Source organism: Coffea arabica, chromosome 1e (assembly GCF_036785885.1).
Source record: "Coffea arabica cultivar ET-39 chromosome 1e, Coffea Arabica ET-39 HiFi, whole genome shotgun sequence".
In the NCBI taxonomy this organism is placed as follows: Eukaryota; Viridiplantae; Streptophyta; class Magnoliopsida; order Gentianales; family Rubiaceae; genus Coffea; species Coffea arabica.
The window spans coordinates 46,562,089-46,633,291 of NC_092311.1; the positions used below are offsets into that span (position 1 = coordinate 46,562,089).

Here is a 71,203-nt window from a genome sequence, read left to right on the forward strand (position 1 = left end):
ATTGACAGTGTATACACCATCACCATTGGATGCATGATAACTCATTTGAATTTAAATTTAAATGTCAAATTTTTCTCATGTGTTATGTTTCAAACTGTGATAGTGTACACACTGTTAGTGTATATAAGAATTTTCTCTTATAAAAAATAAGATATAAAAAGAGTTATTTATAGTAGCTTTGGAATGTGGTCTAGTAACTAAAATTCAAATCCCAATAATTAGGGGTCATGTTTTCAAATTCCCTTTTTCTCTTTTCGCTCTCATTCTTCTCCTATTTCTTTAAGATATTTGATCGAGCCAAAATATTTTATAATAGTATAAATATATCAACATCGGCAAATAGTAAGTTGAAACATGACTAATTACTGTAGGGATTAATTGATGTTGGAGATGTATTAAGCTTTATTGCAATCCAATCATTGAGTAGACTCAATGGTCAAGAAAAAAATTTTAAAATTATTTTTTATTCATAATTTGAATTCTATACCTAGCAGTTGAGGGTCGGCTGGGTGTGGCAAAGGGTGAGAAAGTTTTTTTTTTTGTTTGTTGGGAGGAAGGGGGAGAGGGTTTTGATTGCAATCCACGGTGAAAAATGCAGCATGTGCACGTCAAAGGTTTATCTCTTATGTGCCAAATTACTATAGGTGCTCATAAATCCAGATGGTATACGACAATTGTTCATGAATGCAGACAGGCTGCTTTAGATTGGCCAACAATCATATAACTTGTGCCCTCAATCCCACAAGACGTGTCAAATATGCACTAGGGAAAAATTAATTAGGTTTCTCTTTAAAAAAAAAAAAGAAATTTGGGATTGGGAATTTAGATATGGTCAGATGAACTTATATGGTTGGAGTTTTCTCTCAAAAAAGAAAAGAGGGAAAAAAATGTCGAGTACATCCACCAGAAAAATTCTCAACCAAAAACCGGCACAAGCACTACTTAACAGTCCATCAATTCGAAGAGATGCCTAGCATTTACTGGGTGGTATAAAGCCTGCTTTAAGGAGAATTGGATGCCAAAACAACTGTTTAAACTTTAAAGCATATAAACAACATGGGTCAAACCCAAAAAGTGGAACATTTCAACCAGAAAATGTGGCAAAGCAAACATGATCGGTCTGGGTCGAAGCACGAATTTAAGCAATGAAAGGAAAAGTTTATACCTTTAAAATTTTTAATCATCTCCTAATTTGCTTTCAGGGTCATGATGACCCGTCTAATAAGAGTAGTTTACCAAGCACTCGTTAAAATATAATTCGTGTATTAATACTTTTAAAATATAAAGTTAAATAAGGAAAGCTTATGAATACAAGAAAATAATCATTAGTTTGTATATTTATACGAAACGTCGTTAGGCGTGATTTAAACATTTTAACAAGTATTTATTGGGAAAACAAAACTTTTCTTTTAAACCAAAGTTCTTATAAATGATGTGACATGCTACACCTAAAAACTTTCCTCCTAATAAAGTAATCATCAAGAATAAAAAGGAAAGAATAATCAAATCCACATTGCTAAGTTACAAACCCGAGAATCTGATTGAACAGAAATGCATGGTGCTCCAATCAAGAATCTGATTTCTCTATTTCTCCTGGCAATTATATAATTCGCGAACAGTTCCAAAAAGGAAGACAACTATATATAATTGCATCTATTCCCTTGGCCTATTCTCTCCAAATTTCCTTTCCCAGACTTACGTACGCATGATGATCAGAATTTTAACGCAAAGATAAGGGTACAACTTTTGCACCATAATTGAGGACCAATTAGAGAAGTTTCTTGTAATGTAATCCCCAAATTAGACATAAACCAAAGGAACCAAGATGTACCTCTAATGACGTGCTACCTACTAGTAGTAGTGTCTAGTAATAGGATTAATTGTAGCAGACACTTAACTGACGATATGAGTACTTCCATTAATATAGCAGGGTGAAAAATCCCCCGAGCTTTAGACTTTAAAGTGTACTTTCTTAGCTAAAATCAGTGATTAAGGCCGTATCCGCCAACCATAAATATCTTGTTCTTTGGCCTTTCGATAGGAGAGGTACAACTTTTTCCATGCACGGCTGGTCACAAACACTCGTGTATTCGCATTTAAGTGTCTATGTAAATCATGAGATTCTAATTTATAGTAATTAGCACTCCGTGTTTGGCTTACTATCTATATATATGTTTAGCTGATGCTAATGAAATAGTGGAATGAAGAAAGCTTCAAATGTTCTTCATCAGAAAAGAAACACATATAGCTTTAAATGCTTGGATTGATGATGTTTTGCAGAAACAACGAAAAAGGAACTTTTTGAAAAGCTTCCCAATTACGTTGAGGAATTAATTCTATTCCGCTTTGAGCGAATTTTTTAAAAGCTTTCCAGAGTATATTTAGGAACAAAAATAATTGCATAATAGTTTTTGAGATATAAGTTATGTAAAATAAAAATTATTTAGAATAAGTTAGTTGAGAATGTGCTAAATGAATAATTTTTTAAAATTTTTTTTCCAAAGTTGCAATCCAAACAAACTCTCTTTTTTTTTATTATCTTAAATATAATTATATTGAAAAAATGATATTTGCACTACTTTTCAATTAGTCTCTAATATTCGTTGAGAGTTATATTTTTAATGAATGAATTAGAGTGTCAGATGCTAAATAAAACGTACGAATATCAATTATCTTTACTAAAATATCTTTATTGACAATAATATGTAAATCGAAACAATAGCATTTACAGTAGTACTTCTACCTCCCTAAAAAGGAAAGATGAAAAAAAAGCCCTGGCCAATTTGCTGCTAATGCTATAGTACAACAATTTGCATCGAGAATTAGTTCTTGACTACAGCTACTCGTGCAAGCAAGAATTTCCAAGACAAGAAACTTTTGAACCCACAAATTGGAATTTCATTTCAATCTCTCTCACTATATTAAAAAACAAAGAGAGTCTCATGACAAATTATTCGCCGTCAAATCTAACGACGTTAAATCCCTCCCATGTGAAAAGCCCAAAAAGTCTTTGTTGTTAACACGGCAATTATCACCTTGGCAATCATTGTCCTCCTACTGCTACGACTACTACTACTACTACTACTACTACTACTTGCTAGTAGTAGTTGCTACTACTGCTGCACAGCTGCTCCAGCTACCTTCGCTCTTGCCTCCCCAAACCGCCCCTACGCCACTCCTTCTCTAGATTCTCGCCTGAAAATCCATCGGAATCTCGCCGGAATAGTTATACTGTCCATAGTTCAGAAGGGTTCTTCTCGATATCAAGATCTGGTTCCAAGTCCAACTTTCATTGTATCTTCTTTCTTTGAGGTAATGAACTAGCTCAGCTAGTTAAATTAATAACTTTTTCCGGTGAAAATTTGTTTTACTTAAATCTTCTTATCTTTGACACTCTATTTAAAGTCCCTGTCTGATGTAGTGTTTCTTTTCTTTGTTGTTCTTTTTTTCTGCCCCTGAAAGTTCAACTCAATCTTCTCGATTCTTGAATTTATGCATTTTCACTTCATTCAAAGTGAATAATGTCTTTTTCTAGCTCAGGTAAGTGTTTAAACCATCCCTTCCGTGGTAGCTTCGCGTGTTAGAACCCCAGCTTCCCGGCTTAGATCCATTCGTGTAATATCAAAATTTAAAGGATTTTTATGATCCGAAGATTGAATAAATTCCCACAGAAGCCGCTTTTTTTTAAAAAAAAATTAATCTGTTGATGAAAAACGTTGAATGTCCACACTATTTGCTTGATTTCCACGTTGCCTGACTTGGTTTTACCCAAACGCCCATATTCTAGTAGGTTAACGTGTTGAGTTTACTATTTTCTGAAGCTTTTGTTTAGTTTTCTGGTGAAAGTTTTGGTGGTAGAAGCAAGTATTTCTTGACAAGGTGGAACTGCAGCACAGTGAATGCATTTAGTTACTGTGTATATATAGAAAACTTTGAAGAATGAGCCATGTAAAATAGTGTTGCTTGGCCCAGAAGGCTAGGTCTTTGACAACAGCTTCAAATAAAAAAAGGTTTCAAAATGGCAAACCAGTTGTTTAAATTTCAGAGTTCTTTTCTGCACCTTTCTCCTTTAGTATCATCAGTACTATTACTCAACTCTCAAGGTCCAAAATTTTCTTCTTCGTTGGCTTCTGTTTGCTTTTTGTTTCTGGTCGTCTGATGATATTGGTACTCCAGGATACTCCATTTCCTAACAGCTACAATCCTCCACATGGTCTTCATCAATTCACTTCATTTATTGCCTAAACCTGCTGCAAGTCTACGTGACTTCTCTCTCTCTCTCTTTCTCTTCAGTGGAATTCCTGTGCTGTATTTGTCCCTTACCAGCTATGCATTCTTGTTCGTTCTTGTACACTAGATGATATTTCCATCGGATTTGGATCGCATGCAGCAGTTTCTTTGGATCTCCTTGGACCATTTTCTTGCTGAAGGTACGAAGAACTCATTTTAGGCCTTCATTTACGATAACAATGAGATGAGTGTGTGGCATTGGAGAAGTGGGATTTTTTGGGAAAGGTTATGGAGACAGGCAACTTTAGGCCTGAACTGCATGTAGCACAGCAAAGCCGTCGTGATAAGTTGAGGGTTCAACACCATCCTAATCCGTGTAACCAAAATGTGGAAGTCTATGCAAATCAGTTGGTTCCATTTTCTACCCATGAGGGTCTAAACCCGGATCTCATTCAGCTTAGAAGTATTAGGTATGGAAATTTATCGTATGAACCGCTAGTATTTTCATCTGAAATGCTTGATTTTTCCACAAATTCGCAAGCTTTGTTAGCTCACAGTAACAAGGATGTTACAATGTTGCATCAAGAATCGAAGCGGATAGCCGGTGATGTAGAAGATCCATCTACCAATCTGTCCAATACTCTCCCATCAAATGTCAATTCTTCAGCTAAAGTTAGTGGTGACCCACAAAATTGTAGCACTTGGAAAAGCATTGGTTCACAAGAGAGCTGCGACTGGATTACTAATTATACAAGTGGATCCGCTGGAGGCATTGATAGCAATCACAACCCAATTTTTGTCGGAGGAGGCTTGTCTGGTTCTTTGAAGGCTAATAACAATAATCCTTCTACTTCCACAATATACTTCAATAAGCCTAGTTCTTCCTATGGCAATCATCATGAGGTCCGCTCATCTTTGACTAGTCCACCTGGTGAAATTTCTAGCCGTAACAGCCCCAAAAATCATGTTGATCATGTGCATTTCAACTCGCCTTCAGTTTACCATACTGCTAATACTTTTCAAGAAGTTTCCTCTGCCACTATTATGACACAGGAGCTAGGAGTGGCAGCTATTGCTCAACAACACAGTAAGGAAATTGCTCATGTTTCATGGCCTAATGGTGGAAACGAGCTTGTGCTCCTTCCAGCCTATGCTGATCATTCAAACCCTTTAGGCCTTAAGCATGGTTCTGGTGAATGCCGTCGATGGAATGGTGAATTAGAATACTGTGCAAGTACTAAGAATGCTGCAGAGAGAGACCATAGATCAATTGCAAATGATAGTCCTAATACTCAGGCCTTGTCTCTATCACTTTCGTCGGTTCCGTTGTCCAAATCATATGCATGTCAGACTGGGGAGAGGATTATGTCTGAAGATTTGCATTCAGGAGCTGGTTGTTTTAGCAATATTCAAGAGATAAAGGCCTTGAAGTCTGACTATCAGTGTTTTGATTCAAAACCATCATATCATGGTAAAGTCTTGGAAAGTGCTCAACATGATATGGTGGGAAATCCAACTTTTGCTCATCGGGCTGCAGGTCCACTTGGTCCATTTACTGGCTATGCAACCATACTGAAAAGTTCAAAGTTTCTAAAGCCAGCCCAACAGCTATTGGATGACTTCTGTAATGTTTTCGGTCCAAAATGCACCAAAATGCCAGAGCCACTGGAAAGGATTTCAGCTGAGATTAGGGCCTGTGATGATGCTGTCAATGCTAATGAATCCATTATTGGAGCTTTGGCTGGGGATTCTGGTGGCTCATCATCTACATTCTACAGTTCCAATGAAAAGACACAGGATCATGGAGGTTTAAGCAGCCCAACTGAATCTTATCGGCCAGACTATCTCCAAAAGAAGGCAAAGCTGTTGTACATGCTGGAGGAGGTTTGTAACCTTCTTTCCTGTCATTATCTGGATTCTTAATATGCTTTACTGGTTATATAGTTTGGTATTTGAATATGATAATTCTGGAACTCGACGTCAAGCAAAAAACACATATTCATGCATTGACAAGAAAAGAGAGCTCACTAAAATTCCTACAAAACTAGGGTGAGTATTTGTTGTTTTAGTGGGATCAAAAGTTCTCTATTAGCCAGAAACTTTCCGTTTTTCTCCTATCCCCCACATCAAAATCACAAGCCTACATGACTTTTGTTCTTTAGTGGCAATGAGGACGTTTTTGGTACTTATCTAGAAATAGCCTCCTAGCTACTAAACTTAGGGGCTAAGCAATTATTGTAAGGAAGTCTCTTGGTGCTATATGCAAGCTGTACTGGATGATATTTTTGGATTGGTGGTCTGAGATTACTGAAAATGTATTTGTGATTAAAGTTTGCATTAATTTGTGTACCCTCGATATTAACAATTTGACATTTTGCCTATGGTAATAGTAGTATTTCAAGGACATTGCAGTCTACAATTTTAGATTCAACTAAGTAAAATATTGTTTTAGCTGTACAGTACTGAGATATGGAGTAATATCATAATGTTGTTAATTCTCAAAAACCAGTACAAATGTGAACTTCTTTTTGGAATGTCTATTGATGTAAGATTCAATTAAAATTTCTTCCATAATAGTACTAGTGTATAATCAAGATCTTTCTTTCTATTATTCTTACCCATTTATTGTATTTTTTTTCATCCTTGATTTTCTTGTGGACTATTCTCTTTCCCAATTTTATTATCTTCATTGGCAAATGGGCCCCGGGAAACACAGTAAGTCTGTTAGCCTGCAATACATCTAACATAATTAAAAGAAACAGCGTGCTAACATCTAGAGCTACCATGTATGCATAGATATTTGCCAATGTTTAGAGCCTATATTTATGCATGGCTGCACGCTAGATTGATTCATCATGCATGTTTTTTTAAATTCCTCTATGCTTCTTAGCCATCAGTAGAATATCTCAATATCATGACTTAACAAAAGTCATGATCTGCTGTGACTTCTACATCGTTAATTGCTGTTACATATTTCTGCTGTGCTGTAGCTGCAATATATTCATGCTAGAATTCAGCTTTTGACATCTACATCTGCCTTGTTTTTGAAAGGTATGCCGAAGATACAAGCACTATCATCAGCAGATGCAAATGGTTGTTTCATCCTTTGAGTCTGTGTCAGGTCTTACTGCAGCCACCCCTTTTATTTCTCAGGCCTTGAAGACTGTTGCTAGGCATTTTCGGTGCATCAGAAATGCAATCTCTGACCAGCTAAAAAATGTAAGGAAAGCTCTTGGAGAAGACTTGGCATCCCCTACAACGGGCACGAGCAGTAGTAAAGGTGACATCTGTACATCAAGGATGAAATTGATGGATCAGACCTTCCAGAAGCAGAAAGTTGTTGGAGGAAATGTGGGTTTCTTTGAACCCCAACAGCATGTTTGGAGGCCCCAAAGGGGACTGCCAGAACGTGCTGTAGCTATTCTTAGAGCTTGGCTTTTTGATCACTTCCTTCACCCGTAAGTCCACAATTTTTTGGACTTGGAAGAACCATTCATTGACTCTCAATCTAACTGAAAATGAATCTCATCTGTTATTTTAGGTATCCCACTGATGCAGACAAGCATATGTTAGCCACTCAAACTGGATTAAGTCGAAATCAGGTATAGTAAGCTCTTGATACATTTACATGTTAGAGCAAGAAGAGAGGGTAGGTGATCCCTCTAGCAGTTCTTCCTGTTTTACTTTGGTGTTGTGCCGTCAAGTTGTTACCTTTATTTCTCCTAACCAATGAGTGGAGACATAATGTTATATCAGCTTCATCTAACCCTAGCTAAACAGATGTCCAATTTGCAATATGATCTGGAGAGCAAAGATGCTGCAATAATAAGGATGGGCTAAACGATAATGGAAAAGAAAAGAGAAAAATGCAGCATAACTAAAAGATATACCGCTTTAGAATGGTTTTCCTTCCAATTTCTCAGCTTACATGCTACTTTAGCGCGTTATTTCGGTTCAGTATATGGCATTTGGATGAGTATCTTTGGATTGTAGAAAAAGCAATCCTATCATCTGTTTGTGGTAGATAGAGTTTACTCATACAGTAACCATGTCCTTGCTTTTCCCTTTGAGAACTAAATTTTCTACTGCCAGATTTAATTCTAATTCTGGCTTGATCTATTTTGTGAAGTTTGAGGTATTTCATAAGAAGTTCATATGTAGGATCTGAGATTAAGACTTGACCCTAGCACCGTCATTTTCCTGTGAGGAACATCCTTAGCCCCCTAAATTATTGGGTACCAAAGGAAGTGATGGGGGCTTGTATCAGATGGCATTTTGCAGTGGAAAGAAAAGTTGCAATCATCTAACTTGTAGACCAGGCTCACTTTCTTTTAACTCCTTTTGGCTAATGTTTAGCTTGGATTTGCATTTCAGGTTTCAAATTGGTTTATCAATGCTCGTGTTCGAGTGTGGAAACCCATGGTTGAAGAGATACACATGTTGGAAACTAAAGGGATTGCAGAAACAGGTGCCAGTGTGGGAAAAACTGATGGAAAGGCTATGACTGAAATTGTTAGCCGATCAAATGATAGTCAGCCTCTGAATAGGCTCAACGCTAGTAGATCATCTGAAAAGCAGGTGGAGTGTTCGGATGTTGGATCGTCGGTATATATGGGATCTAGAATGAATGATGATACATGGAATCAGAAGCGGAGTCGAGTTGAATGTCATGTTCCTGGAAGCATGGATGGTTCATTGGTGGGCTTCGTGCCATACCAGCAAAGCGGAATTGAGATTGGAGGGCTTGGAGCAGTGTCCCTGACATTAGGTCTCAGGCAAAATGCAGATGGTGTGCAACCACAGCATCCATTGCAGCAGCAACATGAAAATCAGCTAAGGCGACATTTTGGAGATCAGATAATTTATGATTTTGTGGGTTGATTTTTGCTTGTTATGGCTGTCTTCAGGGATTTAGATGCAAAATAGTAGCACAAGGTGAAGTACCATTATTTACTATGGTGCTGCACAAGGCATTTATCAAGTAGATTATTTCCTTTTTTCTTTTTTTATTGGAAGTATGCTTCAAGTAGACTGTCCCAGATGAAAATCGATTATCAACCAATTGAAAATCAATCTCGACTGAGAATGTACTTATATGCTAATGTTGCTTGGATGTGGGAAATATATCATTTCCATAATTGATCAAAAGTAATTAATGAAGTCCAAAACACAACTTTGTAGTATTGCTGGGTTCCTGTAGGCTGTAGCCCCTATTGCTTTCTTAATATGTGGCATTTTCTTTTTGAGGAATTTATCAGCATTCTCAAGTTTTGCAGCTTTTATCTTTTAACCTGCAAAATTTAAATGCGTGGATTGAATCCTTCGGATGTTCATGAAAATACCCTTTTTTCCTGCGTGGGTGGTCTCTAGCATTTAAAGAAGGAAAAAAAAAAAAAGAAAATCAAACGATGAGTTTTATGCATTTAGAACAGGGGTTGCAACTGCAAACTTCTGTTTCTCGTCAACAAAAAGAACAGATGTCCAAACCATTTTGTAGTCGTAATTAAAATTCTTCTATTCCCGCACCACACTCGGAAAAATCAAAATAAACAAATAAATTACTTTCTATTCTTGTGATTTTATATTTTACTATATAATTTTTTTTATAGTTTAAAAATTTATACATAACTCTCTCATGATTTGAATTAAAGTGTTGCTATTAGTTTTTTCATTAATACTAATGGTCAATATTAAAAAATTAAAATAAAAATAATAAATTATTAAATTCACTCTTCACTATTTTTTCCCAAATACAAAAAAGAATAAAGAGAATTAAAAAAAATAGATAAATAAGAAATAGGAATCTTTAATGGCTGCAAATTTTTAATGTATTTTTTATTTCTTATTTATCTATTTTTTTTTCTTTTCTTCTTTTTTGCATTTGGAGAAAACTTTAGTGGGCCAAAGTACTATTTGTAAAATCATCTCTACCCTTCACAAAGAAAAACAAGAGAAAGAAAAGGAAGAAGAAAAAAAGAAAAAAAAGCAGTGAAAGGGTAAATTTATCAATTTATTAGTTTGATTTTAAATTTTTTAAATTTTGACTGTTAATTTTATCAAAAAAAATTAACAATAACACTTTATCCAAATCATGAAGGGTTACGTATAAGGCTTTGTTTGATAAGCTGATTCAATATTTAAACTTAATGGGTTTGATAAAAAAAATAGAACATCTGAATTAATTAAGTAATGCTAAATTTTCTAAATAAAACTCGCACCAATAAATAAGTGATAATTTATTCACTTATTACTTATCACTTAATGTGATTGTAGTATCCTAAATCGGTGGAATAAAGAGGAAAAGAATGATTTAAGGACATGGGTGCTTAGGATACATAGTAATTTTGGATTAACCATTTTGGGTCTGTGGATTTCGGTCCAAAAATTGATTGGGTTAGCCCTTGGTCTCGGATTGTGATAGTTGATATCAGAACGAATATCGTGTTGTCTCTGTATGGGGGTGAGTTTGGGCCAGCGGGTTATGGTTTTGACTGTGCAAAAGGAGTGTAAGGAGCTAAGTGCCATGTCATGCGGGGGTCACTTCTAAAGGCCTTACGAATCTAGAATCAGATCATAATCAAGTGGACAGTTTGAATTCTGATGAATTTTGCGAGAACGCAAAGTTCTAAAGGTGGGGATAATAGAGTATCCCACATCAGTGGAATGAAGAGGCAAAGAATGGTTTAAGAACTTTGGGTGTTTGGATTACATTATAATTTTGGGTTAATCATTTTGGGCAAGTGAATTTTGGTCCAAAAATTGTTTGGGCTAGCCCCTGGATCCGGATTGTGATAGTGACAGTTTTCACTTATTACTTATCACTTAATGTAATATTATTCAAATGTATCAAATTAGTATGGGTAAAAAACAAAAAATCCCCTGTGATAAACCTAATATACAAAAAAGCTCCCCTGATTTTAAAACGTACAACACGACATCCCATGTTTTGAACTAAATTGTAAAGGTGACGGAATTCTTTAAAATTAATGGGGACAGATGAAATGACAAAAATGCCTTGATGCAACTAAACAAAAGATAGTTCAACAAAATCATTTGTTTCATTCTTTAGAGAGAGAGAATTGGGAGATAAGGGGTAGAACGTGTATATTTGTTAAAAATAGGTATAAAAAATTTGTTTTTAGATTCTAATAAGTTAATTCCATTAATTTTAATGAATTCATCATTTTTACAATTTAGTTCAAAGCACGAGGGGTAGTTTTATACGTTTTGAAATCATAGAGGACTTTTCTGTATATTAGCTCTATCACAAGGGATTTTTTTGTTTTTTATCCAATTAATATTTAACAATTTAGTAATTTAATAGATTCAAATTTCAAATTCAATTTTTAGATTTCAGTTTTATCAAATACAGAGTTTTTAAAGAACAAGACGGTTATGTGGTAAAGTACCAATTCATTGGAGGATAAAAGGTAGTTTATCCATAAAATAAAAGACAAAATGAAAGGAAATTTGTTTTAAAACTGCCCTGTCTATATCCTGAAAAAGGTTTAGTAGGTCATTGACCTACCAGACACCAAACACTCGGTGTTTTGTGGCCCATTGTGCTCCATTATCGGGCCTAGGCCTAATAGTCATAGAACTATTCATGCATCCTCAAGCAAACCCCGGGATCTCTATGGTTCAATTGCGATATGTTTTTTAAGCCGTCTGAGGTCCACCACTACTGCACATTCGTGCGTCTGAAGGACCGCTTTGGGCTGGAAACCAGAAACAAGTCCAGAAACCAACTTGGGTTTTTCTTGTCAAAACCTTGAGAGGAAGAATCCATGGGATCTTAAGAACGTTGAAACTCCACCAACAAGGAAATGAGCCCGTCGAAATTAAACTGTGTCATTAACGAACTAAACGTTGCCTGGAAATGTGCAAAGAGGCTTCACTTTTCTGATTTGGTTCTTCAATATTCAACTCAAATGTTGCCATAGAATTGATTGTGGGATTGTTCTTCATGCTTGCTGCAATTGCGTTACAGCGTTATATTTTTATGTCAAGATAAATTCTATGTACTAGCACTAATCTAGTTCGTAAAATTTACTCAATAGTGTTTAGATTCGTTGTCTATTTGTAGTGTAACCTATAAATATAGTCTACTGTACTATTATTATTATTAGGGTCTTTTTAATGGGCACCCATTAATACATCTATTCTATTTGTAGTTGTAATTTTGTCGCACAATTCCAAATCTATTTGTATATTGTCTTTTTTACTCCGAATGAATATAATTCACCAATTGTCCGTTACAAATCCAACTCAGATTATTCTCCTCAACTAATAATGAAAACATATCTGTTTGGATTGTAAGTTATTTGGGATTATTTGGGATATTTTTACTGTAACACTTTTTGTGATGTGATGTATGTGAGATAAAAAGATATTGGGAAGATAAAAAGGTGTATTGGAAATTGTAAAGATGATGTAAGCAAATAAAATTGGGGAAATATGAAACAATCCAAACAAATCCTAAATGTTTTGCCTTTTCTTTTCCTCAAGTTTGGACTAAAAGGAAATCAAAGATTTTATTTTCTTTATTTACCATGCATGCATGCATGCATGCGCCATAGCCACAGCCATTTCATATACTAGGATACATGAGGATTATTCTTCATAATCGATTATTGACAAACAGATAACCCTATTGTACAAACGTACTGATGGGAAAACTCCACCCTCACTGATTTTAGTTTTAACTCGAAATAGGAAATAACTATATATAATCTTCATTACTAAACTTCCCAAGTACTTACGTAGCTAATTATTCTTAGTTCTTGCGGGCGTCCGAGTCATCACCTCCCATGGAGCCACCTCCGCTGTGATCGTTGAAGTCCTGCCTTGGTAAGTGATGGTGATTATCCACGCTTGATCCGGAGTTATCATCGATTTTACCCTCATCATTTGCGACCAGAAATCTCTTCTCTTGCTCTTGCATCTCGGCCGGCATGACTTTTCTGCTTGTAGCCACATGAGAACTGATCATTACAAGTAGGAAAACTACTAGCAGGTGCTTCATTCTTCAGATCTTCAACCCTGTAAAGCTGCTGTCAATACTGATGCCGTGAAATGAAGATAATAAACAAAAAAATCAAACCATTCATGACGCATGCATATGTACATGCCAATGCTAGGAGGATAGGCTATAGATTAGAGCTTAACTGATCATACATATGAACAACTACATATAGAAAAAGGTTGAAAAATGCACTTACACAACTTCAACTCTTCAAGGATGAAGTAACGAGAATCCAAGTATGATGTGAGGCCTTTGTTGTTTGTACAAGGAGCAAAGAGGCGGATTAGGGCTTATATAGTTACAATTTGGATAAATATTGCGCGATGGAGTCCCCACCAAATGAGGCAGGAATAAGTGGACTTGCCATATTACACCAATAAAAGGAATATTGAAAGATTAAAATGATCAAGTTGAGGAAATATTTTGTCCAGACATGAACAATAATAGTAAAATCCACCTTAAAAGTGGTTGATGATGAACACTACGTAGAGTGGAGTGCCTGTTCAGTTGTCTTTTCATGTCGAGGCATGGTTAGAGGCAAGAGGTAAAACTTCATTTAGGAGATTTGGGGTTCTTAATTTGGGTCGCTCGTTAATTCTGTTCGACTCCATGATTGCATTTGACATGTTGCTCTTTCATTTATCTTTTGGTTAACAACTAGGCCACTCGCGATTGCATCAGGTGAAGAAAATGAGGTTTTTCTTCGTGTTACCTTTCATGTCAAAATGAAGTTGCAAGATTAAGTTTACAAATCGCGGTTCTTAAGATATTTGAGAGGTGCCTCGTGATATCTGACTCCACGTATTCATTCTTTTCCTTTTTCTTACACTACTTCATTCTCATTCTCATTTTTCTTCAAGAAAAAAAAAAATTTCTGAGATTTTTTTTACTGTGAAACCTGTCAGCCTTCCAATGGCCTTGCAAGCCCTTCTTAATCATTGTTTTAGATGTAGAACCGTATAGGTAACAGCTGATCAAATAAATAGTCAGATAGCATATCTGCTAAATTAATTTTCTAATCTAATGTGCTCCAAGAACACAAGTCACGGTGATTCTCATAATGCCTCCTTGAATGGTTTTGACTTTTTGGACACCCTTCAAATCAGAGAAAATCAAATCAGTTTCCAAACAATTATTTATTCCAATGCTGTGAAAACTTGCCACAACTCCTAGATTCTGGAAATTTCAAGAATTTGTCGTGAGAAGAAACAAGGGCTGCAATCCTTCTTGCTTTCTTCTTTTCCACTTAGTTTTTGAGGGAACTAGCTTTCTCGGTTGTCCATACTAGCGTGGATCAGTGATAATTGTATAGTGCTGATCTGATGTTATGGTATAGATCAATAGTTCAAACTCGGAATACCAAATTTCATTTTTCACATGTGTTATAATGTATTGCATCAGTTGCATGGACAGTCTCATTCTCTAAGCTTGACTTTTATTTGTTATTCATATTAGTCATTCGGTTCATATTCTTCGAGTACCTCATTTGTGAAGCATAACAGGCAAGGGAACAACCGGGGTAGGATACTTACAATGTTGGGTTACTAATTAATGTGAATTCTTCGTTTATGACATGTTGTAAAGTTTAGGTTGAAAATTTAGCAATAGATAGTGAAACATAAAGCCCCAAAAGGCAGAAGCTAAAGCCCCAAAAGGCAGAAGCTGGCCCGTTGAGCCATCTAACACATGGCTTCCCTTTCGTTTGTTTCAAGAATTCTATCAATGATGTGCACCCACATGGGTCCTCAATGTATTGCCACTAGAAATCAAGATAAGATAGTAGGATAATTAACATGAACAAAATATTTGATCGGGGAATATAAATGGGAAGATGCTTGAATTAAAAAAAAAAAATCGAAAAATGCTTTGAATGGGTGAGTGGAATTTTGCACACTAAATATTCTTTGTTAAAAAAAAAAATAAATGTATCAATAATGACAGTAAGAAATAGGCATTGGCAGCATGCAGATGCGTAGAGAGCACTCAGAAGTCAGTATACTACAGTTGCAGTATAAAAGGAAATGATTCCAATTAATTAGTGAGCAGGTAGCTGGGCTTAAGAGGAATTCCCCATGATTTGTAGGTTTGAACTGTAAAGAAGAAGTTCTGACCATGTTGAATATTGAATGGATGCACTAATTTCTCATTCTGTACCAAAATATTGAAGGCACTGTTCAGTGTTATTTTCGCCGGTCTAAAAGGGAACCATTACCACAAGGTCCACAACAACTATTGGCTCCACCTTTCCATCTTTGGAACAGTATTAAAGAACATGTACCAGCTTTACATCTTTGGGCACTCAGAGATGGTTTACAGCCGGCAAAAGAACTCAACATCTCCTCACTTGAAGTGGAACCGGACTCTTAAAACTTCTGGTTTCATTTCTCGAGCAAAACTCCTCCAAATTCTCATGAGCTTTTCCCCACCTTATCTAAATGCAAGGAGCTGTCGACTACATTCCACTAAGTATTATAATTTTCATGAAGCGAACAGGTGTGCAGGCATGCTAGCTAAAAGGGGAAGAAGGCAGTAATGATTACATCCAGTTTTTGATAGTTATCCAGATTTTGTACTTCCCCTACCTTTGGATGATTTAAGGTCACTCGGATGACTATATATTAAGCTAATTACTTTGTTCATGACCATGTAGACCTATTTCTTCTCAATGCATCTTTAATTACCAAAAAAATAAAATAAAATTAAGGAACGTGTACCATACAATTTTTCATTCCTTTCCTGAGAAATATTCAATTTGTGGGAGAGAGACACATCGCAGAGTAACAAAAACCAGAGGAAAAAACTTGTATTTCCTCTTACGTGCAACCTGGCTACTTGCTATAGGGCAATATATAGTTCCCTGAGCTCAGGCTCACCTCACCACAAAGCTATATGTCTGTGTGTGACATATATATGACACAATATCGCACTTAGTATCCTTGCAATTTTTTTATAAAAAAAAACATGAAGAAAATGAAATGCCAATGCTGATTAGTCTATATACGTGCTTATCCTTGTTTCTGAAGAGTACATAAGCCCCTTTGGACCCTGAATTTGTAAAGGGAAAGTCCAATAAATTAATAAACGCCGAAAGAGGGAAAATAGGCTTCATACAGAAATGGAGTTAAAGCAAAGCCTTCTAGTTCCATTTGAAGAGTGAGGGAAGACAAGCTATTTTGTCCTTAATTTACTTTTCCCTTGTATCCCTTTCATTTTGTAGTTTGGCTGCACACATTTGAACTTAACGTTTGTACATCCAAATCAAAGAATGTAAGCTATGCTGCTGAGTAGCTTACCGGCAACATTGAATAAGCCAGCTACTTGTCATCTAAAGACTCAGAAGATGTTCCAAATTAACCATATAGGCGAAGTTTGACACGTTATGATGAAGCCTTTTCTTTTGGAAACGTCAACTAGAAAATTCGTCGCCTCGGGCGTTGATCTAATTGTGTCTTCAGTCTCCACTTCTACGTACTGTTCCACGAAAGAAACCAGGAAAAAGGAATTTAGAGAGGTTAAACTCTTTTCTTCTGGATTCTACTTATATAGTAGTATCTAAATACAACAAGAAAAAGCCAATTAGCTATCTTTCTTAATTCTGTTCACTAGAAAATTGCCAATTCACACCCACCTGCTACCTCAAAGTCTCAAACGAAGTTTCCTCGGATACCCACCTGGGTCAAATAAAATTCAAAATAGTACATGTCAGGTTCACATTTCATGTAGCTGCTATATAATCAGCACCTAATTATCAAGTCCTTCTACGACAACTTCATGTCCAAAATCATACCGGGCAAATTAGTATGGAGTATCTTACAAGAAAAGCCTTGTTTTGCTGCTTCTTCGTTTTTACGACCTTTGCATGTAATCTGGCACGAGCTGAAGAAGTAGGTAAGTTTTCGAACTTATACCAGATAAAAAGTTTCCAGTTTTTTTCCCTTAAACCAAAGAGATCAGTATTATAGTATTGAGTATGGAACAAATAATTTTTCATTCATGCTGGTTGCAGAGGATGAAAAGGAATTTAGTTACGATGAAAGAAGCCACAGGGGACCAGCTCACTGGGGGGAGATTCGGCCAGAGTGGAGCATGTGTAACCATGGTAGCATGCAGTCTCCGATTGATCTGCTGGATGCAAGAGTTCAAGTTGTGTCAAGCTTGGGAAGACTTCATAGGGCTTACAAACCTTCTAATGCCACTCTCGTGAATAGAGGCCACGATATGATGGTGACTCTCTCTTACCATCGAAATCCTACATATGACTTCAAACAAATCGGGTCTTCGTTATTTTTGCACAGTTATGAACTTATGCCCAATCATTCATTCAATTAAATTTCCTTGAAAATTGTTTGGAATCCAAGTTTTTTGCCAAGTTTGTCTGCTACAAGTTTTTTAAAAATTTTAGCTACAGTAATCTCAAAAAATTTTTCAAAATTTTTAAACTATACACTTCAAAATATTCAAAAATCTACACATTTAAAATTTTTTTTTAAAAACTTCTACAGTAAATTACAGTAAAGTTTTAGACAAACTCTCAAAAAACTCACCTTTCAAACAGGGTTTGGGTACCAAGAATAACTGAGAAATATCAAGGTACGTGGACCTCCCTGACATAGTGAGGTAACAACTTTCTTGTTCCTTTGGTTGATGGTTTTGCTTTGTAAATGTGCAGTTGAGATGGGTTGATGATGCTGGGCATATTCATATAAACGGGACCTTATATCATCTCAGACAGTGTCACTGGCACTCACCTAGTGAACATTCTATTAATGGCAAAAGGTACTTTAATTAGCTTAATTATTTCCTTTTAACAAAATGTTGCTAGCTTAGCTGTTTAGACTGTAGGATTACATGTAATTAATCAAGAGCATTGAATAATTTAAAGTCAACCACAGGTACGATCTAGAGGCGCATTTGGTTCATGAAGCCCTCAATGGAAAGATCGCTGTAATTGGAATCATATATGAGATCGGACGATCCGATTCCTTTTTATCTATGGTATATATTAGCTCCCCCTTCTCAAGATACTATGTCTTTATTTTTCTTTGGGTAAAATACAAAAAGTCCTTTGTGGTAAATCTAATACACAAAAAAGTTCGCCGTGATTTCAAAATATACAACACGACACCCCGTACTTTGAGTTAAATTGTAAATGTGACGGAATCCGTTAAACTTAACGGAAATGACTTATTGGAACCTAAAAAAAAAATTTATACTTAATTTTTAATAAATATACATGTTCTACTCCTTAACCCTCAATTCTCTCTATCTAGAGAATAAAACAAATGATTTTTTTTTAGCTGTCTTTTGCTTAATTATATCAGGGCATTTTGGTCATTTCGTCCATTTCCGTTACGTTTAATGGATTTTGTCACCTTTACAATTTAGTTCAAAGTACGGGGTGTCGTGTTCTATATTTTGAAATCACGGGGGACTTTTCTGTATATTAGATTTACCACATGGGTTTTTTTTGTTTTTTACTCTTTTTCTTTTTTATCCTAGAGGAAATTAAAGACTTCAAGATAATTTACTTCATAAAATTAACACCCTTTATTTTTGTTTTTATGGCACTATTTTCTTTGGTTTTTTTTTTTGGTTAATGTTGGATATGTGTAACCCTAGATGGAGAATAAATTAAAGGCTCTAGCTGATACAAGAGATTTGGAGAAAGTTGTGGGTGTTATTGATCCAAAGCAGATAAAGTTAGGAAGCAGGAAGTATTATAGGTACATTGGCTCGCTAACGACTCCTCCTTGCACTCAAAATGTCGTCTGGACAATTGTTAAGAAGGTTAGTCGAACTAATTCTAATTGGAAATTCTTAAGATTTTCTATAAATAAATAAATAAATAAATATATATATATACATATACCCATCTGAATTCTGAAGTCTAACTGCATCAAAATTCCTCAGGTTAGAACTGTTACTAGAGATCAAGTGAAAATGATTCGAGAAGCAGTACACGATGTGAGTTGCCAAATAAAACTCTACTTCAATCACAAAAAAAAAAAAATCTAGTTTAATTTGACCATTAATTCGACTATTTATGTCAAATCCTGCATAATTAGAAGCACAGTCAAATGATTAGGAGGTTTACGCACTGTCCTAACATGTAGCAATCCCTTTTTTTTTTGGCAGGAGTCGGAAGCCAATGCAAGACCACTCCAACCATTACATAATCGCCCGATCAGAATGTACAGGCCGCATGCTAAGGAAGAAGAAGATTGAAATATGAGACAAATTAACGGATGAATTATAGTGCATTAATCCTTTCTTTTATCCTCTTTGGATGTGCTTATGCGTGTAATGTGAATATGGGCATGGAAATGCTCATTACCTACCTACGTAAATCTTGACATTAAAGTTGAGCTAGTTTATCAGTTAGAATACAAGTTCATAAAAGATATACTTATTACTAGTATTTATAATTTTTTTTTTTCAAGAAAGAAACCATATAGTATAAAGCTTTACAAGTGTATGGAGATATAGTAGAGTTTGAGAGTCCAATGAAGTGACATTATTATGGCTACTTTGTTCACATTCTTACCAAATGATTTGTGTCTGTGGAAATTAGTATCAGCTAGATTTACTTGTGAGGTAAATTACCCAACGCTACATATGAATTCTGTATTGGCTGTAATGGATCTTTTTTTTTTTTGAAAAAGAAATTACCATCATTCCTTTAAATAAGCTTCAGCAGCATATATACAAGATTTCCCTGAGGATGAAGACAACCTTGACATGATATGAGCAGGAACATTGCAATTTCTTCCAACATGGGAAACTCGTTAACATATTCAAAACTGCTTCGCATATTCTTGTTGTTGATTTTCTGCACAACATTTAAGGCATCATCTTCCAGAATGAAATGTGTAACGGCTCCACCTCACTTTAAGGCGAACCAAAGGGTTCGGCGGACAGCCTGCTCAACTCTCGCCAGGACTACTAATACGGTTATACACAACTCAAAACGTGCCGGAATACAGTAGCGCGCTTAAACAAAACAAAAATCACGAAACAGAAAAATAAAAATCGAAACGGAAAGTGAATAGTGCCTGCCACGTCACAATCCGATCGGGACCCAATCGAATACAAGTAACTTCATATAATCCTTAAAATGGACATATACGAACCAAAGATAACACATGAACACGAGTACACACTTTTATAAATCACATTCGTATTTTTACAAATCAAAAGGGAACATTTGAATCCAAGTACAATTAGGGTTTTCAACCATTGAGGAGCTATACAAAATATCTAAACTAGCTCAACTCATGCTTCAAAATCACAGTTCCAAAAGGTGGTTCCCTGTAAGGAAAATAAGGATAGCGGAACGGGGTGAGTTAGAAGTTCAATGAGGTACCAAAAGTATAACAGTAGAAATCATGATAAAACACTTTTAGGGCACATATACATATCAAGTAAGAAAAATGAACGAACACCACAATTTAAAGAATACAGGTGGCCCTCAGGAGCCAAATCTCCGTTGCAATACTTGATCCAGTTTCGTTGACTCTCCGTCAACGTTTAATAACACACTAATGTCCGTAAACCCCTCTTACGCCAAAATTCCGTTCACCAAACATACCCCTTACCGGGCTCGAACGCCGTACAGGAACAGTAATGATAATACTCGAGTATACCGGAATCAAGAGTCTCAATACCCAAATATTTTCCAGGAACAGGCACCCATGGATTGTCAATTACCTCGACCAAACCCTTGCTGGCTCGACTTAATTAACTCCCCATGAGATTGAGCTCAAGTTAATAGGAAGATCGTTGGACACACTTCCAAACGATCTCATAACAAACGCAAGTAACAAGTTCAAGTTCATAACAAGTACAAGTAATAAATTCCAGTTCATTCAGTACAGGCAAGAGAACGAGTGTGATAAAGTACACTCTCGTCTCATTCAGAATAACAGAGTTCATAGTTATTCATGTCACACATTTTAAGTATAGATGAGCCAATTAAATAACAATTCAGGGGAGTGGTACACTCACCAGTTAAAGTAGAGTTTCAACCAAGGTATGGCTCTAATCACCAAGAAACCCTAAAATAGCCAAGGTAAATAATTATGGTTCCCATAGCCACAATTTCAGTAAATAGAATGCACAAATGAGACTCGACTACAAGTCGTAAACCTCGCCAACTAATTACTCATGCAAGTGTGCAAAACATGATTTCGAGAACAAAAAGGTAATATGAAACCCTAGGGCTCAAACAACCTCAAAAGTCTGTCTTATATATATCCCAAATCAAATCAAACTCGAAGGAGTCCAACATTCCTAAAATTTGGACAGCATGTCCCCTACATTTCCTTACTTTTCCATCCTGCAAGCAACATCAATTCATCTCAAATCAACCACATACACATTATAGACTATAGAATACACCTTTCGGCACAATAAGCACAACTGAAACTACACTTATCGGATTGAAATGAATCTTATGGCATTTCGAAACCAAAATATAAATCTAAATTTCTTATGAAGACCTCCAAAGCCAAATCATGCATTTTCATGGTCAAAAATGGAAAACGCCACGAAAATAGAAATCTGTTCGCGAAACAGGGTTCATGGACAGTCAAGGGTATTTCTATCATTTCACATGCTACAGTACTCTAATTGAGCTGAAATTTTGCAGGCAGTTAGTTAACATCATTTGTTACAACTTTCATGTTTTAACCTAAGCCTGATTCGGCCTCTAACATGCACTAATAAAGCCGGTCAGAACAGGACAAATTGGAACCCTAAAGCTGAAATTTTTCGCAAATAACCGCAATTAACGCACAAGGAATCCATTTAACACAATTTAGAGTCATCAATCCAAGGGCCAATCATAATCATCATATGAAAACAGAAAAATTTTCAAAAAATCAGAAATTTAGTTAACTCCACTTTAATCCATGAAATCTTCCACAAAGTAGCATCTATAACAACTATAAGCCACTACTTATCAATTAATTGAAATAAAGAGGAAGTTTGTAAGCAAAGTACTTTGACACCTCAAGAAATATGATAACTTAGGATTTTTCTTTCCAAAACAACTCCACCAAGACCTTGAAACTCCCTTAGCAAGTCACTTTAGTGGACTAATTCAAGGTTTAATCGGTTGGATTTCAAAATTTGTGCAAGAAATGGAAGATATAGTTGAAACTTTCTTTTCTTTTCTCTCAGGTGAGGTTCGGCCAAGAAGGATAGGAAATGAAGATGATTTGGGTCAAAATTATTCTTTTAGTAAAGGTAAGAAAGTTAGGCAAGTCAACCGTCAAATCGGGTCGCGACACATGACACTCTTAATGGTTCAAACTTATCCTTTTGTCTCTCCAAAATTAAACCATCTAAATAATCTCTAATTATCTCTTAACACCTAATAAATTAATTCCGGTATACAAAATGTAACCTAATTGGTCGAATTTAGCGCACTTAACGCCATTAGTTGGTCCCACGTCCAATATACACTTCTAATATCTCATGAACTAATTTATACTAGAAAAATAATTTAAAAACTATATTTCCTTATAATAATATCGCTAAAGTTAACATAATAACAAAAATATAGAAAACGGGTGCAAAGAAATAAAATAAGACCTAAAAATTCAGAAAATTTTCGGATTCTCACAAAATGGGAAATACCAAAATCTCTTGAAAATAGCAGAAATTTGAGGAAAGCTAAACATTCGACCTGTTCAAGGTTGATGGCTCTAGGGGATATCCTTTCAGCCATTCCCGCATCGATTTGCCCCAGATGATTTCATGGACATGGATGAAATGTTTGAAGCCATCTGAGGTTCCAGCCCCTTCCACACTTGGGCAAATTCACATTCAAGGAACATGTGTTGTTCGGATTTCACTGCACAACCACAACATTTACAGACTGTTATCATCTTTCCAAGCCTCGCTTGAAGATTCTGTCTGATAAGTCATAATTTGTTGCTTAAATTATTATTATTTTTTCCTTGATTTTAGTCAAATATTGTATTAATTGATAGATTTTACTTATATTTGGTGTTTCATATCAATTATAGGGTGTTGGAGCGAAAAGTGGTTAAATGAAGATTTTTTTGATGATTTGCATGTGGGCAAACCTACGTTCGGGATTCAAAATCGAAAAGTCGGGATTGATATTGGACAGTTTCCCAATCCAAGTCAAATTTCAAAACTTGACAGCTGCTGAAGTTTCCTATTTCTTTGCATTCTACGTCAATCTCGAGCAATTGGGAGAGCTTTTAGGAAATTGAATTGTAATAGGAAACTCTTTAGGAATTTGATTGGTATTAGGAAACCAATCAATTAAGCAATTCGGCAGAAAGAATTCGGATATAGCTCTTGCTTAGGAACAAAGCATAGTAATTCTTATTTTTCTGGACCGATGGAGAGGAAGACAATGGGAAAGTTTCGAACAGATTTTTACATGACTTGTTCTCCGTTAATGGAGAACTAATTTCATATTTCTAGTCAAGGGACAACTGAAGATTTGGTTCAACGATAACTATAAGATCTAAATTATTTTAATTGCTTCATTCAATCATTGATATTTGTATGTTTTCTATTTTGCGTTGCTATGATTATTGTGTGTGATTGAATAAGTGCGTAATATTTAATTATTCACGTAATTTATTTGCTAATTAGAGTAGTTGAATCCGTAATTGTTTGACTATTCCAATCCCGATAGCAACTGATATAATTGGATTTGTATTAGAGAAACGTACAATCTATTTCAAAGAAACTCTCGTAGCGTGCTTATTGATTAGAGTAGGGTTTTTCTAGTTTTTAATGCAATTAGAGAATAAAATCCTATGATCGTACGTAGGATTATTCCTAAATTAGGAAAATAGTCAATGGTCGTACCTTGACTATCGAAACAATAAGGACAGACAGACTGTCAGATCGTATCGGCAGTTAAAAACCTACTTATTAATAAATGTTGGAATTATAATTGCAACAATGATCAGTTGCATGAACCATTTCTGAAGTGTATCCTTGATTAGAGTTTTTCTCATTATCTCTCTCTCTTAATTATTTTTTCGTAGTCGATTAGTTTAGTTAATAATTCATTAGTTTTTAATTCTCAAAACCCCCGTTTATCCTTGACTTGAAAAGGAACAAATTTTCCTCAGTCCCTGAGGATAGGACCCTATTTGTCCTATATACAAATTAACAAGTTTTCGTGAATAAATTTTGGTATATCGAATCTAGCAAATTCTTTGGAGTCAGGGTGAATATGGTTGGCAATTTTCGACACGATTTGAAAACACGACGCGAAGCTAATACGAAATTAATGGGTTTGGATTAAGGTTTCAGTGGTTCGGTCACAATTGGGTCGAACCCGATGAACCCGAAAATAAACATGTCGATTTCGGGTCAACCCGTGGGTGACCCGATATGACCCGTTTATGAATTAAAAATAATTTAATAAATATAAAAATTATTTGATCTAACTAAACTAAGTTATTACTTTTTTTCAAAGGCATTCATTACTTAATTCTAAATGAATTTATTTAACTTGTGTGAAGTTGAAATTATTATATTTGGACAAATAATATATTATATTATATTTTACTTTTATATTGATTTAATTTAATTTATATTTGATTTGGGATAAAACACTTTTACGGTGTTTAATTTATTTTAGATTTGGTTTGGGATTATTTATTTAAATTTTTATTACTTGATTATGTAATTAGTTTTGTGAGAAATTGATTTTATTAGAAATTATAGTGGTAAATTAATAAATTAAAATTAAGTTTCGAATCATTTCAAATCGACCCGTCAATCCGAAATTTTCGGGTTTGTGTCAGGTATCCTGACCCGTTTTGGGTTGACGGGTCAGGTTCGAATCAGCATATTTTCTTTTATACATGAGTCTCAACCCGACGCGCCAACCCGAATTCGACCCGATTGCCACCCCTAAGGGTGAATTTAGTAACCCATTGCACATTTAGAGTCCCTACTCCAGTACTAGAATTGACTCGGAACTGCTTTTGTTGACAAATAGGATTAACATTATTATTATTGCACAAACTCAACACCTGTCACTGTCCTCCACACAAAAATTTTGATCTTTGGAGAAACATTTAATTTCCAGAGATTCTTGTCTTTAACTCGCGAAGATGCTTCTTCCTCACCTTTTATCTGCTTCTTGATTTTCCTTGCTAAGTAATTAGCAGATTTAATCATTGAACCCTTTAAATCACCACAATACTACAAAATAAACGAAAGTGTGTAATTGCTGCAGAGACTAGAATAGGGCTACTTTTAGATAAACCAAGAAAGTAATATAGGCCGCAAAGCTATAGCATTTAAATAAGAACCAATCAAATATTGGACCATACATACCACACTTCCTTAATCGACACTTTCAAGATTCCACAAATCAGAGCATGTTATGAGTAAGTTGTTATTATTGTGTATATGCATGTCTAAAATTAATTTTACTAAATAAGTACTTTTAATTTATTACAATAACTTGTGAGAAACTTAAACACTTTTTTGTAAGAAAGAAATAGTAGTATATATTTAAGCATCTTAAACAAAGGGCCTGTTTGGAACCTTGATTTTTTACCAAGTTTGTATAATAATAGTTTTTTAACAACTTTTGCTACAGGAACCCCAAAAACCTTCACAAAGTTTTTTACCTACACAATTCAAAATACCCAAAACACAAAAAAAAAAATTCCCTTCCCTTTTTCTTCTTCTTCCTCCCCCACCCCAACCCCCCACCACCTCCGTCGCCGGTTCCGGCGCCGATCACCTCTTCCTTGCCGGTCTTCTTTTTTTTTTCCTTTCTCCCTATCCCCCTCTTCCTCCCCTGCCATCCTCCCTTGTTACAGAGTTCGGTTGCACAATAAAAACCTCCATCCAGGAAATCAAAGAAATGACAATCCAAGAGTAAGATTTCCCTTTGCAAGATGGGGAATAGTTTTAGCATTAACGTCTTTTACTGATCTAACAAGAAAGACATCTTTCCTGGCGCCTTTTTCTGCTCCCAAATAGAAACTCAAATGCCAGACTGGGTAGTACTAGTGCGGGAAAACGGTTCAGGCTGCCGCCTTCCTTCAGTTGGCTTCGCGCTGCACCGGGGGAGGGTGAGAGTGGCGGGGGAAGGGGAGGAGAGGAGGGAGAAGGAAAATTGCAAAAAAAAAAAAAATTTCCTGTTGCTGCTTCATCTGCCGGCAAGAGAGAGGATAGGGAGAGGGGTGGCGGGGAGGGAGAAGAGGGGTGGTGGGGGAGAGGGTGGCGGGGGAGAGGGGAAAAATGGGGTGGCGGGGAAGGGAAGAGGAAGGGGAGAGGGGTGGCGGGAGAGGGGGGAGAGAAAAAAAGCAAAAAAAAAAGAAAAGAAAAAAGTTGTTGCTGTTGCTGCTTCATTAGCAGTTTTCGAAGAGGGAACAAGGGAGGGGGAAGGGGAAGGGAGAAGAAGCGGGAAGGGAGAAAGGAAAAGAAAAAAGAAAGAAAGAAAAAAAAGAAAAAAGAAAAAAGAAAAAGAAAGAAAGAAAAGGAAAAGAAAAAAAGTTTTTTCATCTCACAAAAATTTTTCTACAACTTCTACAGTGATCTACAGTAAAGTTTTATACAAACACCCAAAAAACTCATCTTCCAAACAGGTCCTAAAATTTTTCATTGCATTTTTCTCAAACTCGGTATTAGATCGCAACAAGAATGTAGAGGAGGAAGAAAACGGAAATCTAAGCATAATATGGAGAACAAGAATAATAAAAGAAGAAAAGGATTTGCCGAAGCAATTTATAGATTTTGTGAACATAGGAAGTGAATCACTGCTGATCTCTAATTAAAGAAATAACGTGCAATTAAACCTAAATAGAACTTTGCGTGTATTATAATTCTATTTCTAACCTTCTGTTCCCATTTCCTACATTACCCACCCAAAAATAAAAGGAAATAAGGGTATAATAGTTATTAAAATATTCACCCATGGAAATAAAATGAATTGTCTACTTTTATCCACCCAAAAATAAAAAGAAACCAAGGGTATAATAGTCATTACAACGTTTCGCTTCCTTTAAACAATGAAAACCGTCAAGGGCAAAAATGGAAATAAAGAATCCTGCACCGCCGCTGGAACACCGTAAGAGTCCGAGGTATGACGAGTTCAGCAGTTGTTTCATTTGTGTGTTGCATGGCCGTTCTTCTACCTTGGTAAGCACCGAAGTAAATTCACGAACATCGAGGTACTGCTAGAAACCAGGGTTTTTTTCGGGAGCCGTGGATTCAAGAATCTAGGGTTTTCTTTAAACCCAGAGGTAACTAAGAGTGCTTCTTGGTATTGCTAGTGTTAATTCTGAGCTTAATTAGTGTTTTTACGCTTAAAATTTGCACTAGGGAAGTAGGATTGGTTGGAATTTTGCTTTGCATTTTCAGCATTTTCCAAAATTTCGTAATTTCTTTTTTTTTTTTAGGCAAAGAATTTGTAATTTCTTAACTTGGAAATCAAATAATGTTAACAGGATTTGATTTGGCTTTTGGAAATTGCCCTAATAGTCCTGCATTGTGCTATCACTTCGTTCTTCGTTCCCAAGTCTTGAAGTATTAGGGCACCAAGCTAGAAGGAGCTGTTCTACAACCATGTCCTTTTTCTTTTTGTCAAAGAAAGAAGTTTTTTAGGTAGGAAGGGGAGGTGAAAATTGTAATTTAGTGAGGATTTGCATAATACTTGATTGAGATTCATTGGTTTTAGTTTATAGGATTATGCTTAGAGTGCATTCGGGAAGAGAGATCTGTACCACTTGCTACTACCTAATTGTAAAGGCCCTTAATGTATTTGTCAATTTTGTTTCGTATTTTGGAATAGTTAAGCTGAACAATTTAGTGGTTTGCAGCTGAAAGGATGGCTAATGATTCTCGCTCTAGGCAGAGAAATAAAGATTTTGAGGGTGACAGTTCAGGTAAAAGTATGGATAGCGGGGAAGGAACTTTGAACTCTGGCACGTTAAAGGTTGATGCTTCACGTTTAAGGCAGACAACTCAGGGTGCATCATCCTCAGGACAAATGACATCGAGCCCATCAAGTACTAGGAAGTCTGAACGACTTGAAAAGCGGATGCCATCAACACCTCTTCCGGTTATCAGGAAATCTGAGAGACTGGAGAAACAGAGCGCCCCAAGTCCTTTAAGAAGGTCTGACAGGAGTAGAGCACTTGGTTCATCAACTTCATATGGATCAAAGAGCTTGGAGAAAGTGTCCAGTTCAGCGGACAGAATGAGCAGGCGGGAAAAGAAACAGAAGAGCGTAAAGCAGTTGACGATGGGAACTGAAAACGTCAACCATGGTGAAAAATGGAACCAAGAATCTTTTGGTGTAAAGAGGAAGAGAATGGATGCTCGCAGTTACAAGGATTTGTTCAAACGAAAACAAATATGTTCAGCATCAGGTAGGCAAATTTCTCATGCGAGGCCCTCCACTTAACATTGTGATGACTGTTGAAAACTTAGAATTTTTCGCACGGTATATTTTTCCAGTATCTATGTTGGATACAAGCGTTTAAATTCATGCTGCATAAATGTTAGTGTCTATAATATTAATTCCAATATCTTGAACTGAGTGGAGAATGAGCTTGCTAATTTGGTCATTGGTATTAATCATAATGTATTTTATGATGCATTTTAGATGGTTGAAAGCAGTTTGTAGTGTATGTTATGATACATTTGAGATGGTTGAAAGCAGTTGAATCATAATTCATATAACTTTTGGCTGCTTCTGGGTGGTAACAGGCTGATTTGGTTGACCTGCATGTCTTCCTTGTTTGTCATTGTTTACTGCATGCAGGTAGGGAGGACGAGTTGGAAAGACATGACCTGTTGCCTCAAGTTGATAGTGGTGGTAACATGAGTTGTTTAAAACAATTAGAGGACAAGAATGAAGGACATGAATGCGGTATGAGGGTCACAGAAGACTCGAGAGAAAAACCTTTGGAGAGAGCTGTCTCAGGAGCTGCATTTGGTTTGAAAGATTGTGATGCCAAGATCTCTGAGCCCAATATTAATTCTACTACTGGAAATTCTCAGATTCCTGAGATGGTGACGTTGACTTGTATGGCGAGTCCACTTGGTTGTAATACTAAGTTGGAAAGTGGTGCCCGATGCATGCAATCAGAAGAAAAGGGGTCTACAATTAATGTAGCGCCTGATGTCACAGGAATCCTTGTTAGTAAATCTGTCTCTGCTCTGGTTGCCGAGTCTGATCCTGCAGCATCCGGGGAGAATGATATATATGGCTTTGTTGGGAACTGTGCTGTCTGCTGTAAGAGGCGAAGGTGCTTTGATCCTCTCTCTTTTTGTTATAAAGCCTTGCATATCCCGATTTTCGGGGATCAGTTGTTTCATTTCAAATTTTTTGAAATGCTCTCAAATGAGGTTATTATCATGCATCAAGTGTGCACTTTTTTTGTGTGTATATTGCTATGTTTGTATTGTTTAGAAAATTAAGGGCATTGCTCCTGGTCTTTCATCGTTTAGACCTAAATACCAATATAGTCCTGTGCATATTGACCATCTTCCTATCAAGTGAATCTTTTGAGAAAGGAGCCTGATTCATCTCTCTAATAGATACTGATTTATCCAAAAATTTAAGCATTCCTAGTTTAGTAGTCACCTGATGTATGTCCTTCTCCTTTCCCAGTGCATTCTATACTAACTTCAATCCAGATGGGATGGGGGGTCAATTTCGAGCCTTTTACAAGCACTTTTTCCATCTCTCTCAAAGTCTCCCATTCTGAGATGTGCAACCCAGATAAACAAGTGTCACTGGAGCAAATCCTCCATATTTGTCTTAAAAAATCTTTCCCTTGCAATCTTTGTTTGGGTTTTGTTAAGTTTTAGTTTAGAATTATCCATCTGTTGCAGTCCCCTTCTTTACGTGGTGTTTCACTCCTCACATTTAACGAGCATGTTTTCTCTGAATGAGTTATTTGTATAACAGAGTACCAGTTGGATAATCCCATTTTACGGTGTAGGTTGCTGTGCTGTCATGGTGCTTGGTCTTACTGTTACATCTTTTGCTTTGGCTTCCTAAGTTGCTGTTGGAAATAATGATCCAGAATCTCTTCTTTACATAATCTCTCGTTCCAGGATCTGCTTGATGTCATTCTGAACTTCAAGTAAACAGAGCTGAAGTTCTTCCTATTGCTTTTTGATGCTATTAGATGCTGCTAAGCCAATGGAATTGTCAACCTCTTGTTCTTTCGAGTTATCAATCTTTTCTCTTGTCAATGCCCTTTACCTTAGCTCGGTTATACGTGCTGATAGGTTCCCAAGGTCATGGACTTTCTTCAACAGCTCATCAGTATAGTGAATTTTCATTACTGCTCCTTTGAATGCCACATTGTTGCTTATCCCTGTGGTGCAGACTTTCCAACCATTTACAGAGTCCTTTGTCTTTTTCTCCCAATTAAGGATGCCATAGGTGTTAGATTACTGGAGAGCACTTTGATGTATTATCTTGTTTCTGGAGGCTGAAAGAAAATTTCAGCAATTCCTCATATATAAAACTTAACTCCATATAGGGTTGAAAGAATTTCTCATAAGTGGAAATCCTAACTTCTGATACTACTTTAGTTCATCTGAAAGAGCCTTATGTATCTACCACAGCAACGTACTTCAACACTTTATTAAATTATAACGTGTGTTTAGAAAATATATTGAGTGTGTTTGGATAGTAGATTATTTGGAATAATTTTTTGAAAAAAATACCGTAGCACATTTTTGATGTGATGTATGTGAGATAAAAAGGTGGTTGGAAAATGTGTTGATTTAAGTAAATAAAATTGTCAAATAAACTACAATCCAAACAAATTAAAATTGTAAACTGGCAGGTGGATGGCACAATAAACTTTGGACGAACACTTGTCTTCATGGTCTTCCTAGTCATATATTTTCAGGGATACCTTTTGGCAAAACAGTTTCTTCATGATCTGTCAGTAGTCTTACTTTTCATGAGATGTCCTTTCTAGCTGTATTATAGGCATCATATCAACTTTTTTAGCAGCCCATCTGTTAAATAAAGGCAACCATGCATGGAAACTAGCTGCCACCATCATCGAGGATTGCCGAGTGTTCATGGATGTTTACTCAGACAGGAATACTGGAGTTGATTGTCCGGCTAAAATGGGTTCTTTTAACCAGGTTTTCATAGTGCTTGATGTACCTTCATATGTGATACAGGTTTTAGTACAGGATAGCATTTAGCACAGCCATCTAAGTGTGCATTTTCCTTGAATGAGTACAAATGTATCTTTAACTCTAAATGGTGTATTTCTTACTAAGTGTGATTTTGGTTGACTGAGTACAAATCTATGGTGAACTCTTGCTTATGTATTCATCATATATGAAAGGCTTTAATAAGCTTGTAAATTTACTCCATCTTACTTGTAAGGCTTATGCTTGTGTTACTGAAGATGATAGGTGTACCTTTCTTAATTAGGTTTTTTGTGCTCTTGATCTGTTATTATATATGCAATTAAGTATGCTTGAGGAAAAAGTAAAGGCAATCAAAATTTCTTCCTTCTTTTATTACTTGGAAAGAAGAAATTGAGCTAATTCATGTTGTTTTTGGTTGTGAGAGGGTATTGTTTCTCTGCATTGTCGGACCTGCCTGGTTGTTTCTTTATTCTTGGATCATATTGCTGATTCAAAGGCAGTCAAATTTTCTCTTTTCTTATCATTTGGAAAGAAGAAATTGAGCTAATTCATCTTTTTTGGCTGTAAGAGGGCATTGTTTCTCTGTATTGTCAGTTCTGCTTGATTGTTCTTTTATTCTCGGATCATATTGCTGATACATCTTGCAGTATGAAAATTTTCAATTTTTCTTCAAAATGCAAGTTACTGGTTATCAGTAGATTTTATGCTAGGCTGTACGGTATCTAAAGCAAGAGATAATGCACAATGGAAAAGTTGTTGGGTGCTACTGCTATCTATCTTTGTTTTTCCACTGGCTTTGTACATCCAGGACCCATAGTATATCATTTTTTTTGGCAGGTCAGATTATGATTCACCAAAAGAGGAACTCTGTTCTTGCGGAGCTACTCTGAGCTGTACCTCAGGTGACATCTCAAGAAATAAGGTTAGTTTGTAGTAATGTTATGAATTTTGCTCTATGGTCATAATAGCACAACATAACAGATGCATTGCTTTATTCTGAATGTTATTTTACCGTAATTGCTGTGAGAAAGATGAACAAAAAATTTTAAGCATAAGCTTAATTGCCAAGGCTGATAGTTAAAATTTGCATGCTATCACATGGTTTTATCTCATTAAAAATTGGCCAATTTCTTTTCACTCAATTTGGTTGGTCAAAAAGGAAGTGTTAAGGGATTACATGTAGCTTTTGCGAAGCTTGGGGCCCAATTCTTTTGCATTCAGCTCTTTGCATGGTACATGTAGCTCTTTTGCGAAGCTTGGGGCCCAATTTTTTTGTCAAGCACATGACTATATAGTAAGCTACCTGGTTAAGTGAATTTACTCAATTGCATAGGCTCCTTATATGATGATTTGAGATGTCTTTTGTTTTAGCTGTAGTTTAACACCCTCAATTGCACTGTCATGCTGTTCTGATCAGTCATTTGCTTCTTTTATTCGTAAGAATGAATTTAACTTCTGAACTTAATTGTTAAGTTATAATTCTTGGTGTTTTACATGGGAAATTGCAGCTTAGGTTCTCTTTTCTCTCCTTTAATTATGGTCATTATTTTTTTGGTACATCATTCTTCCTGCACTCATGCTATCTTTTTAAGCCACGTTGTTGATGGGAGTATTTTACCATGCAAAACTTTAACGTGGATGTTTGTATAAATCGCTATTGCAATGTTGTCCACTTTTTGTTATACACCCATATGCTATGATCTCATTATGAGTGATGATTTTCTTTTTTTGACTCCGTAAAATTTTAGGATAGTGGAAATCTTGAAGCTGCCTTTAATTCAGAATCAGTTGGGAGACACAATTGCATTCCAAGATCAAAGGAGACTCTTTCAGTCACCAAGACTGATGTTCAAAATGTGTGCGTGATGTGCAAGAAGGGCGGAAAGCTCCTGTGGGTAAATTATGCTTTTATGCTTTTATTGTTTAGACAATTTGGGAAAATGTCTTGGACTAGATTGCATCTGATACTTTTTCTTTTGTGTGGGTATGTCCCTTTTTGCGCCTTTTCAAGCTTAATTTAGATTTGTTGTGGTTTCACCTTGTAGTAAGGGGGTTAATGTGTTTGTACTGCTGCTTATGGGGTACCCTTTGACACTAAAATAGATTTGCTTTTTATTGCTTTAGCAGATTTATTCCTTCTCCTGTGATTTCTGTTTGACCTTAGAAGATGCCTCAGACTGTGTGACGGTTTTGCTTACTTTGTAGGTTCTGCGCTGGAGAAAGTTGTAGAAGATGCTACCATGTATCTTGTCTGGATCCTTCTTTAGTTGATGAAACACCTGGAGTCTGGCACTGTGCATTCTGTGTTAAGAAGAAGATAGAATTTGGTGTCCATACAGTGTCAAAAGGAGTAGAGTCCATTTGGGATGTTAGAGAAGTTGTAGTTTCAGATATGAAAGGTCTGGTCTGATTCCTTTGTTTTAACTTGCTTCGTGGGACAAAAATATTTGGCATGATGTTCAGAAATGATTTCTATTACTTGACTGTACAGGGTTTGTTTGGATTGGATTTTATTTCCCCAAATTTATTTGCTTACATCATCATTACAATTTCCAATACACCTTTTTACCTTCCCAATTACCTTTTTATCTCACATACATCACATCACAAAAAGTGCTACAGTAAAAATATCTCTAATAATTCACAATCCAAACAGACCCACATGTGATTTATTTAGGAATTATTCTTGTTATGCCAATTTTGTCTTTATTGCTTCTCAGGAATACGTAGGCAGAAGCAGTATCTTGTTAAGTATCAAGGTCTTGCTCACTTTTACAATCATTGGGTATCAGAAACATTGATGCTTCATGAATCTCCTTCTCTGGTTGAAAAGTTTAATAGAGAGCATCAGGTCAATATTTTCATGGCTTAAAGTAATTGGATCATTTACTCTGCTTAAAAGTTTACTATACTTTGTTTGGGATATATGGTGATTCTATTTTTGGGCTTCAGATTGTTACATGGAACCCAGAGTGGAGGTTGCCACATCGTTTGCTTAGAAAGAGACGTTTAATGTCCTTTAGTCATCAGGATGAGTATCCAAGTTCAAATAATGATGCTGTTCCCTATTGCCAATTTGAATGGCTTGTCAAATGGCGTGGGCTTGATTATGAGCATGCTACATGGGAAGTTGATAGCATGAAGTTCCTACATTCACCTCAAGGGCAGAGACTTGTGAGAGAGTATGAAATTCGTCATCAGAAGACAAGAAAAGTGTCTGACAAGGTGACTTTAATTACACTGTTAAATGTGCAACGTACTTTAAATTGTTTTAAGTTGATATCTTGTTTAGTGCTTGTTGGATCAACAAAATGCCTGTAAATTGGCATGCTGGGCATCAGTATTTTCTTTATTTTTACCTCCTTTCTTGAGAACTTTCTTGCTGATTTGGATCTAAGTTCTTTCTGACGCTGTCCATCACTCAGAGAGTGGATCTTCATGTGGGTTGCATTTTCTCTTTAGTTTGTCTGGGTATTTTTTTTAAAGAGCTGGAGGATATTTGTCTCAACAAGTGATTGGATGTTGAGCTGGATCATGGATGCATTAACTTTGGCCTTTAGTTTCTCCTTAGTGGAATGTAGTCCCAGAAACTTTAGTAAAATTTGGAGGTTTCACCTTGATATGGCGTGCCAGGTTCCTGGATGCATAATTGTGTTGAATCTGGTTTGGGGATTATCATCGGTTCTCCCTCAACATAAAGTTTTATTATCCTCTGGTCTCCACCTAGAAATACATTCTAATTTCCACTTAGGGTATTTATTGTTGAAAAGTATGCATATAAATATGCACACACAAAAGAGGAGTTTCTTAAGTGGGGAGTCTTTATGGCAGAGACTTCTACGCTTCTTGCTTTTCATATCCTGGTTACTATTTTGCTTTGTCCTAAAATAATTGTTATGGTTTAAAAATGGAAATATATAGAGCTCAACTTTCCTATTGTACCCTTCATACAATTCCCCAAAAAAAACGTTTTAGCGATGTTCCTTCAGTAAATAAGGTTACAAATCATCTTCATATTTTTGGTAGTTGTTCCTTTTCTAATATTCCATGTTCAACTAACATAACATTGGAGTTTGAGGGGCAATAATGGAAAGAGTTGCATTGGTAGTTGATATGTTTTGATCAAAGTTACTTTTTCTAAACTTTGTGCAAAGTTGACCATGACATATAAAATGGGATGGAGGCTGTATGTTACTAACTGCTCTCTATTTCATCTATTGAGATGCTTATGTTCACTTGTCATTGTACCGTAAGTGAGTTTTGTGGCAAAAATTTTTTGTGGTGAAAATATGAAGTGTAAAGAGTTGTGTGCGACAGAATTGCAATTTTCATTTGTCTTTGCTTGCTGATACTGCAGAGTGCAAAGGGAGCTTTTACTGAACTGCAGAAACTTCCAGCAGGAGGATCATTTAGAGCTGATGACAATATGTTAAACAATGTGAACAAGCTGCGGGAGTTTTGGTATAAGAACCAGAGTGTTGTTGTCTTTGATGAACAGGTGAGCTTGTTTGACAGCTATGCTCAAGTTTCTTTCTTTCTGCTTCTTTCATTTTTGCTGTTTTTAATCTTTTTTTGCATTAGGGCAGTCCACATGTTCGCCCTGCCTATGAAATTTCAGTGTCAGTGTCAGCTACCTGCTTTCATGGCTGTGTTGTCACATGCAAATTTGGACCAGATGAAATTTAATGTTGCGCATACATAATTTCTTTTCTGGTTCCATTTGCTCAAGTCACAGATCTTTAGCCTAAATCTTTAAATAGTTATGTTTTTGTTTGAAAATCCAACGGATGTGTTTACAAGTGTCCCTTTTCTGGTAATAATAGCTGCCTTGAGGCTTAAGGTGTTAGCATGGGCCTGCTCAGTTGTATGATTGGAACATTTACCTAACCTTTGGTTGCGAGAAGAAGTGTAGGAAATTGAAGGGAGTTATTTTCTTTTTACAGGGTGTCTTGTTGTCAGGAAGGCAGTAAAAGTTTCCTGCATTTTCCTGCAACTTGTGTCCTTTAAAATTTGCAGTATTTTTTGGGAAACTGGTTAACCATACATAAGGATGTTAAAAACTACAAGTATACCATAACAATTGTAATTGCAGATTCTCTGTCAGATTTTCTCTTGTTAGCAGAACACACACCTCTAATAAAAGAATATTAGCTGTTGCTCAAAAGGCAATTTGATTTTAGAAGTAATTTCAGAGGGAGGGATTTTAGTAATATTTCAGCAACAGTACGGAGTTCTTAAAGTAGTCATATTCAAACTTTTTATCAAACTTATCATTATCTATTATATTATAGTTACAAAAGATAAAAGTTGTGCCTCAAAAGAAGAAGCTGTTCTTGTTTGCTAACTTCTTAGAAAGAAAACTTCAGACTATGAATTTCTTTCTCTTTTTTTAAGTACACATGAACTGCATGAGTAGAGTAGATGTGAAACTGTGAGGATGAGACCAAGAACGTGATGCAACAACAGACATCTGAATGACTATTCATTACCATTCATCATTAGGGGTTGCATTAACTTAATTGCTGAATAGGCATTGAATGCACGTGAAATTTTCGGAGTTGATACATCATTGATTTGATTCAAGTACTGCTGCAACTGTTTTAGGTCTGTATTATTTCCTCCTGGTTGTACAGAACGGTAGAAAATGTCTGATTAAAAAACTTACAAGTTAATGTTTATTTTTGGTTAGTGCACTTTTTAGCTTCATTATATTTTGAAAACAACATTATTCGAAGCTAAATAGGCGATTAAACTTTTGGATGTTGACGTGTCAATTGTCTGGTAAGGAAGAGCTGGCTACTGCAATTGGTTTAATTGATCCATCCTCTTGAAAGTTGCCTATTTGGTTGATTTTGTGATTTGTTGATTGTTGATTAGAATTCAGGTGCATAGGTCTTTATTGTGTCTTTACTTTTATTGAGTGAGTTTGTGACTTTTGTCTGTTGTACTGCTATTTGGAAATCATTTGTCCTTTCCTTTTGATAGTCCTTTAAAATGTGTTAGTGAATATTTACCCATCTATTCTGTAGAAGAGTGAATTTGCTGTAAGTTTCTGGATATCTGTAAGGCACCTAGAGCTTGCTTGTGCTCTATGCTGCTTTAGAGCTGGCATGAGAGTAGATGTGTTGTTTTCTGTGGACCAACATTAACCTACTGTGTGGTATTGTAGGTAAACTATTAGCAATTTTATGGTATTTTGGGTAATTTTTTAGTAGCCACTTTTTATTTATTTATTTTCCTTTCTTGCAATGAGGAAATTCATGGAAAATGTTAATTCTATCAATGAGATGGAGTTGAGGTGGAGGTTTAATTGTTTTTCTTGATGTCATTGAAAATTTGGGTATAAGTCTGAAGGTGATTTTCTCCGTTGAAAGCTAATGCAGTATTATCATGCATATGGATTATTTGTGCACTTACTGTGTATTGAATGTGGTGCTTGATTGTCTTTGATGGGAGTCTCAATTGCTTCCTGTAAACTAGTATTGCTGCTACTTTCAGTATCTTTATTGCAGTTTGCTGTTAATGGATCATCTTTGTGTCTCGAGTAGGAAGGCTGAACTTTTGGCATTTATTTTTTCTCAAGAAAGCTAAGATGTAGCATTGACTATGTCTTTGCAGGATCAATTGGAGACTGTGATCTTATTCATCAAAGCATTGTCTGAACATCATCAGCCTTTTCTCATTGTTACAACTTCCGCTGCTTTGTCCCAGTGGGAAGTTGAATTTATGCGAATAGCACTGTCAGTTGATGTCGTAGTTTACAGTGGAAATAGGGATACCAGGAGCATCATCAGGACACTGGAGTTCTATGATGAAAGTGGTGGTATATTGCTTCAAGTATTGTTATCTACTATGGAAATTGTTAGTGAGGTATGGTCCTGTTTCAGTACATTGCTGCACAATCTTTTAGGCCACAGAACATTTAGATGATAATTGGTTCTGTGTCCAATTTGTTAGTGATCAAAAAATTTTTGGGGATTGAGTTCTACTACTTTAGGTTGTGGCAGCAACTGAATATTCTGTGTAAGATTCTTTGCTAGTCAGATGTTATTTTTACAGTATAGATGGGGTGTTGGGAATGTGGGAAATTTTGTGTGGAAGAAAAAGTGCTGGTACAGTGATGGGTTTTATGGTCTCTGATTTGTGCTGGTTATGCTATTGGCTGCAGGATTTACAAACTTTTAAAGAGATCAAATGGGAAGCAGTTATAGTTGATGAGTGCCAATCAAGGAGTATGAACACAAATGTGGCACTTATTAAGGTGCTTCAAACGAATGTGAGGCTGCTTCTTTTTAGCAGTCAACTAAAGGTACTTTTCTCCTTTTAGCTTTTTCTAGTTGTTTGATTCGTGTGGAATGTGAAGGAGATTTAAGAGAGGGAAATAAAGGGGCTGTAAAACCTTCCAAAATGCGCAGGATGTTGTAGCTGAGTACCAGTATGTGTTGTCATTGCTTGATTCTTCTGGAGATCTGAAGTTGAACCTGAGTGATAATCTTGTTAAACTGAAGGAGAGCTTATCACATTTTACAGCATATGGAAGCAAATTTGAGTCTTCTAAGTTTGTGGAGTACTGGGTCCCTGTTCCGATATCAAACTTGCAGCTGGAGCAGTACTGTTCCATGCTACTTAAAAACACTATTGCTCTTTGCTCTCCTTCAAAGAGGGATGGTGTTGGGGCCCTCTTAGATATTCTGAAGACACTTCGGAAGGTATACACAATCGGTTTGCAGCTTTGCATATAATTTTTTCTGTGTTTTACAGTACACAATGCTATTTTCATCTATGTGTTTGCATTGATGTTATCTAGCTCGAATATGCTGTCTTGGTTCTCTTTAAGGGAACCTGTCTTGATTTCCTCTTTTACATCTAATAATTAGAGATGGTGTGTTAAAAACATATGTAGAATGTTTCTCTTCTTACAGTTGAACTGGAAATATTTTAATTTTCATTTCTGGTTTTCCTTTACAGTGTTGTAGTCATCCCTATACTGTGGACTTGTATACTAAAACCTCAGTCATTAAGGGACTCCAACCACCTGAGATGTTGGATGTTGGAATAACGGCTAGTGGCAAACTACATCTTCTCGATCTGATTCTTTCTAAGATTAGAAGACGCAAGCTTAGAGTTCTCATCCTTTTCCAGGTATATAATTTGTCTATTCTGTTGACATACAATTGTGGAACTTTCTGTCTCCAGGAAATTATTTTTTTGTTGCTACTGCCACTGCTGCTGCTGTTGTTGAATTTTCCCTTTTTCTTTCAAAGAAAATTTTTTTTTGGGGTGAGGGTGGTTGGAGAGGAAATAGCAGGCAGGGAATGGTAGTGACTAGGATTGAACCCCTTTTAAGACAGATCGATGGCGGTGGCTATATTTGGTTTCAAGCACATCATCCTGATTGTTGGATGTTGTAATCTAAGGAAACGGCAGTTGTTTGAGGATATGTCTGAATTGGAAAATTTTCTTAGTGCAAGAAAACAAGTGAACCAAAAGTATGACAAAGAAAGAGGAGCTCATATTTGTTTTCCCTCCTATTATTCCTACTTACCTTCCAAATGGTGAATACCTCATGTCATTTTCTTTCCCTTCTTGTCACCGCAAAGAGCGTATAAAAAATTTTCTGCACATTTTGGGATCAGTAAAACCTGCCCCTTTTCAAAGTGCAGTTGCATTTGCAATGCCATCCCATGAACAAGAAGAACGCAAAAGGAGATGAGGAATTGATTCCTTTGGTTTTGTACTTATATCACATGGAACTTTGGGAGTGCCTACCCCTTGCTCTGCTTTGGTCCAGCATTTGTGATGATACACCTTTAAGTGCTGATTCTTTTGGTTTGCTGAGGAATAAGTTTGTCTTTAGAGACCAAAAAAGGGGTTGTCTCTAGGGTCTGTCTCCTTCAAGTTCGGCAAATTCTTGTCCATAGATCCTTAAATATGAAGCCTTTTATCTTTGTGAATGATGCAAATTCTTTGAGAGGTTGATTTTTTCTAATTTACATCTTCATTCATGATTCCCTCAAGTGTGAAAGGTGTTGAAGTAAATTTTGTGGGGATAAAATGGTGAAGAATTATTGTAATCTTGTTTTTTTCTCAAGACAGATTTGTTATTCTATTAGATCCGATCTAGTATGCATGGCTTCTTCCTAAAGCTAGTTGTATACAACCTTCCCCTTGCTAGTTAAAATCCTGCTGTCAGCATTGAACCTTGATCTTCTGATTTTGGTGGAAGTATAAAGAACCTTCAGTTTTTCGTATGAGCGAATTTTTGGAAGTGGTAACATAGCTGAGGCAAAGCAGGATATGGAGACTTTGGTTGAAAAATATAAGAAGATTAAGTGCTTTCTCTTACAATTTGGCATTGAAGTCATTCTGTAAGATAGTTAAATTCTATTTTAAATTCTATTGGTGGCCCTCTAACAATCTTACCTGTATTCCCTTTTGAATTGGTGGTTGACAGGAAGGAATAGCTGTAGTTTATTTTGGAGCATTATAGTAAATTAATGTGGTTGTTTGTCAAGCAGCAGGTGTAATAATCTGGAGTATACATACTAGTATCTCGGATTTTATTTTCTTTGGAGTGCCAGGTGGACTGTTGAGTATTTCAGTAAATGTCATCGCATGTGGTCACAGAATCTGTGTGAACTCTTTTCCCATTTGATTTTTTTGGGCCAAATTTTATTTGTACTATATGGGACATCTGGATCCGTGAGGAACACATTATTTCTAGGGTTTGTCAATTAATGTTTATTAGCCATTCTTTTGATGCTTGTGTCTTAGGTTTCTTGGGCCTTTGACTTTCTTCTACTTGGGGAAGTGTTGAGTTATGGCTGCAACTGTATTATTGTGGTGCAGTTTCATTTGTTAAACTTCAGATCTCTCTCTCTCTCTCTTTCTCTCACACACACACATGTGCATACGTGCAGACATTCTTTTATCATTCTTTTAATGGTCTTTCACATGCATGAAGATATACACATGGAGGGGAATTGGAAATACATTCTTTTTATTTGAAGTTGAAGGAGGATTCATTGTGTTTGCATAGTGTATTGTTGCGCCTTTTACTGACAGCTTGCATTCTTCTATGGGGAATCATTTTCAAGCATATGCATTTTGGGATAGACCTGTTACCTTCTTCTGTCATGGCTTATAATTTGCTTTTGTTTTCCCCTTCCAATGATAGTCAAATGGCAGTTCTGAGGGAACACCTATTGGAAGCATATTGGAAGATTTTCTGGCTCAAAGGTTTGGACAAAATTCTTACGAGGGTTTTGGAGCAACTTTTGACATAATGACAAAAAGACAGGCTACTATGGACAGGTTCAACAGTAAGGAAGGCGGAGAGTTCGTGTTTTTGTTAGACATTCGGGCTTGTATGCCAAGCATCAAGTTGTCAGTGGACATTGTTGTCTTGTTTGATACTGACTGGAATCCTGCAAATGACATGAAGGCTCTACAACGAATTTCCATCATTTCACAGAGTGACCAGATCAAAGTTTTTAGGCTCTATTCATCGTATACTTTAGAAGAAAAAGTATTGATACTTGCAAAACACAACAAGAATGTTGAAAGTAACTTGCGAAGCTCAAGTCGTGCTACTGATGACACTCTTCTCATGTGGGGTGCCTCATACTTGTTTAGGAGGTTGGACAATTATCATGCAGAAAAGAGCACTGCATCTGCTGCCGATGTTTCATCTGGACAACAGCGGCTATTGGATGATATTGTTAAGGATTTCATGGCCAAACTTCTCGATGTTTCTAAGAACAACAATGAACATGATTCTATAATTTCAAAAGTTTTTCATAGTGAGGGTGTTTACCATTCAGATTGTTTGTTGCTTGGGGAGAGAGAGGTTAAGTCAACTGATGGAGAAGAACGCCAGATATATTGGAAGAAGCTGTTGGAGGGACGGAATCCTCGGTGGAAATTGTTGCCTGGATCAACTTTGAGAAGCAGGAAGAGAGTTCATTATGCTGAGAATGATGAACCTGCAAAGAAGCACCAGAAGGTGTTAGATGGTTCTGATTCTCCATCTTTTCAACCTGAGGTTGAAGAGAGAATTCAAGCTCCAGGATCAAAGGCAGGTAAATGTTAAAGGAAATGCTCACTGTCATACTTGATAAATCGAAAGCTTTTGTTTACTTAATCTTCTTTACTCCATCCTAGTTAAGTTGTTTCATCTCTTTGATTGGTGAGAGGGTCTATACTTAAGCAGAAGCATCTGTGTCTGCAGCTGCCAATCAATCTGAGTCTTTGCCAATATCAGTTTCTTGTACATTGGGCAATGCAAACAAAGCTATTCCTCTTTCTGGTGAGAATCCTTTCTCACATGAGAGTGACATGGCTCATCTTGAAGAAAGAACACCAAATGAACAGAAGAGCCTTCATATTCTTCTGAGAGCAGAGATGGCTAAACTTTGTGATGTTCTAAAGCTTTCGGTAAATATCACATTCTTTTCCCATTTTTGTTGTTACTTTCTTTTTGGCATATATGGGGCATGGATTGGGCTTAGGAATGAGTGAGCTGCTACGGGCTGGGATGGATGATAAGAAGTATTAAGGCTGGATAATGTTGAATTCTACTTTTAGTAAACTTTTCTCCACTTTTTGTTGTTCATTGATATTTGGATTTTAGGAGTTAAGGTTGATGACTTGGGTAGTGCTTGGATAGTGAAATGCTTTATGAAGATTTATAGAAAGCAGAATGTGATTGTTTGAGTACCCATTTCTTTCTTATTATTCTGAGAGATTACTTGCATGTGATGGGTAGTCATTGGCCTCTAATAATTTCCTTTTCCATTTTTTACTATTATAACTCATTCCCAAAATTATATGCTATCTTTGGGAGGTGGTTTGTAGTGCAATGCTTAGATTAAAAAACCTAGGAATGGCAGCCAATTTTATACAAAAATGAAAAATGAAATCATGTTTGTTGATGTAAGAATCTAGCAGAACCTTTTGCAGTGTTATTAAGGTGTCAACTGGACATTTTGTTTGAAATTCAAGCTTGTTTCTTCATCTCGGTTTTGCCTATATGAAGACTTGTGGTCAATGGCATTCCTATGGTGGGAACGGGAAGCAGCTTGATTTGCTTCAGAAAACTTTTCATGCTTGCCTCCAGTTGCTGATTAATGTTTGGTAAATGAACTCTTTTAGCTGAGGCAGTTTCTTTATAGTCTTGAAGATGACAGCGCATGGTAATTTACTATACATTGGAAAAATGGAACTGCGCAATCTCTGTGGAGCATTGTGGTTTGCACCTCCAATTATATCAACTGCACGCACTAGTAGTATGCCTATTCTGTTATCTGGGATGCTGATTCTGTACTAGTGGGGAAATTCAGTGTTGAGTACTGCCACGAATTTTCCATTTTTAACTTATGTCCATCAGTGACAATGCTTCCTCTAGTCTAGTTGAAGCCAATGGTTACTTTCCATGTTATTCTCCTATGCAGATCATTATTTGTCTTGAACTGAAATGTCCTTGCTGGTTAGACAAGTATGTCCAAGCACCTAGTATGTCTAATTCTGATGTTTGGCTGTTTGAACTGCTGTTTTTGTGCAGTCTCTAATGTGGGGTCCACTTCTCTAAATGCAGAATGGTGTGAATTCTATGGTACAAAACTTTCTGGAATATGTCATGGAGAATCGTCATGTTAACAAGGAACGAGCCTCTATCCTACAGGCTTTTCAGATGTCTCTGGTTCGTATTTTCTGCCTCATCTATCTTTTGTGTCGTGCTCTAGACTGATCATTTATTCGTCATTCCCTTAGATGATACCTAAGTGGGTTCACTATTAAAAGAACACTTATCCTAAGTTTCAACTGTTGCAGCCTAGTTTGTTTATGCTTAGTGACACAGATTTACATTACCCTAATTTTTCAAATTATTCTGTGGAAGACATTTCCAACTAATTTTATGGTTGGGATATTTAGGGCTTAATAGTGCAAGAGAAATTGCAGAACGATTTTTTCTTTTTTCGGGGCAACATTTTATTGAAATGCAGGCAGCTATGCATCCCACCTTTCCACACCCATCTTCAAGGAAGATGATTTACTCATTCTTCTTCTAGTCTTCTAGGGACATTTACGTGGGCTGAGAAACTCCTCTTTGCCACCCACACTTCCCTCTTCCCACCAAAAGATTGAGAGGGAAAATATCCTACAAGTTTAAGGGTGATGCTTCAGAATGATGAATTGGGTTCAGTATCCATGGATTGTAGATTTAGTTGCCATCTCTGGTTTGCCTTGAGTTCAGTTTGTTATCTTAACAATCCACTACCCGTGGTAGCATTAATTGGGCAACCCATTTCCTCTTTTTTAGGCAGGTTTTGCTGATTTATCAATCTCTTTTGTACGTTGCAGTACTAGAAGTTGAAAGAAAGGAATGCTCAGTTCATAGTCCTCATAGGCTTTAGTCCTGTAGTATTTTCTTATTACCCTTGCATATCTTCCATGAACTAATCAGCATGCCAAGATCATAACATTGTCAAATATCATCATATTAGCTAGTGTCTTAAATATTACTTGTTCTAATTTCCTAACAGTCTTACCTATCAGGCTGGTTATGAAGAAGACAGGCGCAGTTATTTATGAATGTTTGACAATTCCTTGGGTTTTTATGGAGTCATTTCCCTGAATGCCTTCTTTGGTTTAATTAGCTACTAAAGTGTGTAATGTTGATATGCATTGAAGGTCATGCAATTAGAAAGATTCGGTACCATGAGAGTTTGATTTTCTGATATCATAATTACTCAATGAAACAACTTGACGTGCATATTAAGTAGAAGCTTTCTTTACACAGTATTACTTTGCATGGTCTTTCTTTCTGCAATATCTGTTGATATACAGTTGTGAATCAGTTGGGGGTTAGGAATGTAAAGTAGAGACCCTTAGAGGATCGCTTTTGGTCTCATGGCATGAATTAGGGTGGCATTTGGTTCAAGGGTATGAGAATCAGGATTTGGAATCATGTCCAATTTTTATGTTTGGCGAATGGGTATGGGGTTTGAAATTTTGGAATGATTTCTAAAAACTTGGTAACTCTCATTCCCGAGTAAGTTGGGAGGTTTTGTCAAATCCTCCATCTGATTCCAAAATAAGTTTTATTAAACCTTTTTTTGGATCAATCACCTTCCCTTCTCTCCCCTCTGACCGACTCCTTCCTCCTCCCTTTCCTCTCCTCCCCCCCCCCCACCCCCAGTAAACCCATTCCTCTTCTCTCCTTCAAAAATTCCCCTCTTCTTACCTCCAGTATGCCCCTTTTCCCTCCGATTTCTCATCCTCCATCCACCTTTAGCATTGACCAGTCTTCCCTTCAACACACCACTTCTCACTTACTGTCAAGTCATCCCCAATCCTTACCCCAATTGACTTCTTCCTTCTCCTTGTGAAATCAAAGTGATGGCTCATAGCAACATTGAGTTGTGCCATTAGGTGGACAATATTTGGGGCTGCTGGAGATTAAATCTCGATGGAGGATGGAAATTGCTATTTGGTTCCTTGGATAATTTTTGGATTTTTCTACTCGTGTTCCAAGTTCCAACTATTGGCAAGGAGAAACGTAAAGACGAACTTGCCAAATCTTCTATTTGGGAGTTTATGCTGTTGATTGGTGATTGGAGAGTAAAAAACCAAAAAAGGCTCAAGATTGATATAAGCAGAGGAAACATACTGTGAAAAGAAAAAGAAAATATTAATTTTGAGTCCCATTCCAATGGATTTTGTACCAAGCACTAATAATTACAATGATCCCAGTCATATGTACCCATGCCGATTCTCTTTATATCATTCTGTTTCCAATTCCAATTCTGGAGCCTGAATTAAACACCCCCTAAGAAGATCCATGGCAGTATTCTGAAGATTGACATTAGTAAATTGAGTAGGTACTCCTCTCTATTCTTATCCATCACTTGCTTGGATTTGCTAACAGTCGAGCACTTCCATGGGTCTATAGATTCCCTCTGCTCTAAGTCTGTCTCGTTAAAATAAGTGGCTGTGTCATCTTATTGTAGCATTAAGCAATTTTATCCTAGCGCTTGTATACCAATGATTTGAGCCAATTTAATTAATTTTACAGCTGGACATATGCTGTTGATATTTACTGATTCAGCACAAAAGCTTGGTAGGCACAACAGCTTTGTAGAAAAGCTTAGATATTGAATGTCACCGAACTTATAATAGCAACTTGGAATAGGATGGGAGAATATGCTTGAGAAGGTGAAAACCGATTGGTAATTCTAGGAATCACTCCTAGGAATCTTTAGGCATCACACCTAAAGTTGGGATGTATCACACAACCCTAAGAAAGACGTTAAGTCTGCAGGAAAATTTTATTAATGACCAAAAAACTGACTTCTCTTTGTGGAGAAGTGGTTATTTATAGACCTTAGAACAAAGCTCATTCCAATCCTAATTAGGACTCCTAACTAGAATAGAATTCTAGTAGAAAGCTAGAAAGCAAGCTTTCTTATTCCCTATAACAACTAAACTACTAATTACCAAAAATAACTACTAAACAGAAAATTACCATAAACATAAAATTCCTGCAGCTAATTCAAATTACTAAAATACCCCTGCAGGCGAAAATCAGAAAATAAACTCCATAAAATTCAAACCAACTCCCAAGTTGGTTCCTTGTCATCAAAAGCATGCCAAATCAATGCTTGGGCATTCAACACATCCTTCCCACGTCTCCTATAAACCTTAGTGGATATTTGCCACTTATCTCTATCATTTACTGTTTGAGATTTTGATTGGAAGTGACATTTTTATGCTTGGGCACTTTGTGAAGACATTCTTTTGACCATAATGTGATATAGTTATTTATCATGGTATCATTACATAGAACTACTCTGAATGCACTTAGCATCTCATAGTCGGCCATCCAGTGGCTTCTGAACATGCAGAACTTTTGTGGAGAAGTAATCTCTTTTGCATGCTCAGCTGCAAGCATACAAATTTATTGAAGTTTAAAGAAGGCTGATGAGTGTCAATGTTTTTGCCTCTGGGAATGATTATAATAATATGATGTTGCATTACTTTATTTTCCAGTGTTGGATTGCAGCTTCAATCATGAAAGAAAAAATTGAACGAAGGGATTCTCTTAATCTAGCGAAACAGATATTGAATTTTCAATGCACCAAAGAAGAGACAGACATAGTTTATGATAAATTACGGCCATTGAAGAGCACATTTTTGCAGCTTTTAAGAAACAAGAATGGTTTAATGCCTTCAAAGAGTGTTGTATCAGCTTCAGAAGATGTTACAGAACAGTCACTAAAGGCAGGGGAGCCACCATCAGAGTTTTTTAAGCTGCAAAATGTGAAAGTTGAAGTTGAAGAGAGCTCATTTAATCTGGAACCTTCCCAGTGGGGAACAATAGATCAGTTAACAGTACATGATGTGGTTAGAAAGAAGTTCAAAAAGTTTCAGAAGAAACGTAAAGACATGTTAAAGCTTCATCAAAAGCAAGAGGAGGAAATTCAAAAGTTCCACAAAATGCGAGAGCAGACGAGGGTACAATTAGAGAATGAACACCGGCTGGAGTCAGCTTTCATACGCACAACATACAATCAAACTGCAATGGAGATGGATAAGCTTAAGATAGCAGACAGTGAATTTGAGAAGAAAATTCAAGAGCATGAATGTATCATGGAGATGCAACTTAAACAGCTTGAGGCAAGGCATGCAGCTGCAATTGAAGAAGAGAGTAAAAGAGCTGCTGATTGGTTAGCCCAGATGAAGTCTGGCTTGAGCGAACAGAGAAATGTCAATGAGCAGCATATGCATGGATCTGAATATTGTGAAATGGGGTCTTCTGAGGGTTCTGGACGTATTACTTCGATGTGTCCTGAGAATGAGGTCCATCATTCTAGACCTGATTTGGGAGAACAAAGTCCAGATAGAATAGTGCATGTAAGTCGAGGTAGTATTGTGATAGTGTCTCACATACCAGTGACTGCAGCAGATGATGCTACTGGCTATAGTACACAATCTAAAACAGTACCCATTGCAGTGAATTCAGTCTCAGATGAGGCATTAGAGATTGTGGCAGCTGAAGCATCATCTGTTACCAGAGTTGACCAGTCCAAAGAATCAAGTCGCACCTCTAACTTTACTCCTGAGGTTAACGCAAAGCATGCAGGTTCTTGTAGTGTTCCTGATGAAACATCACCTGTTTTGCTGCATCCAACTTCTGAAAAGGCATCAGAGACTATACCAGTTGGCACATCATCTTTTATCAGATTTGATCAGCCCAAAACAGCAGAATATTTATCTCAGACATCCCAGGAGATTACTCCTAATTGTTCCTCTAATGGAGCTGAGGAGATCGTTTGCATTAATCTAGCTACTTATAATGGGCAAAATACTCGTGAAATTTCATCAAGTGGTCAAGATTATGAGATACCTTCAGGGCTGCCTAGGACAGCTGGATCTGAAATTGGGAATGCCTGCACTTCAGAAATGGGTGCTCTTCTCGAGTTTAATACAGAAAATGGTACAGGAAATTCAATAGGTTCTGATGTCAGGGGGAACCAGGAAGGTCGGACTCATAACTCCATTTGCGGAACTGCTCTCTCTGGACAAATGCAATCAGTAGATCTAATTATGGTGCAAACATTTCCTCCTCCAGAATCGCCTACACAATGTGTACGTAACAATTTCTCTAGCCAAACCCTCTCAATTTTTTTCTTTTTAACAAAATCCATTGCAGCATTGGAGGTGCAATGAAAGATGTTTTCCTCAATCAATTTTGTATAGGTGTATTTAATATTCATGATTGATTTTAATTGATTTTTATTACATGGATTAGTTTTGATTTATAACAGCCAACAGTTTTCACAGTTAAAATATTAGTCACCTATTTGAAAATAGATTTAGTACTTAAAGTATGTTTTACAGGAAAGTGAGATTTGTTGCAGTGTTCAAGTTAATTGAAGAAGATGTGGTTTGCAACTTTTGGTTGTAGAGTGCACTTAGATTGACAGTTTATGTTATTTTATAGTTAAAAATCATTCAGTCTTGAGTATTCTGAATGTTATGTTGGCAATTGTCAAAGAAGGGAAGTTGAAAGTCTATTTTGGAACCGGATGAGTAAGTAGTGTCATTGAATGTGAATTAGTTCGTCTCTGCTTTCAATGACTTTTTGGACTGGATGAGTTACTAGTTTCATTTTATGTGAATTAGTTCATCTCTCCTTTTACTGACTTTTTGGAAATGGATGAGTAACTAGTGTCATTTTATGTGAATTAGTTGATCTCTCCTTTTACTTTCTGCTACATTTAAATTTCTCTGTCTTATGTTCTTTGTTAGGTTGAGATTTGTTGACATTATCACAGTTAAGCTGATGTATGTATCATAGATTAATAAGTATTCGACAATTGAAATATGGGCCTTTGTCATTTGTCCGGTTGTCTAGTGTTTTCAGTGCTGTCAAGAAGGTAGTTCAAATGTGGTCTAATATGGATATTATTATTGGGAGAATGTTAAAGTTAGATATTAAATTGTTAGGTGATGCATGATGAAATTCCTAATATGGATTCAGCTTATATGCAGATTGAAGACTTGCCAATTGCAGGAGATCTGAACACAGCAGTGGGATTGGTAAGCTCTACACCGCTTGAAGCTGGATTAAACATTCAGTTAGATTGTGATGCACAATTAGCTGCAACTAGTGAGCCGTTGCAGCTGGCTTCCAGTTCTTCATCTCCTGAACAAAGTCAACCTGCTGCTGAAGCCGTTCACCAAGTTCCAATTGAAGGGAGTAATCCTCTACAGAACTCTGATGCTTCTCCCCAATTCTTTGAGCGGTCGGCGAATCTCTCTCATGAAGCTGTTTTGCTGGCTGGGGAAAACTTGGTGCAGCTGGTTTCTGAATGTTCACCTTCCATCTGCAGTCAATCTACTGCTGCTAATGCTGTTGGCCAAGCTCATACTGAGACTTCTGAGGCTTGTATTGGAGAGAACTTGGTGCACCCAGCTTCTGATTTTTCTTCACGTGTCTGCAGTCAACCTGCTACTGCAGAAGCTGTTCAGCAAAGTCATGTTGAAGGGAGCAACTCTAGACAGACCTCTGACACTTCAACCCAATTAGTTGAGGAATCACTGGAGCTTTCTCACCAAGCTCTTTCTCAGGATGGAGAAAACTTGGTGCAGCTGGCTTCCCACCATTCATCTCCTGTTCGTAGTCAACCAGCTTTTGCTGAAGCTGCTTACCAAAATAATGTCGATGGGAGCAACTCTGTGCAGACCTCTGAGGCTTTGACAGTGGATCGCTTGGTGCAGCTGGCTTCTAATCTTTCATCTCCTGTCTGCAGGCTGCCTCCTATAGCTGAAGCTGTTCATGAAGGTCAAATCGAAGGGAGAAACTCACTGCAGGGCTCTATCCAATTGGTTGACACATCTGCTGAGCTCTCACTTGATAATGTTCCCCAGAACTGTGAAAACTTGATCCATCCCGCTTCCAATAGTTTTACTCCTCTGTATAGTCAACCTACCATGGCTGCATCTGTTGATCAAGGCCATATTGAGAGGGCCAACTCGCTGCGGATCTCTGAGGCTTCCAATCTTTCATCTCCTGTCTGCAGGCAGCCTACTATAACTGAAGCTGTTCACCAAGGTCAAATTGCAGGGAGCAATGCACTGCAGACCTCTGAGGCCTCTATCCAATTGGTTGACAGGTGTGCAGAGCATTCACGTGATGATGTTCCCCAGAGCAGCGAGAACTTTGTCCATTTTGTTTCCAATTGTTCATCTCCTCCTGTGTGTAGTCTTCCTTCTGCAGCTGAATCTGTTGATCAAGGCCATATTGAGACGGGCAACTCGTTACAGACCTCTGAGGCTTCTTCCCCTGTGGTTGAAGGGTCAGTGCTGCTTTCTCAGCTAGCTGTTTCTCTGAATGGGGAAAACTTGGTGCCACCTCCTTCAACTGAAGGCAGATCAGGCTTAAATTTACAGACAATCAATGGAACTAATCATGACTGCAGTGCGGAGCTGTCTGTGGTGTCCCACAATAGCGTGGTTCCAACTCAAGTGGTTGACAATGCAGCTGAACTCATTAACCAAGCTCTACAACAATCCAGGCCTAACGTGGCCGTAGCTGAAGGATCAGCTCACCTTTCAGTACGTCAACCGCACCATGTAGCTTCTTCGAATCTACCTCTACCTCTTCAGGTTGACCCACTTCAAAATGAATTGGAGAGGATACGTAAAGAAGTGGAACAAACTACTACACTTCATGATAGCACGGTAAAGTTTAAGCTTGCTTCTTGGTTACTGCACGTGTAGAGCAAAATCTTTTTCATGACACAGCTTTTTTGGCATTCAACAGAAGCTGCGGTTTCAATCTGAATGTGAAAAGGAAATAGAGGAAATGATTGCTCAAATTCGTAGCAAATATGAAGCAAAACATAGAGATGCTGAGACAGCATTTCTGTTGAAAAAGACTGAACTGGATACAAACCAGAAGAAGGTTCTTATGAACAAGATATTAGCTGAAGCTTTTCGCTCTAAATGCTTGGATCTTAAGCCTTCTGCGGTTTTATCGATGCCGCAAGGTACTGAGCTTTTGGCATGTCTTGATATGTGTGAAATGTTACAGCCCGTGTTTTATGTGTGGGGGTTAATACAGTATTAAGCACTTAATTCAACCATTGTAAAGTTGGCATTCTTGTTTGGCATTTAGATCTTGCATTGGCACTTTATGTTTGCAATGCTAATGTATCATAATTTTGTACTAATGTATGGTTAATTGCTCTGGAGTCAAAATGTTCTTTAGAGTATTAGAAACTTTGGACTAATCCTTCAAGCTGCTTGATGCTCCTCCTGCCTGACCGAGGAAGACACTTCTCAAGTAGAAAATTAAAAAAATTGCTGATTCAATATCTAAACTGCTGATCTTCAAGTGTATTTGCGGTCAAATTTATTCCTTGATCTAAGTTTGTAACACTTGACTCTTTTAAGCTTAAAGTCAAGGATATGCCACTGAACGTTAATTTTGCTGCATTGACTGAATTACTTTTATCTTCTTTTGTAATAAGAACTTTTCTATGTGGCATATCCTCTTATTATTTGGTAAAGTATTTGAGTGTGATTTTCCAAGACAAACTGATTTGGAACTTTTCAAAGATGAAAAATGCCACTAGTGCTGGACCTTTATCTGAACTATTAATTGGGCTTTTCTTTTCGGGGATTTTTTTTTTCTATTTTTAGAAATTTTGAGATCTAAATTTAGTACATGTTCTTTTCCGCAGGTGCTCCTGTCAGTTTCATTCAGCGGGTGAATCAGTTATCCTTGCAGCCTACAGGGAGACATCCCTTTGTTGCTACCTTGTCTCCTGCTGGCCTACCTTCTGTGAGTCAACAGACTGCAATGCCACCTGTACAATCTCTTCATCGTTCTTCAGGACTTTTTCCAAGTGTTCCTGCAAGACCTCCCCAAATCAGTGCCATTACCCCTTCTACTGGTGGTGTTCGAGTTAGTGGAGAGAAACGTGCGCCAGCCCCACATCTTCAACCTTTCAGACCACCTGGTTGCACGTCTGCCGCTGCTAGTAGCTCGTGCATTCCCGGCAATATTCCCAATCAACAGGTGCCAATCAACTTGCCTGCAAGATCTGTGTCACTTCCCCCTGTTCCAAATCAACAACCACTGCCATTGCCTTCACAATTCTTGCTGCAACAAAACCCCTCACCCCCAACCCAACCAACAGCTGCACTGCAACCGAGCAGGATCAGTCAAGCTGTTTCTAGTAGTAGGCCTTCTCAACCTGAAAGTGGAGTGCAGCCAGGTTGTTATAACCCCAGTCAATCTGCGGTGGAGTTGCTCATGGATATTGATAATCAAGCTGGTGGCCACCTGCCTACTATATTGCAGCACTTAGCTGGCTCTGGTTTAAATACGAGCATGCTAGATCCATCAGTCACCAGAGCACCGGGTAATGTGGACCGTAGCCTAAAACTTCCAGCTGTAGCTTCTGATGTTGTTTGCTTGTCTGATGATGAAGACTGACCAATGTAAAACGCATGTATTGTTGCCCACTGGCAAATGCACATCTTTTGCCAAGTAACCTGTCTAGTGTGTTTTCAGTGGGACGTTTGATCATGTCCCTCTATAAAATGGAATGGAAGTTGGGGTACATGTTCAGCTGACAGCTTTCCATAAGAGCTCTCACTAATCCTGTTAGTTTACAAATGACAGTTGCATATGACTTGTTAACAGCTAATAAACGATTTGCCAACAGTATGTTTTGAGATCTAAAGGCATGCGAAGGAAGCTTATTCGTTAATTCAGTCATTTGGGATGGAGCAACTCTATATTTTAAGGTCCCTGTATATATTCCTCTGTTGTTTAAATGGGTAGCGTTCAGTCCACCTTAAGATTGACTTTTTCCATGTATCCTGAGGTATACATATGTGTAGACGGAGTACATTTTTTTTCTTTGTTTGCAAGTTCGTCTCATACTCAGCATGAATGAATCCATTCCTCTTCATCGGGGGTTGTACGATTTCCAATCCTCTTCACCTGAATAGAATTTTCAGTTACTGTCATTCATCGAATCAAACTCTCGACTCTCGTAGCGTGCTGCAGCCTTCGGAATCATAATCAAACACGAATAAGTTGCAATTTCTGGTTTTCTAGCATTAAATTTGTTGATCCCTGATGCTTGACTAGATTCAAACCTTTTTTGGTGGTATCAATATCCCCCAAAGATGTATGATGGCTGCTTCAAACTCTAATGCAGGAAAGCCGCTTCAAACAGCTTTCCATGGAAGTCGCTGGCTACGATTAAAAGTTGGATGCATGTAAAAGAAAATGTAGCTATTTATCTTCTTTAGTGGATTTAAGGACATTTCCTGAAATAAGTGTGTCACAACTGCAAAGTGCCTGTACTGTTGTTACCCCAAATTGTGACCAGCGCACGGGAAGAAGTGTAGAGGCCTATGGGAATTAGACTTGGTGTAGGGAACTGCTGTAGGTCCTTATAGTGATAGTATCTGTTAGATTTGGGCCAGTGACCAAATGTGCCTTGGCAATATAGCAATTCTTTTTTGTGCATAAAGAGAATTGGATGATCGGGTAGATAACATGGAGGAAATTGGAGGTGCGAATGGATATTAGCGTTTCAGCGGCCTCCTCGCTCAGTGACTTGTTGGTTAGGATGTAATTCATGACGCGGGTTTACTTGTTTAATGCCCATTTAGTCCTCAACCCCTCACAAGGAAGGGTATTGGAGGGGGGGGGGGGGGGGATGGAGGGGAACGGTGATAATTGAAGTTTTACGGCAGTAGGATGCATTCTAAGTTTTTTTATTAGAAGTTTGATAAGGTATGAACCAATTTTTTTTTTTTTTTCCAAAAAGTTGGTTTAGTGGTTAAGTAGTTATTCCACAACCCTAAGCTGGTATTTAGGATTGCACGAATCAAGAGCGCTCATAAGGCATCTCGGTTAAAGCTCGAGTTGATCAAGTGCGTAACTCAATTTGTTAGCTCGTGGAAGTTAATCATGTATGGAAATAGGATGTTAGTCAAAACAATAATATATGATGATTAAAATCCTCACAAAATCTAAGAAATTCCAACAAATTACAATAATTTATCTGTACATCAATCACGAGAGACAAAAAGGTAGAAAAAAACAATAGATGGGAGTAAGAGTAGATGGTGACAATTGACAAAAAAAAAATATAGAGAAAAACAGTTTGCTACTACAGTAAAACAAAATATTCCTTAAGGAAGCCTGCTCTTCTGTCGGTCTTCACCGAGTACAACAGCTAAAATCTGCTCAATGTGCCGTGGAGTGGCATCTAACACAAGGGTAGCGGAGCACCATTCCAATCTTTGAGACACTCGAGCAATGGATCGACCATCTTACCATCACAAATTGCGGAGAAAACCTTATCAAATTCCTCTCCAGGTGACTTTGCCTTTTCTCCTGTCAAGAATCCAGTCGCCAAATCTTCCCTCACAAATTTGTATAAAGGGTAAGACCTGCATTTCTTGATCCTATTTGGGACTGCAGGATTACCACTTTCACATGCATTTCTTGCACTTTCAACTTCTATTGGCAAAAGGGTCTTCAGCTCTTCTTCAAAAGCTCCAACTTTGAGGAAAATCGAAGTGTTCGGATTTAGGTCATCATTGTTGATCAGGGCATGATCAACAAGGACTTGCCTTAGCTTTTGCATCAGTGGATAAGTTGCACTGCAAGGATCATCTATATATGTAAACACGTATTCACGCTCAACCACTTTAAGTAAATCTTTTTCACAGAATCTTGAAGGATGAAGCTCCCCATTGATGCCTGTGGTCAGAACCTTTTTAGCCACTTGGTGAACTGTGTTCTTGACAGCGTTTTTCAAATTTTCCTCCAAATGCCTCAGATCAATTGCCTGACAAAGTGCCACTAGGTAAGTTGAAGACATCAGTTTCAAGATATCTACTGCTTCAGCTGCTTTTCTAGAAGAAATCAATCCTAAAGAGTTAACATCCTGATTGTGTTGCTCGGCACTCTGTACATGATTTGTGACAGGGTTGGCCAAAAATTGAAGCTCAGAACAATAGGCGGCCATTGCAATTTCGGCCCCTTTGAACCCGTAATCCAAGCTAGGATTTCTTCCTCCAGATAGATTAGAAGGCAAGCCATTATTGTAGAAATCATTGACGAGCTCAGAAAATTGAGCAAACATGAGTTTCCCTATGGACGCTATAGCTAATCTGGTGTTGTCCATTGACACACCAATGGGAGTCCCCTGAAAATTCCCTCCATGCAAGGCTTTGTTTCTCGACACGTCAATCAAAGGGTTGTCATTGACAGAATTGATCTCCCGTTCAATCGATTTTGTCGATGATCTAATAACTTCAATTTGAGGTCCTAGCCACTGTGGTGAAGTACGCAGTGCATATCTATCCTGTTTAGGCTTCTGGAGGGGATCCGTTTCATGCAAAACCTTTGCTGCCTTGACATAGGAACTGCCATCTAAAATGTGTTCCATTATGGCTGCGGCTTCTATCTGACCAGGGTGGTGCTTCAGTTTATGCATCAAATGATCAATGAACTCCGGTTTCCCGTGCATAACTTCAGCAAAAATTGCTGATAAAACTTCAGATAAGATTACCAATAAATTTGCCTCAAACAGAACCATGGAGGCCAAACCCGACCCTACAGCTGTGCCATTAACCAGTGCTAGACCCTCCTTAGGCTGCAACTCAAAGAACCCGCAATTTATCCCAGCAATCTGAAATGCCTCCGTGGCATCAAGGGACCGACCATTAGGCCCAACACACCTAGAATTAGGACGGCCAGTCAACAGTCCTGCAATGTATGACAAAGGAACTAAATCGCCAGAGGCAGTGATCGTGCCGCGGAGAGGCAAACATGGAGTGACGTTGTGATTGAGAAGCCTTGTTAGAGCTTCTAATATCTCAAATCTGATCCCTGAATACCCCTGTAGAAGGGTGTTGATCCTTACTAGCATTGCAGCCCTTGTTGCAGAATGTGGCAACGTGTGACCTGACTCTGCTCCATTTCCAAAAATTCCAGCATTCAAGAACCTGATTTTTCAACAGCATTGGGTCAAATAGTTTCTTTTTCAGTGGTTTTACAAAATTGATTTACACTAATTAACATATTAGTAATTTATAACATTCATAAGTATTTCACGCTATAATGTCCAAGAGCATGGTATTTTTTCATGACATTAATGATAGGGTGGGCAACAATTCTGCCCTGACATTTAATTTTCAGTGATCGGCCATGTTGGCTCTTCATAACTATGGTCCAATCAACACAGAATCCATGCCCTCAGGGATGGGATAAAGGTCAATCAGTTAACTACTGGGGTCGGCATAAAACACAATTGACAGCTTACTATCACAAGTAAACCATTTTCATACAAAATGCAAAAAAAAAAAAAAAAAATGCTTTTAAGTAAAAGTGTGGGTTTTCAATTTTATTTAGGCAACAAAATCGGCAAGGAGCTTCCAATAGTAGGCTATATTATGGGCTATCTCGCCTACTACTTTTAGTTGTTTTTTCAACAGAAGGTAGTGTCCCAATTTAGCCAAGTACTCCTAGGCCCTAGCTTGCAAAGCAGCCCTGCTCAAGGATACAAGCTTGATAATTAATCCTTGCTGGGGGCCGGGCGATGTCGCCTACAGTCAAAGTGGGGTTAGGTAGAAGATAGTACGTAGTAGTTTTACACTGCTTCCTTTATGTTGGCAGGCTCTTGGTATTAGACTGAAAGGCAGAATTAATTCTCCACTTATTCCTCTGTCCTTTAAGTGACATTTTAAGTTTTCACTTCCCACCTCGTGCGATTACAAGAAAACGAAAATTGTTTTCTCTACTATCTAACTGTACTAGCAATAAATTTTTTTTCTTCTATATTCCATCTTTTTGTTTTTTTTCCCAATGAACTGTATTAAAAAGACTCCTAGCAAAAAAATAAAATAAAATAAAATAGACAATGCACCTAACTTATTCATTTTTGACAAAAAGTTCTCCCTTTTTTCGAGACAGAAAAAAATTCTATATTCTATATCTGGGGAATCTGAAAGGTACGGAACCGCTACAAGACTGATGAAATTTCCAAGAAATGTTGGACAAGAATGCAAGTCAAAAGATATTCAAGCAGAACTTTAAAGCTCTCCCAGCTGGGCCAACCAACCACTCTAGACAACAAGTTCTCATTATTAGTTAAGCAACGTACCTAACAATTTGGTCCATAAAGAGTAAAGACCCTACTTTACACTTAAAAAAAGCTAAAATCGATGTAATGACATAGTAAGAGGGAAGAAATCAGGAAAGATTCTTTTACTCTTTGTCCCATCCTCTTAATTATTTACCCCTCATCAACCAAAACCAAAGCAAGAGCCAGTGAAACACTAGCTAATACACACACTTAATATATAATTAATCTAACCTGATCAGCTCAGTCTGCAAAGCAGTTCCCTGTTTTGTTCTCCTGTGAGAAGTGGCGCCAAATCCAGTTGTGACCCCATAACTGTCTGTACCATTGCTCATGCTCTCCACCACCCACTCACTGCTGGCCTTCACACCAGCCTTGGCCGACTCACACAGCTCCACCACCGTCCCACCACCACCACCACCTGCATGCACGGCGGCCACCGCTGCCACCTGGGCTACCGTCAACGTTTCACCACCTAGCTTCACTAGTGGCTTCCGATATTCGCGTACCATTTTCTTCACTTCATCCAAATGGCTCCCCTTCAATGACTCCGCCGCCGCGTTCCAATTCAAGGGATCATCTTGGACGCAGAAGCGATTGGAATGATGGACATTTCCATTTTCATGTACGTGCTCCATATACTTTTTTTTCCCTGGGTGAACAAATAAATTTTTCTTTTTTTTTGGGGTCACGGGCAAGAAAGCAAATGTTACACTTACAAATGTTGGGTACGAGACTCTTTTTTTTTCCCCTTAAAAGAAAAGGCCGCACAGAAACAGAAAGCAAGAAAGAAAGTGGAGTGGCTTTCTGTTCTGTTCTGTGCCAAGACTAGAAATGGATGATGTTTAGGAAGAAAGGAAAAAATCAATGGAAGGAATAAGGGTATGGAGAGTTGGTTCAACTGTAAATTGGCATTCTTTAAATAAAGGGTGCGACTCAAAGAGTGTTGGGTGGCAAGATTGGGTGGTTAGCTGAGAATTTATTTGGGCCGAAGGATCATCATGTGATCTGACGGATAAAATGTGTGACACGTAGGCCCAGGGGCTCAGGTGCAAATGTGAGCTGCGTGGAACTTGGATTTTACCCGTCAAGATTTATGGGTTGGTGGGTGGCCCCCGTGGTTGTTGACTATGCAATTAATAGGTATAATAATATGGATTAATCTTTCGACAATATATACAGTATTAACATTGAAATGAATCACAACTATGTAAAATTTTGAATTTAAAATTTAATTTTTATACATGTCATAAATTCAACGGTGATAGTGTATACACTGTCAGTATAGTAAAGATTTATTCTAATAATATACCTCACAAAGTATGCTACTATATACAATTTAAATAAATTTTTTTCTTTCCTAAAAAGTGCCTCAAATGTTTTTGTTTACACTAGGCACCTTTTGATCCATAAATAAAATAAAATATCTCCTGTCTACGAATTTTCGTTCCAACCACCGGTTCTTCATGGCTCCCGGTCCTAATTTTGTTATTCCAATATATAATTCTAGAAACCGCTTCCACCGCCCCGCCCTGTTTCCTCCGCAGAGGCATCCATGTGACTAATAAAAATTTGTTATATAATTTTATTATAGTTAAATTTTAGTAAATAATCAAATGCTAAAATATGAATTCATCACAAAGTTCTTATCCATTGTAATTTTATAATTGAAATTTATAAAAACATTCAAATAAAAATTATTTGAATACAATCCAACATAACGAAACAAATACAACTAAAACAGTCAATTTTCACTTTTGATACAAATACAATCACTAAATCATTATTGTTTTTTTTTTGAGAAAAAAGTGTTATTGTATCAAGTATAATTAGAAATTTAGTATAAATGTATTAGTAAATTTATTATAACTAATTAATAATTTATATTAGTAGACATATATAATTATTAGTATAATTGATAATATCAATTATATTACATATACTAATATATAATATATAATACATATAACTAATAATATTATTATTATAAATTTGTAATTAATTAAATTAAATATTATATATATAATTATATACATATATGTGTATTTTTTAATTTTTTTTTTAACGGGTGGCGGGGCAGGGGATGGGGCATACTCCCCCGCCCTGCCCCGCTTCCCGCGGGCACCGGTCCCAATTGTCATCCCTACCCTTTGGATTGCAATTTTTCGTAGAGAAATTTTTATAGTTTCTGCAAACGCATTTTCGAATCGCCTCATTATATCAAATCGGTACGGTATGTATATGTTTTTTAAAACTTCTAAAAATAGCAATTCAAATGGGAATATTTTTATATTTTGACTAAGTGAGAAAAGGAAAATTTGCCACGATTCATGCGTTCTTATATTACACTTTCTCAAGATAATTAGGACCCATCTATTCTCAATTTGTATGTACGTTATATGAAGTCAAATTAGAATTTTATGATGACAGATTAATTTAAGTGGAAATCGTGCGCCCACGGCCGCCGTGGGTTGGTTTTGCGTTAAGCTCATAGTGGCAGCACGAATGGTGTGTGCGTCAATGAATCTTGAATATGTAGACGTAACCAAAGAATCTGCCATTTACTCGAGGCATCTCGTCTAGTCTATTCTGACAAAGACATCAAAAATTGTCGATCAAAAATACCCACGTGATAGTCGTACTCGAAAATTTGTAATTGTCCACCTTTTCTTTGGTGACTACAATGTACATGAAATATTTCCAATTCTTGATTCATAAAAGTTTAAAACGCATCCTTCATTGAAAGTTTCCGTGCCCACATCGTGTTTCATGCATTTCTGTTTAGGCAGCCTTATGTTATGATTTGGCTCTTACTATACTTTTATGCGTAGCAGTACCTCTTTTCAATTGCCCACAACGTACTAAAGTAAAATGGAGTAATAATAATAATAATTACGTAAAATGTGTTGAATTCCTAACCATAAGTACAAGGCTAAATATGGATTTCGACCGATAAATTTTCATTTTTCATCAATTTTGTTCAGTATCGATTTCAATTTTTCATTGTCCATGTTTCACTTTTCATTGTCGATTTCAATTGGTCTCTCAAGTGTAAAATTCATCACATCTTTCTACCTCTTATTCCAATATCAGCACAATTGATTAGATGTATCATTGAGGTAATCCTATATGAAAAGAATTAATGATATAATATACCTGAAAAGATGAAACCAAAAAAAAAAAAGGTCGAGTTTAGAAAACTATTGACAAAATCCAAACAAGTGCAAAAAATTAGAGTAGGCTGGCTACCTAACTACATGGGATGCACCAGAGCAAATTGGGAGTTAAGTCAACGTTATCTCCGGTATTAGAAAGAAAAAAAAGATATTTGATAGCTGATGACTTGCAATTAGATTTGTCCCCAATTAGATTTGCTGCTATCTGGTAATAAGAGTGGTAAGACTCCCATTCCAAAAGGGCCAAAACATCTTTATCAGAATAATTTTTTCTTTTTTTTTTTTATAAAAATGAGTCTACATCATATTTGTCTCAAGGTAGCCGGGATCGATGTAGTCATATTTGGGTTACTTATTGGGATAATTTCAGAAACCTCCCTTGAGGTTTTCCACAGTCTCACTCCCCTTTCCTGAGATTTCCAAAATATAAGAGACCTCCCCTAGAAGTAAGTAGCTAGTATTAAATCCGACCCAATTCAAAAATACAAACAATAAAAAAATTTGGGAGCTAGAGAGAGAGAACAACCTGATACCACAAATGCCCTTCAGCCTTGCATTAGTGAGAAAATTTCATATGAGCAGTATCTAGGCAATTTAACAAGAATGAAATTTTAGAGGAGGTTTTTGAAATGGAAAATCAGTTAAGCATAATCTGCCATACACAAACAACATCTATACCAACATAAGCTACGAAAGAATAAAAAATTTTCTGTACAAAATTCTTAGAGACTTAACAGAAGATGTGGTTTAAAGAACTCTTGAATCCTCTGCAATAAAAGTGAAAATCTTCACATATGGCTTAAAAACCTCTACTTTTCTTGCTCTAGTTGAAGTGATCTCTTGCTCTTGCAATTTTAGGGCGCCTGAATTTAGTGCCCTTTTTCTCATGGCATTTTAGATATTATTTGCACTTCTAAATTATCGTTAATTCAATTAACCATATTTATAACTAATTTAAATAAATTTGTCCAAATAATTGTGAAATATCTAATAAGTTGTGCCGGTATTTAAGTCATTTTGCCCATGATGATGTAAGCAGTGAGACCCAATATTATACCAAGGGAGACCTTTGATATTTTGAAAACCTCATGTGGGAAGGGGAGAGAGACTGTCAGAAACCTCCTATTACTTATTTCATTCTAGATTAGGCGGTGCAAGAAATTGATCGAGTTAAAAGGTATAAAATTTCTCCATCTAATTAAGCAATTTTGAAACCATTGGACCTCGGTCCAATGATCAGGGAGAATATTTTTAAACCTCTTCCATGCATTAGGTTGAAGTTCAAACCTTGCCTAGTGCATCACACAAGAAGTGTAATTTTTTTGTTCTTAAAAAATTTAGAAATTGCAGTGAATCTTTTTACCATCTCTGCATCATGGAGTGGGAATAGATTAGATAGTTATGGTTGTAGAAAAAAATTAAGCAATTATGAGAATTTAATAAAGCTTTTTACAGTCTCTGCACCATCCAGCTTGCACATGTGAAATGATATCAACCAACCAACCAACCTGGAAGTTCCGGGCATTTGAGACTTGTGTTTCCCACTTGCCCGGAATTGTGTTTTAATTGTACACTGCTTGGTCCCCTTTTATGCTCTAGAATTTAAGCACCTTATCACCTTTCACAGTGAAAATGCATCATCCTTCACAATAACGTCGTTGTTCTTTCTTTCCATTTTCCCCCCTGATGTGAATATGTAAAAATTAGTTTCAAAGAACAGAGATGTTTTGGAGTGCTACCATGCACTTACTGTAAGCTTAAAAGCATGTCTTTTCTTTTTTCAACTTTATTTTCTGGGGTGTCATATCAAATTCTAGGAGAATGAGTAAGAATTGGAATTTGGCCCAAGATAAGCTGTGAGCCTTAACATGTTGTCTTGGAAAAGGCAGACCCTTCTTTTTTTTTTTTTTAATATGCAAAGCAGACACTTCTTTGAATTCTTTTTAGGATTTTTTATATACTTTGTCCCATACAATATAAATATTATTTTAATTTAAAATATAAACTCACACATAGCACAAGTCAGAATATTAGTTTAAACAAATCCTTGAGATGTGTTTAGGAGTAGTTTTACTCTCTCTTTGGGCCAGAAGTATACATTTCTCTCAAGCTAATTTTGCCTTACTCGTGATTGGTTGCTAGCACGAAGTGTTTTACCAAAAAAAAAAAATGTGTTGAAACATTTGAAAAGACAGCTACTTTTTCTTTTATAGGTGTTTGTTTGGTAGGAAAGTTACAAAAAAAAAAAAAGGCTTACGAGCACCTTTTATACGCGTTTGTTTGGTAGGAAATTGACTTTCGTTTTGACACAGCCTTACTTTCCAATATAACTTTTTCTAGATGCACTCTTGCAGATATTCCTTAGTCTTTTTCCATGTCGAGTTCGTCCTTCTTCATCATTCGCAATTAACATAACTTTCATTAAAACGAGACTGTATAATTGCCATGAACAAGCATTCTCTTACAGATTAGTTGATGTTTTCTGGCTGATTAAAAAAATGCTCTTAACTTTCATAAAACCGAGATTATGCTTTTGATCTTTTCTATGGATGAACCACTAATAATGATCCTTTTTGTGCAATATCTATATGGTTTTTAGTTATCTTTTAGACAGCAAAAAGTTGGCTTTTTAGACTTTTTTTTTTCTTTTTAGACAGAAATACTAATTAGCTTAGAGATCTAAGAGAAATATTTTCCAGAACTCTAAAAAGAAGGCAGAGAAAAACCATCACACGAAAAAGATAGGTTTGTTTGCTCCTGGCTTATGCCTATAGAAAGTTTTAGTTTGAGGGATAATTTCAGAAATCTCTCTCGAGGTTTTCGATTTTCTTACCTAGTCCCTCTTAATTTTGAGTATTGCACTTAACTCCTTTGTTACTTTGAAATGATCATACTAGCCCCCACTCAAGACTCGATTCACCTACCAAATAAGAGGACCTAATAAATTAAAGAAAAAGGAAACAAAATACAAGTCACCTTCTTTTCAAGCTTTTTTCTTTTCTTTTTTTTTTTCTTTTTGCCTTGTTATAATGATCCTGGATGTACTTCGAGCCATTCAATGTCCTTCTTTAATATTCTTTTCTAATTAATGAAGAAGTTAATTCTTGCCCAAAAAAAGGAAAAAGTCTATGTCGGTCCTTCAGTTATTATTTATTTATTTATTTATTGCTGTCTGACTGGTGGTTTGTGATTACTTGTCGTAGCAAAGATGGCAGTAGTAACGCCGTGGCATTAGTGGCAGTACCTTTTTTTTTTTTTTTTGAGTGCATAGTAGTGGGAAAGGGATGTGGAAGGGTCCAACAAACTATTGAAAATTCGCAACTAAACTATTTCTGAAAATGTTCAAGAAAATCTTGAACGAGAAATGCAGGCAAGGGATTTCAAACCCCTTACCTACACACAACACAAGAAGGGACTTTTGTCCATCTCCAGCTTCGTTTCTAGTGGTAGTACTGGTTTGTAACACTTAAACGAAAGGCATTACAGTTGTTTCTTTTCTTCTTCTCTTTTTCTATTTATTTTCTTTTAAGCAAAAAGGTAGCTTGTGATTTTCATTCAAAATTTGTAATGTTTGTTATATTTTGTTATCCAAATAATAAACACAAGAGAGGTAAGTGTAATATTCAAAATAAGAGTGATACAAAGTGAAGTTGTCATAGACTCGGGAGGTTTAAGAAGTTATCCGAAAGTTTTAGCCCCTACTCCTCCTCAAGAATTTTTTTCATTTGCATAACGCACTTAGTTATCCTTAACGCATTTTACTCAGTATTAAATTATGGATATTTATGAGTTCATCCCACTACTACAAAATTTTGGCTGCACCAACAAGATACATTCAAGCCTGTTGAAGGAAGATTTGAAAAGCGTACAAAAAGAAACACGAAACTCTTGGGATATATAATCAACATACGCTTTCTCAACGTTGTTCTTCTTCTTTTACAACTCATAAAAGCAGGAGACTTGAATAAATAAAAACCTTCTCAGGCCAGTTCATATATTCGTCTGTGTTATAACTGAGCAGCCACTTTTTTTCTGGTAGGAATTTGATCCGCATTTAAGAAAAAGTTGATGCCCCCCTCCTGCGTCACATTTGTGAAGTTATTGTTCGTCTTTCTCATTAATGAAGTGGAGAAGAGGAGAGCGAAATGAACCAGAGGTAGAGAGACAGACACATAGGAGGAAATGCATGGTTCTAGGTTCTCTCTCTCTCTCTTTTCTCGTATTCAAGTCTTCATAGACTGATAAGCTATTGCACTCGTCTTTCAAGTGGCTATCGGACGAGTGTGCAGTGCACTCGTCTGGATCGATAGGTGGTTCAGTTCTCTTCGATTTTTCCTGACCTCTTCGATTCCCCTTGACCCATAATATAGAATAGAATAGAATAAATATAGGGTTTATCGTTCCAGGCAAAAAAAAAATATATATATATAAGCTATTGCACTCTTGCGCCAGTACTCTATCGATATCCAAAAATGTGGATAAAGTTTAATCGGTATCACACTATGTTTCTCTCCAGTTTCCATGTGTAACTCCAAACAATTCAAGGTCCACACGAACAGTTCCGATTCGAACATAATAATATTGTACTTGTTCTGTAATTTGATGTATAATAATAATAATTTTTTGTTGTATTAGTGAAAATATTGACGTACACGAATAAAAATATATTTAATTTATATTCGATTTAATAATGTAACGTGATTGTACGCTAAAAATTATAGTAAATACACAGCAACCAAATATAAAAGCACGTAACATAACCGTATCTGTTTCAAGTCCAAAAATTTCTACTTAATCATAGGAATAGAAAATTTTATGACAGTTCAGCACAAGAGTATAGACGGACCAATTTTTATCAGAAAAGTATGACCGAGGAATGTAAGAAAATGTTAAAATTTGGTAAACTAATTTGGATTGGAGCAGCTACCAACAAGGCCGTCAGTAGGTAACACCCTCCAAATGATCGGTGTAGCTGCTAAATTAGGTGAAGGAAATGGTCATTTAGTTGGTTTGGTGCGATTCATATACAACCCTTTTTTTTCTTCTCTCACAAATGCAATGAGTCAGCATCATTGACCAAACGCCGCAGCAGGCTCAATATATATACATATTTATATATATATATCACCAGCCCGCCATTTTTTGCACATGAAAGAGAAGTACTCAGGAATCAGATGCTGCAGAGACTTAAATGGACAAATCTTTAGGACATACAAAAAAATAATATATATTTTTGGGGTCGAACAAGTGGATATCCTTTGACCAAATAATTCATCAATAATTAGTATAAAAAAAACAACAACGTGCCAACCTTCTCCATTTCTAACTGATCAGCTGCACAAAACCCTCACTATCCGAATCAACCCTCATTTCAATGATTGGCCGAACCAGAAAAAAAAATACAAATAATAAAAATAACAAGAAACAAACATCTATAGTGAAAATTTCGCTTATAAATAGTTGTAATTGGTCTGCTACAATATTTTAACTTCCATAACCAATATTTATTAGGAAAAACTTGTTCAATAATTCAATGTAACACTACTACTATTACCATGAAAATCTAGCAAACAAGATATGATTTTCATGAAACCAATGAGGAGAATGGAGAAGAGTGGGAAGTCAAAAAAGACTGCAACCTAATGTGTCCAGAGTGAATTGAATTTTCTTGGACTAGGTCCCACGTACTGTCAAGTACATGACATTGAAATTTCTGAATGTGTCAATAAATCAAGATAAATCAAGATATATAGATGGATCGTCCCCACGGGATAGCTCGGACGGTGTGCTCCCCCTCTTTAGGGTATTTAGGGTATAGCCATTTACCTGGTAATCAGGGTTCGAGTCCCGTGACTTACGTTTTCGGTGTGGAGTGGGGCCTCCTCTTTCGGAGCGCAGAGGATTAGTCGGGCCCTGTAAAGATTGACCTGAACATTCCTTGTGTCGATAAAAAAAAAAAAAAAAAAAAAAAAATTGGATGGACCTGGATGAGGATAGACAACTTGTTTCTTGTCCAGCACGTACGTAAGCGATTCCAAGAGGTAATTGTCATTGCATGGCAGCATTAGCATGGTACGGTACAAGAGTATCGTGGCAATGCTGTGACCGTCTTTCTTTGCTTCTTTTTTTTTTTCCCTTCTAATTGGGCAGATGCGAAATCAGATTATATTTCTTCGTTTTTACTTCAAGTTTGTTCGGCACGTGCTATTGACCAACCTAATGTGTAGAGCAAACGTTCTTGGAAAATTTGCACCAACCTATGGCTATGGAAGCCAATCCTTCGATTGTTGACTGATGATCTAAACTCGGAAGCAGATATGAGGGTGGTATTACGTTCTAACTAAAACTGAAAACAAAACTCTTAATGGTTGAATTACAGACGTGCGTAAATTGTCGTCTTTGTTTAGTTGCGCGCTCCAAAGTTTCTCGTAGTGTTCTCATAATGTTCTCAGAGCGTTCTTCAAGGATCTAAGCTAAAAAGGTTGGTATGGGGTCGTCTGATTGAAACTCTTATGCATTGAAACTCTTATGCAGCTAGTCCACTTGGAATTGAATAGAAGGAAAAAGGGAAAGTAAACTTAGGGATAATTTCAGAAATTTCTCCCGAGATTTTCTATAATATCACTCAACTCTCTTGAAGTTTTTTAAAATCTCACTTATCACTCTTGGATTGACATTTCTTATAACATTTTAACCCCTTTAGAGGAAATACAAGGAAGATAAAATTTTTGTTCCAATACTACCCTTATGTTATCCAACTTATGAAATTTATAACAACAAAAAAAAATTAAAATAAGGTTAAATTTGTATGAAGTGTAAATTTCTTGACATAAACTATTTATTTTAGTTGTATTGAAACAAAAATAAAATTTATACCTTGAAAAATTCACATGTATGAAGAGATTATTTTAGTTTTTAATACAATTTAAACCACATCATGAATTAAAACATATTTTCCCAAAAAAATATCTTGATTTTCTTAATTATAACTGTGCACGAAATTTTTTAAAGTGTTAATTACTCATCGAAATTCTCTTAAATGGTTGATCTTGATTAGATTTAATTTATCCATGTCCTTTTCTGTTCCACCATAACCTCAACGTAAAGAAATATGGATCATTATTAGCTAGCAATTTATTTTTTTTATTTACATTTTTTGGTTTTAAAATTTTATTTTGTTTTGGTTTTTTGGTTAAATAGTTATTAAGAGCAAAGGTAACATTGTCAATTTGTGATTTTGATAGGAATATTTAGTCTTGTCAAGTTAATAAGGGTGGTAAGTGAAATTTTAAAAACTTTAGAGGAACTGAGTGATATTATAACAAACCTTAGGGGACGTTTCTGAAATTGTCCTGTAAACTTTGATCTTGACCTTTTCTAACCGAAGTTAGAGTTACGGCTTTTACAAACCTAAACCCCAGAAGAACCTCCAAAAGCCGGCAACTTCTGTAAACTTTGATTGTTAAGCTCCTTTTTTCGTACTTACAGTACATTTGTACTTCGCTCCAGTAGATTTCTGACTGAAATCATTTTTTGTAACTGGGTGAAGTTGAGTTATCTAACAAGTCTTATTGCCATTTTCACTTTTACATCAAAAGAAATTATGATCGGAGAAAAGAACAGTCTCTTATGATTCAAAGAAGACAAAAGAAAAGGAATATGACCTCTCTCTCACAGAAGTCTATATAGAGTTGCTTTATGGGTTTTCAGCTGGCATATCAGATGCGGACACTCCAATACGATGCTAAGGTTCCTATCGGTACCAGCATTATACTGCCTCGTGGACAATTGCCTATCACACGATATACCTAACCTTGTACGGCTAACCTCCAAATCACAACTCTACTTAAATCAGTAATCACAACTCTATCGGTACCAGTATGTTTTTTTGGAATCATTACAATCCTGACACATTATTTTGTATAAGTTGCTAATCGTCAGTAAGTCACATCATTAGTAAGTCAGTATTGTTCAACAAAGTTGGCGGAGAAAAAGGGATTTGGGGCAGGGACGGTCATCAGTATGACCGTCCCTGCACGGTTAAAAATTTGTGCGGCTGAAAATTGGCCCTCAAAATTTTGTGCGGCTGAAATAACACCATATAACTCGAAATCCGCGCCAAGTGTGGGGCCCACCACTATCTGTTGTGAAAATACATCCTGTGAAAAAAAAGTTACGCGCAGTTAAACCAATGTTACGCGCAGTTGAAATGAGCTAAAATTGGCAGGGACGGTTGCACCTGCAACCGTCCCTGCCCCGAGTCCGAGAAAAAGGGGTCTCCCCAGAAAGTTTAGGCCGGATTTGTTTGGATATTGTATTATTTGAAATATTATTTGAAATAATTACTGTAGCACTTTTTGTGATATGATGTATGTGAGATAAAAAGGTAGATTGGGAAATATGTTTGTGATGCAAGCGAAATATTATTTGGAATAATTTTGGTATCCAAACACTCCCAATGTCATTTTCTGTGATCATATTTCCCTATCACCTTTTTCCCTCACATATATCAAATTACTACAGTAATTTGAAAGGGGTTTTAACCTTAATTGTAGAAGATGAAAGGGGTTTTAAACTCACAATCTAATCAAGAAACTGAAGTGCAAGTATTTAATCATTAAGTTAGGGTTATTGGGCACTGATTAAGATAGAGTGCAGATGTTAATTTTTTTAAAACAAAATAAAGTTATATTAGAAATGCATATAATGATAAGGATAGTAAATTAATGTAGCTACATATAAGTTGAACGTGAAAATAAGTTTACTAATAAGAGTCCACTAAATACTCATTAGTTAAACCCTTAATGCAAAGACCATATCAACCGATTACGGTGCATAATCAGATTTTTTTTATTATTATTATTGTGAGGGACAAAAGGGCTTGTGTCATCTCTCAAAATCATGATTTCCAGGTGTTAATCCGGGGATACATACCGTCCATCATTCGCACAAGAAAGTGAACATAGAATATAATTTGGAACCAGGTTGGTTTTGTAAGCTGAAACTTGATTGATGCAAGTAAACTCTTTCCATTTAACATAATTGTGGCACTGCTAGTAGTGAAAGAAGTCATTTCATACACGTTTAATGAAGGTTATCCTTTTTTTGGGCACCGATAAAAGAAGTAAGTTATACCAATTTATTCAAAAGTATATGACTTTAGTTTCTCAAGATTGTTAATTTAAGACTATATGTAACTCCCGACAAACCCATTTTTTTTTTTTTTAAAGATGCAATAACTCCCGACAAACTTGGGTCATCCCCGGCCATTCCTGATTGAATAGTCCTCCCCTGATATATTAATTTACTAGTTGAAGGCTGAGGAGCCAAGAGGTTTTGGAACCACGTCTCAAAAGTTATTAGTCTAACCATAGTTATAAAACCCAGCTTGACCAGGAGGTCAAGCTGATGAACCGGTCATAGGACCGGATTGGGCTGCTAATTAATCAATTAAGCAACAAGTTTGTTGACAAGTCAACGATCTGGCTGTTCAACCGATGAATTGAAAATAAACAATCGCCGATTGAACTACTAACTTAAAAGTTTTACTATTTTTATAATTTAAAATATATTATTATATTATATAATATAACTATTGTGCAACTCGCGGTTGAGCCGCTGATCTAGTCATCCCTTTAAGTTGAACTCCAAACTAGGTTTAATAACTATGAGTCTAACTTTATGTTAGTGCTTAGAGCTGTAAATCGAATTAAGCAACTTGGTACTCGACTTGAACTCGATTCAAATCAGACTCATTCAAACTTGTTTGTTTAGGTATCAATCCAAACTCGAACATGATTTCAAACTCAAAAATATTAACGAACCAGTCACGATCTTCATGCTGTTTGACTTGATATGTTCAGGAACATATAAGGTAAGTAAATTTTATAAAAATATACTATAGTTTTCTTCTTTAACTCCACTTCTTT

The 71,203-nt window shown here is 36.7% G+C and overlaps 4 protein-coding genes and 1 long non-coding RNA gene across 8 annotated transcripts; 3 read left to right on the plus strand and 2 right to left on the minus strand.

Annotated features, from left to right (window-relative positions):
* Positions 1-3,089: 3,089 nt before the first annotated feature.
* LOC113707540 (uncharacterized) lies at positions 3,090-9,413 on the plus strand. 3 transcript variants are annotated; one of them, XM_072058675.1, is made up of 6 exons: positions 3,090-3,312; positions 3,463-3,540; positions 4,358-6,114; positions 7,282-7,688; positions 7,772-7,832; positions 8,605-9,413. In XM_072058675.1, exons 3-6 carry the CDS (start codon positions 4,519-4,521, stop codon positions 9,109-9,111), a joined length of 2,571 nt encoding a protein of 856 aa, XP_071914776.1. In that variant the 5' UTR covers positions 3,090-3,312; positions 3,463-3,540; positions 4,358-4,518; the 3' UTR covers positions 9,112-9,413. The 3 variants fall into 3 exon arrangements, with proteins under 3 accessions (XP_071914776.1, XP_027085667.1, XP_027085665.1); XM_027229866.2 differs by lacking the exon at positions 3,463-3,540 and having other exon boundaries at positions 4,294-6,114; XM_027229864.2 differs by lacking the exon at positions 3,463-3,540.
* Positions 9,414-12,738: 3,325 nt separating this feature from the next.
* Positions 12,739-13,528, minus strand: LOC113707576 (uncharacterized). Its single transcript, XR_003452304.2, has 2 exons — positions 13,452-13,528; positions 12,739-13,272 (listed from the first exon to the last, which is right to left on the minus strand). It is a non-coding gene; the product is annotated as an uncharacterized lncRNA (long non-coding RNA).
* Positions 13,529-16,883: 3,355 nt separating this feature from the next.
* LOC113707587 (alpha carbonic anhydrase 7) lies at positions 16,884-19,781 on the plus strand. The gene is made up of 7 exons (XM_027229867.2): positions 16,884-17,143; positions 17,262-17,479; positions 17,925-18,031; positions 18,148-18,250; positions 18,875-19,042; positions 19,166-19,219; positions 19,391-19,781. Exons 1-7 carry the CDS (start codon positions 17,056-17,058, stop codon positions 19,478-19,480), a joined length of 828 nt encoding a protein of 275 aa, XP_027085668.1. The 5' UTR covers positions 16,884-17,055; the 3' UTR covers positions 19,481-19,781.
* A 7,596-nt stretch (positions 19,782-27,377) lies between these two features.
* LOC113707615 (uncharacterized) lies at positions 27,378-53,705 on the plus strand. 2 transcript variants are annotated; one of them, XM_027229879.2, is made up of 20 exons: positions 27,378-27,519; positions 28,096-28,647; positions 29,043-29,529; positions 32,249-32,333; positions 33,160-33,302; positions 33,617-33,810; positions 34,132-34,262; positions 34,364-34,636; positions 35,769-35,909; positions 38,030-38,281; positions 38,580-38,720; positions 38,827-39,120; positions 39,380-39,553; positions 41,589-42,492; positions 42,642-42,847; positions 44,007-44,111; positions 47,462-49,060; positions 49,967-51,658; positions 51,741-51,966; positions 52,663-53,705. In XM_027229879.2, exons 2-20 carry the CDS (start codon positions 28,104-28,106, stop codon positions 53,418-53,420), a joined length of 8,349 nt encoding a protein of 2,782 aa, XP_027085680.1. In that variant the 5' UTR covers positions 27,378-27,519; positions 28,096-28,103; the 3' UTR covers positions 53,421-53,705. The 2 variants fall into 2 exon arrangements, with proteins under 2 accessions (XP_027085680.1, XP_071914793.1); XM_072058692.1 differs by lacking the exons at positions 27,378-27,519; positions 28,096-28,647 and having other exon boundaries at positions 29,261-29,529; positions 32,254-32,333.
* A 1,322-nt stretch (positions 53,706-55,027) lies between these two features.
* Positions 55,028-58,875, minus strand: LOC113707625 (phenylalanine ammonia-lyase 1-like). The gene is made up of 2 exons (XM_027229891.2): positions 58,333-58,875; positions 55,028-56,962 (listed from the first exon to the last, which is right to left on the minus strand). Exons 1-2 carry the CDS (start codon positions 58,734-58,736, stop codon positions 55,216-55,218), a joined length of 2,151 nt encoding a protein of 716 aa, XP_027085692.1. The 5' UTR covers positions 58,737-58,875; the 3' UTR covers positions 55,028-55,215.
* Positions 58,876-71,203: the final 12,328 nt, after the last annotated feature.

What these genes read in the sequence shown, in the direction of transcription:
- LOC113707540 (XM_072058675.1), top strand. Translation starts at nt 4,519, where the DNA reads ATGGAGACAGGCAACTTTAGGCCTGAACTGCATGTAGCACAGCAAAGC. An exon ending in TGTTGTACATGCTGGAGGAG is followed by an intron (nt 6,115 to 7,281) that starts GTTTGTAACCTT and finishes TGTTTTTGAAAG; the next exon opens with GTATGCCGAAGATACAAGCA. An exon ending in TTTGATCACTTCCTTCACCC is followed by an intron (nt 7,689 to 7,771) that starts GTAAGTCCACAA and finishes CTGTTATTTTAG; the next exon opens with GTATCCCACTGATGCAGACA.
- LOC113707587 (XM_027229867.2), top strand. Translation starts at nt 17,056, where the DNA reads ATGGAGTATCTTACAAGAAAAGCCTTGTTTTGCTGCTTCTTCGTTTTT. An exon ending in CCGATTCCTTTTTATCTATG is followed by an intron (nt 18,251 to 18,874) that starts GTATATATTAGC and finishes GTGTAACCCTAG; the next exon opens with ATGGAGAATAAATTAAAGGC. An exon ending in TTCGAGAAGCAGTACACGAT is followed by an intron (nt 19,220 to 19,390) that starts GTGAGTTGCCAA and finishes TTTTTTTGGCAG; the next exon opens with GAGTCGGAAGCCAATGCAAG.
- LOC113707615 (XM_027229879.2), top strand. Translation starts at nt 28,104, where the DNA reads ATGGCTAATGATTCTCGCTCTAGGCAGAGAAATAAAGATTTTGAGGGT. An exon ending in AGTTTAATAGAGAGCATCAG is followed by an intron (nt 34,263 to 34,363) that starts GTCAATATTTTC and finishes TTTGGGCTTCAG; the next exon opens with ATTGTTACATGGAACCCAGA. An exon ending in GAGTTCTCATCCTTTTCCAG is followed by an intron (nt 39,554 to 41,588) that starts GTATATAATTTG and finishes TTCCAATGATAG; the next exon opens with TCAAATGGCAGTTCTGAGGG.
- LOC113707625 (XM_027229891.2), bottom strand. Translation starts at nt 58,736, where the DNA reads ATGGAGCACGTACATGAAAATGGAAATGTCCATCATTCCAATCGCTTC. An exon ending in TTGCAGACTGAGCTGATCAG is followed by an intron (nt 56,963 to 58,332) that starts GTTAGATTAATT and finishes TTGAAAAATCAG; the next exon opens with GTTCTTGAATGCTGGAATTT.